The sequence below is a fragment of the Ptychodera flava genome, chromosome 2, assembly GCF_041260155.1.
Source record: "Ptychodera flava strain L36383 chromosome 2, AS_Pfla_20210202, whole genome shotgun sequence".
NCBI classification, from domain to species: Eukaryota; Metazoa; Hemichordata; class Enteropneusta; family Ptychoderidae; genus Ptychodera; species Ptychodera flava.
In genome coordinates, this window is record NC_091929.1 from 41527047 (window position 1) to 41590743 (window position 63697).

The window sequence follows — 63697 nt, forward strand, 5'->3', positions numbered from 1 at the left end:
AATCAGAGAAGTTTTAGGTGATTTAACTTTAACATTAGTCTTATCTTCACAAAGTTTTGAACCATTGGTACAAACTTGACCTTTCTCAGCCTTGTAATTGTGGAAAACAAGTCCCATTTTGTATTTTTCCTTCCTGACAATTCTGGTATCCAACCCATCAAAGGCTTTTTGAGTTTTTCTTTCTTTTGCCATCCAAACACCACGTTTCTCACATTTCTTTTTCTTTTTGGATTGGAGTGTTGACATTCTGAAACTGGGCAAACATTAAACTTGTTCTGTTCTCTCTTCTGTGATATTTCAATTTCTACAAAGTCAGTAGCATTTTTCTGGTGTTTGTCTATCTTTTCTTCTATATACATTTGCAATTCCCTGTCATACAAAGCTTTCATTTCAAAAGTAAGCTCACATATCCATGGGCCTCTTCAGGAGGGGGTGTTTTAAAATTGCAAGGCTTAAAGACAACATTCTCTTGTATATTGCATTCAGGATCTAACAACACAACTATTGTATTAGTTAAAATTTCTAACACTTGCTTGTTGCCATTTCTGCTGTATCTCGTCTTAAACAATCTCTGCTCATTATCAAATGCATATTCTACAAGTCCAGACGGGGCATGATTTTCTTCAATTTTGAGGTCAGCTAACATGGAAAATACAGTGTCGTAACTTCCCCTGGAATAACATGGCCAACCACGTCAACAACAGATTCACTCTGGCTAAGAGAGTAAACAACAGATTGAACAAGTCTGAGAAAGTCACTGATGTAATTCAAATTTCTACCACTGTAAATACATTCAGTTGCGACTATCTTTCTTATCATGCTTTTCATCTTGGCGGACTCTGTACCTTCACTTTTTTTTTCACAAAACGCATCAATTGCGGCTGTTACCACAGGATTTCTGTTCTTCATGATGTCATCAACATCTTGTAACAACAGTTTTTAGGTGTTCTTGTGGTTTTGTCACTCGCCAGGGATACAGAATCTTCATATATGTTTTCATTTTCGAGTTGTGCAATTGTCTTTATAGCGGCTATGCGCTTCTCCTGTGTGCTGTATTGGCTTTCATGTGTTTCCTGGTACTTTCTGATAGTCTCTTCATAGTCTTTTATGGTTTCCGATTGGCTTTAGACGGTGTGTCTTAATTGTTCAATTTCTTGCTCTACTAATTGCATACGGTCTTGATCTCCACCCATGTCAAAGATACATGATGATTTCTCGTTTTGAGGTGTAAACAGCTGTTTCCTAACATTGACATTTTCTTTGACATTTTCTCTGGCTTGAATTTTCCTTGGTGGGCCACTTTTGGATGGGCTTGGGCTTGCATTAACTCCTTTTTTTCTTTTCAGTATGGAACATGTAGAATCCTGTGAAATTTAATATCAATATTCCATTCAGAATTTCATAATACAAAGTTTGTAAACAAAGGCAAACACTATCCTCTACACACAAGCATAGGTAGTACAAGCGAGTGACTCCATGCAGTAAGTTTCAGGAGTCTGCTTCGTCGTGGAAAAAGTCAAATAATGAAAACAAATCACACATAAACATATGTCATTCTCTACCTCACAGATATACTATAATCCTTAAAAGGCCATGAATCATCGTAAATACTTAATATTTTAGTGCCTCATGACTGGAATCCTCTTTTTGTGAACCCGGAAGTGAAGTGTACCAACATACCTTGACTTTCGTAAGCGGCATAAGCTCTCCACGTTCCATATGTGCTGTGTAATCGCGTTTCTTCAGGGCTAGTGTAACGCAGTCTGTGCAAAATTTGTGGCCACGGGCTCCCATCGACGAAAAACCTCCCTTACTCCAACACTGACGTACTTGACGAACCTTGGGTTTCGATTTCGTAAATGTGATGTCCATGCAGTGTGTTGGGGTTGGCGCACTTAATTGCAAATCTCCCGCCAAAGCCCCGCACATTCGCATTCCGATATCCAGCATACACAAGTAACACGACCATCAGCAAAATTGCAAGAAATCCGTATTTCAGCTCTGTTGTCACTTCCAAGTCGACACCGTTGCTTGTCGGAGAGGTTTTTCCGGGATTGGGAGCCATGGCTGTGCAAATCTACACCTTTCACTGCACAGCGCCCGTTTCAATTGCCTGTAACTCCAATAGGCAAGCGTGGAAATCAAAACCACGCCGTCATTAATCTCGGCGTCATGCTTGATTCGGACGTTTTATGACGAGCCATGTAAACACTATCTGTAAATCGGCTTATTTTGCCCTGTATAGAATTGGGAAAATTCGTTCCTTGATTGATGTTCCAACCGCTGAGAAGCTAGTACATGCGTTTGTTACATCACGACTAGATTATTGTAATAGTGTTTTATATGGAATCAGTAACTACCAGCTTCAAAAATTACAATCCATACAGAATGCTGCAGCACGGCTCATTACTGGTACAAGAAAGTTTGAACACATTACACCCGTTTTGTTTAAACTCCACTGGTTGCCCGTTGAGCAGAGAATAAAATTCAAGATCATTCTCATACATTTAAAATCATTTCCGGCAGTTGTCCAGAATACCTCCGTTCATTGATTGATTGACATCCACATTCCTCGTCGCACCCTTCGTTCGTCAGGCAAATTATTGTTACAGAGGCGCGACACTAATACAACAACTTAAAGCTATGGATTCCGCGCCTTTTCTATTGCGGCGCCGATTCTATGGAATGATCTTCCTTTTAATAATCAGATTGACTGCTCAATTTATTCATTTAAACGTTATTTGAAAACATATCTTTTTAAAGATTATTATAGTGTTTAATTCAGTTTTGCTAATTTTATCTGCCTGTTTTTACTTTTTTTCATTCAGTTTTCTTTTTAATTGTGTACATTTTTAAGTCTTGTAAAGAGCACTGAGACGTAGTGGAGTGCGCTTTTTAAGAAATAAATAATATAATAATAATAATAATAATAATATTTGCATGCCCAGGGTTCAAAGATCACTTTCCGTAAACAAAAAGAGTTGGCCACCAATAAAAATTTCTGTTTCAAAGCATTGAAGTTGGACATGCGAAATTTGTGTTGTTTGAAGCCTTTTTGTTTGCTTATGACCTGAAAGCTACCATCTGATTGGTCCAAAGGTTTGTATAATGAGAAGGCGCTGTCCTAATTAAATATTCATGAGTACTTCCATATTTGGGGATCGGGTAGAGTGTATATAGTCCTTTAAATGTAAGGTTACAGTTGAGGTGTGTCGGTGTCCGGCCGAAGGCCCCCGCGGCCCCAATGTTCTTTGCATTGTTTCGCTACAATCAGATTTATGAGAAAGACCTTGGAGATAAGGCGTGTAAACAATGTAAATCTTGGCATGACCGCTTAGGCCTAAGGTAGTACGCGCCTAAAAACTGAAAGACAACCTTTTTTCCCAAACTTCCCTTAAGAAAACGTAAAACCACTCTCCTTCGAAATCAAAAACAAAAATCAGGGGTCACTCTGCAAAAATACGATACCAGAGTAACAATTCGTCTAATGTTTACTGATATTTGAAATTCAAAATGGCCACCATCCCTGTGTCAACTCTATGGGGAGAATAAAATTTCCAATTTTAACAAAAATAAGACTTCTTTTCTTCCATGTGCTGCACAATGAGACCCAACAAGTGGTATAGGCCAAAAAGGTATCGTTTCAGTCTGAGAGTCCGAATATATGTCCCATGGCATGTTCTACCTTAATAAAGATTACGCACTATCTAATATCAATATTAACCTATTCAGTGGTACAGGTAAAGTTATCTCGCTGTAAATCAGTACCCAAGGACATGTCACATCACAATCGCTAAGATGGCGAAGACCGCTCCCTGGTTGTTTTCGACTGCAGTCACAACTTTTTTGTTTTGTGGTTGGATTGTCGGCCTCGCTCAACCGGGATTGATCCGAAGTGAGGAATGTGTCTCTGGTGATAATTATTGTCACAGATCTGACGTCTGCGCTTATGTGTTTACGTTCAACGTTGACGGAGATGGCACCTGCCCTGACCTTAACAAGACGCTGGTCGAGTTTGGCGACGTTATAGCCGATGTCGAACGACTTGAATCGAAAATAGTTGATGTGTGGGCGGAAATGAGAGCTTTGCGGAAAGAAAAGACGAGCAACCATGATCTGATCTATCATCAGAATGAAATCGTCCAAAATCTGCAAAATACCGTGTACACCATGTATGATTCGTTTACTGAACAGATTTCAAGTCTTGTACAACAGCTGAAAGACAGAGACTCAGAAATCAACCATCTACAGGAACAGATAACCATTATAACAGGAACAAGTCAGACGAGTCAAAGTGATGGTAAGTTAATTAATTTTCACAGATAATAGTTCAGTGCACTCAATGTAGTACTTTCACAACACTACTTTAGTGTATCAAGCTGTTTTTCTTTTCACCAATTTATGCTGTCTCTAAATTCTTATCAAAATCCCGCCCTGCGCGTAGAGGTCAACGAGAATAGGCGTATTATAAATATCTTTTATCGCTATTATTGTTTCCAATAGGGTGGGTGGAGCCACACATCAAAGGGTTAGTGGACGAAAGGTTAGAGCCAATTGTACTAAAGAAAACACATCGATCGGCATTTACAATCGTGCAATGCTTTTTTGTCTCCATATTTGTCTCCTTACTCTTTTGAAACAGACAGAACATTTATTTTTATCTTACGCCCGCTTTTTTTTTGTATATCTACATATTTATATATATGTATATATACACAAAATGTATACAATGTACCCTCATATATATATATATATATATATATATATATTATATATATATATATATATATATGTGTGTGTGTGTGTGTGTGTGTGTGTGTGTGTGTGTGTGTGTGTGTGTGTGTGTGCCGAATGACGCATCCCTCGTGAAGAACATTGATGAACCGTGACAGAGATTTGGAACAATGTTTAGTTAATGAGTACTTCACAGTTTTATGTTGCTTCCCTGTTGCAGATTTGACAATCCTCGAATTTGAGACGACCGAAACAATTGTGACCGTATCTCAACCAATTCCTGAACTATCTGCACTAACTGCTTGCATTTGGGTGAAAATTACCGAGTCTGGACACGACGCAGCATTTGTGTCCTACGCTATACCTGGACATGATAATGAATTTCTAATCTACTATTATAGCATCGGCTTCACATTTTTCATTGGCAATAAAATGCTGGCCGTTCCTTCACCACCTCTTGATGACGGTGCTTGGCATCACGTGTGCATCACGTGGTCTTCACATGATGGCAGCTTGAAGTATTATCATAATGGTGTTCTCTATCAAGCTGGAGCAGCTTATCATACGGGATACACGATAGCAAGTGGTGGTGTAATGGTGTTGGGACAAGAACAGGACATTGTAGGTGGTCGATTCGATGCAAACCAGGCACTTGTTGGTAGTTTGACACAATTCCACATGTGGTCAAGGGTGCTTGATGGAGATGAAATCAAATCAATAATAGGAGATTGTTCAATCACCGGTAATATGTTAGCATGGAATATTTCTAATCTGCATATAGAGGGCGATGTTTCTTTGAAAACCAAAGACGTTTGCGGTAAGTCTCATACATCAAAATTGCTTTACAAATGATCAGATATCAGGCCTGGTTATTTCAGCAGCCCTCTGCATGTACACGACAGCTTTAAAAGGCATATGAAGTTAACTACCTATCAAAGTACTGGGAAATTCAACTCTCGTTTTATATAATATAAACATGGCCAGCTGTCTCTAAGGATTGCTGAAAGGTACCTTTGAATGTATGAGTGGTTTTACATATTGTGTAATTGTGTATTGTGATTCTAATATTCAAAAAGCGGTATTCGGTAACGTTATCGACCTCTATAAGTTACACGACCGCTCTTTGCTCTTTCAGAAACACCTATCGTGAACAGAGCCATTGTTGAACTTAAAACGATAACTACGAATATAGTAGTCTCTAAGCCTATTCCTGAACTTGTCGCTGTGACTGCTTGCATTTGGGTGAAAATCAATGAGACTGGACACGATGCGGCTCTGGTGTCATACGCCGTATCTGGACATGACAATGAATTCCTAATCCATTACCTTGGTGCCGGCTTCCACGTATACGTCGGAAATGTACTTCTAGTCGTTACAACAAAACAAATCAATGATGGCGCATGGCATCACGTGTGTATCACATGGTCTTCAAAGGACGGCATCTGGAAGTTTTATCATAATGGGGTTGTCAAGAGCGCTGGCCGAGATTATCAGACCCATTATCACATAGAAAGAGGCGGCGTTTTAGTTTTAGGACAAGAGCAGGACGCCCTCGGAGGACGGTATGACCCGAATCAAGCTCTTGTTGGTAGTTTGACAGAATTCAACATGTGGGAAAGAGTGTTAACTGATGGTGAGATTGCAGATGTCGTTAGAGACTGTTCTGTTTCGGGAAACCTGTTCGCTTGGAACATTGATCATCTCGTCATTGAGGGTGATGTTTCACAGAGGAGTGAAGACGTATGCTGTAAGTAGAATGAGAAAAGTTCGTAGCCATTTTGTTTGCCATTCAATTACTCCAATTAAGAGATACTAGGCAGACATAGCACATACTAGATTTGTGTATTTTCCCTCTGAGCCATAGAGCGATGTAACTGGTAATGTGCTTATTCATATATTAGCCCTGTTTGTAATAATACTTCTCATCGATCTTCATTCGAATTCTCCATAAGAATGACGAATATGGATAACATACGGCCATGAACTAGAGAAATGTAATTTGCCTTTCAGGCTTTTTTAAGCTTTTAGAAAAAAAACCTTAAAACTAGAGTTTATTTTGAAATATCTGCTGATAATAACATACGTAAGAACAAACTGTGACCATGATGATATATAGATTCTAAAAATTAATATCCAACTAATGATACACACAAACTACTCATGACGTCACTATTACAAGTTCTGAAGTTTTTGTAAACGCAATCGTGTGTCATAAAGTAGGCGCTGTATTGTCCACCTACTTTGAAAAAACTGCGCAGACAGTCAATTCAGCTGAAATAATGACAAATTCATTTATTGCTATGGCGTATTATGGCGGTGGAATCCTCCCTTGCGTTCAGAGATGACAAATAAGCTGCCGCATTGAAGTTGAATAAACGTTTGCATAAACACGATAAAGTAGGGGAGTGATTGCGTTTAGATGGTCCTTGAAATGGCGTCATTGTTGCTTATTGTTGCTGTAAACATGCTATTCATTCATTGCATGTCGTTTACATAACATTCTTTGTCTGTCAGCGTCTCGCATTTCAGATCAAACTGTTCTTAAACTGAAGACCACTAACACGAATGTAATGGTCTCTCAAGTCTTTCCCGAGTTTACTGCGATATCTGCTTGCATTTGGGTCAAAATCAACGAGGCTGGACACAACGCAGCTCTAGTTTCTTACGCTATATTTGGACATGACAATGAATTTCTGATCCACTACCTTGGCGTTAGCGTCCATGTGTATATTGGAAACAAACTGTTGTTCATCGCAGAATTGCCCATTGACGATGGGTCATGGCATCATGTCTGCATCACTTGGTCTTCACATGATGGCAGCTGGAAGTATTACCACAATGGGGTCGTCAATAAAGCTGGCACAGCTCATCATATTGGCTATACTATAGCTAATGGGGGTGTGATGGTATTGGGACAAGAACAGGACGCTGTAGGTGGTCGATACGATACAAACCAGGCACTGGTCGGTAGTTTGACAAAATTCAACATGTGGTCTCGAATGCTTAGTGGGGCTGAGATTCAAAGAGTGGTAGGAGATTGTTCAACCTTTGGTGATGTATTCGCATGGAATATTGCTAATCTTCAAATAGAGGGCGATGTTTCTCTTGAAACAGAAGACGTTTGCGGTAAGTTTCAAGCATCAAATGTTGCCTTATAATCGAAATTACCAGAGCATTGACTATACAGACATAAAAGCAAAGCTTATATCACAAAAGTATGACAAGCCTGGTTCTTAGGAAGGTGATTCCTTGTAATTATGAAAATCAGAAAATTTGAACAAATTTTACGACGATTTCTTGACAGGTAGACAGTAACGGGCATTGGTATCTTATGAGGTATCATTTTTCGGATAGGACTCTTGTTCAACCTCTGTGAGTCATTTTATTGTTTTGTTGGTTTTATTCGCAGAATCACAATTCGCAAACAGAGTCATTCTCGAGCTGAAAACGGTAAACACAAACATAGTTGTCTCCAAACCAATTCCTGAGTTGGTCGCTGTTACTGCTTGCATTTGGGTGAAAATCGAAGAGGCTGGACACGATGCCGCACTGGTATCTTACGCCGTATCTGGACATGACAATGAATTTCTAATTCACTACCTTGGCGTAGGCTTCCATGTGTACGTCGGAAACGTACTTCTAGTCATCACAGCAGCGCCAATCACATGATGGGGCTTGGCATCACGTGTGCATCACATGGTCTTCAAATGATGGCAGCTGGAAGTATTATCATAACGGGGCAGTCAGCAGCGTTGGCCGTGATTACCAGACCCATTACCGCATAGAAAGTAGCGGCGTTCTAGTTTTAGGACAAGAGCAGGACACCGTCGGGGGACGATTTGACCAAAATCAAGCACTTGTTGGTAGTTTGGCAGAATTCAATATGTGGGGAGAGAGCACTGGTTGATGGTGAAATCACAGATATTGTTGGAGACTGTTCTCATTTCGGGGACTTGTTCGCTTGGAACATTGACCATCTTGTCATTGAGGGCGATGTTTCAAAGAGAAGTGAAGACGTATGCTGTAAGTCGAACTCTTACTTGTTGGAAACATCTGAGTAACAGTTGTCAATCAGAAATTGTAATTGAGAGAATGCTAGAGAGATTTGTATGATTTGGCTTTTGTTCATGATTCTCCTTTGGCCATTCAGCACTTTACGTAATTCAATTATTCATATAATAGCGGGTATTCCATATTATAACATGCAAACGATCTTATTGGAAAAGACGTCATGATAGTTGCTATATTCGCTGTGTGGCACGAATAGAGCACTGTTATGACATAACAGTAACACACAACTTCAGCAATGGATATAGTACCACTCTTTTTTCATCAGTTGACTGATAGGCTCTGCTAGCTCTCGTACTTTTATGTCGCTAACTGTTCAAAATCTCGGGTATACCATAGCTGGGTGCGGTTTATTTGTACATTAATCTCTTTCTTTCGCCTGAATAATCAATTTAGATAATATCTCGCTATAGAGGTAAGAATCTGGCTATGCTGCTACGACATTTGGAACCAACTAACTGCCATCTAGTATCGTGCACTTGACTTTGAAATTACAGCAGAAACTGTAAATTTACATCAGAATGATGTTCACTGCGATGGAATGGATGATGGGGACAAGTATGACCATGGTGATAATCTGCGTTTTTGTTCGAAGACGATAATCTAGGCTCTTCTGTGTTGGAATACTCCAAATGTTTGAGTGGAAATGACGTAGTATTTGTTGCTGTGGTGATGATGGTGGTGTACATGCTAGTCCTTCTGATGCTACTTGTAAAGGCCTTATTAGAAGTATTATTGGTATTATTAATGCCTTGCTGTATGTATACATTTCATATGGAAGATACCTAACATTCTTTGTGTCTCAGTGTCTCACATTTCAGATCGAACTGTCCTGGAATTGAAGACAGATAGCTTGATTGAGGGCGCTCCGAAGAGTGAACAACGTGCTGTATCTTCTCTCAAGAAAATTCTCCATTTTTAATTCTACAGACAGTATTTATCACTATCATCGTACCAGCATCGGTATAAACACTTCAAGACTCCTTTCAGGTGACTTTTAATACAAGTTTTTTTTTTATATCGGACGCTGGAAGACAAGTTTATTTGTGTGTGTTGACTCTGACTCAGTCTCCGGTCTGCGTGTCAAGCTGTCTTTTGTACTACGCCATTGTTCTCCTTCTGGTTCTGAACATTGTCGATAATGGCAGCAAAATCCACGAGTTCAGTCGACGTCTCGGAGATCGAAACTGCTCTGAAACAATCTTTCATCGCAGAAATCTTAGAACTGAACATCCAAGAGCTGAAAAATTTCAGTAAATGGCCATATGTTAGAGAATGGAAGAAAAAATGCAAATCTATTGCCGAGGCTCTCGCTCGACGAAATCAAATCTAAATGCCACTACATTGGGAATGCGCTCAACAACCGCGCGAAGAGTCGACTAGATGATCTTGAACAAGAAACACTCGTTAAACAGGTCAACGATACTCAGTCAATTCAACATTGCCTGCTACAAATAATACCCGTAACAAAAAGACCACAAAGACTGCGAAGCGCAAAGATACCAATCAAACTACAAATCAAGCCAAAGATTCAGAACCTGCTGCTTTATGCACTCCCAATTGTAAACACGGCCGAAAAAACGAAAATGAAATTGTAAGATGCAGTCTGTGTTTTATTTGGTATCACTTGGAGTGTGTAAATACTACTGATGAGGAAACACAAAGATATTTCTGGCCGTGCCCTGACTGCCGACTCTTGACAAATGTGGTAAGGGATGTAAAAAGTACTGTTGATCAAATGATTAATGATCAATCCAAAATTCGCGTTGAATTATCAGCACTTCAAGCAGTTAATACAGATCTGATTTCCCAACTTACTTTAAAAACAACTGAGAATGAACGTTTGCAAGTGAAATGCCATGATTTGGAAAGTGAGTGTGCAGTACTGATACGACAACTTGAAGAGTTGCGCAAGACGCAACACACGGTCTATGAAACTAATGTTGCGACCCCCGGTCAACCTTCGCAGCATTCAGGTTGTGAATCTATGAATACCAACCAGTCACCTTCCACACGACCACCTGTACCAGGTCCACCACCAACTGAAAAATCCAATGATCAGCATAACAATGACATGAAGATTTTGTTCATTGGAGACTCTTTACTACGCAATTTTTCGAGAAAATCTAATGAACTTGTTGTAAAGACCCTGCCAGGTGCTACAATTTCGCATCTGTCGCACTTTATCGCTACTGAATATTCATGTGAGAATCCATTAAGGAGATCTTTCTTAAAATTGGCGGGAACGATTGCAGCTCCACCAGTAAATCTAAGGAAGCAGTTCTAGATGACTACAGCCAACTACTTGAGCAAGCAAAGAAGATGACCACAGGTAACATTACAGTCCTTAGTATCTGCCCTAGGATAGACCCGTCTGATCCTGACTTGTTACCGAAAATTGACCTAATTAATCGCGAATTGGCTACCAAGTGCAGAGATGCTGATTCTCGTGTTGTATTTGTTGACAACGATGCACAATTTCGATTACGCGATGGCTCAGTCGACCCGTCTCTACTCCTTCGTGACGGGGTCCATTTAACTTTTACTGGCTGTGACAAACTACTTGAAAACGCAAAGCTTACCAACTACTGTTATACGAAAAGAAAGACGCGAGTCCAACGGTCAGTAAATGTGTATAGGCGTCTCGAAACTATGAACATGAACTTGAATCCTCGGCATTTTGATAACCGTGGTCGTCGAAACCAGTTGAACCGCCAACCAGCTGTGAGATGTTACTACTGTGGTGAAACTGGGCACATCCAAAGAGTATGCAGGCATGGTTCAGCATTGCAGTGTTGGACATGTGGTGACTGGGGACACAAGGCACAGCACTGCAACCGCATGTATTCTCGAAGTCATTAGATCGCAGGCGAGGAAGATAATGCCGTACGCACTGATTCTGACACCGTGATAGCAAGTAAATCGGTCAACAAAGGACTGAGGTTTGGCTACTGGAACATTCAGCATTTATCGAATAAATTAGATCAGATTGCTTATTACATAAACGCCGATACAAGAATAACCACCGATGTATTGTTTTTAGCAGAATCATTTCTTACTTCAGCTGTTTTAACAGACACTTTCACTTTTCCGGGGCTTGTATGTGAAAGAAAAGATAGAGTTGGAAAAGGAGGTGGTGGTTTATTAGCGTATATTCGACACAATATTATTTACACGAGAAGATATGATTTAGAATCTGACAATTTAGAAATTATGTGGCTAGAAATTAAACCCCCAAAATGTAGTTCTTTTTTAATTGCTGGTGTATACAGACCTCCAAACACTTCTCATGATGTTGATGTACAGATTGAATTGAATTTGGAAAAAGGTTTTTACACGGGCAAAGAGCTTATTATCTTAGGTGATTTCAATGTTGATTTGTCTGCTCCTGATGGTCAAAATCATTATATTTATCAGTCCCTACGTAATATGAATTTGGATCAAATAATCTCCGAAACAACAAGGCCCGTTTCGAAAACTTGTATTGATCACATCTATGTCTCTAACAATGAAAATATCGCTAACGTTCAAATTCCTGGGATTGGTATGTCTGATCACTACCCTATTATTTGCGTCCGCAAAAAGAACTCAAATTTTACACGTGTTTCCTCTCATTTGTCTGTTAAATTTCGCTCACTGACGCATTTTAAACAAGACTCTTTTCTTGATGACTTAGCTCATGCGCCATGGTTTTTAATTAATCTCACGAGTAATGTAAATGTTGCTACCAGACTTTGGGTTACTATTTTCAATAAGATTTGTGATATACATGCTCCTTATATTGAAAAGCGTGTGAAACATAGAAAACAGCCAGCATGGATGAATCAGTACATTTTGAATGCTATGCATGAGAGGGATGCTTTGTTAAATCAAGCTAAAGGGGACATTACTAAACTTGGTCTTTATAGACTTGCTAGAAATAAAGTAGTTCATTTGATCGACAAAGCTAAAAAGGACTACTTTATCAAAGAGCTTAATGATAATGGTTCAAATTGTAAAGCAGTGTGGAATATTTATAATAATATCACGAAACCCAGGGAACAAAAACACACTCCGATGGAGGTTAATGGCACTCTTGTTACTGATTCCACTGTGCTTGCTAATGCTTTCAACAATTATTTTTCTAGCATTCCTAAAAAACTCAACGTTTCTGTCGATGACAATCCCGACTTTTCTTTCTTGACGGAGTATCTCGATGAGAAACTTGACGGATCTTCATTCGCAATTCCTACTCTTTCTGTTGACTTTGTAAAGAAAGCTTTATCAGATTGTAAATCTACGGGCACCGATAATGTAAGCGCAAAACTACTGCGCATAGGTGCTTCGGTAATTTCAGATTCGTTGACAAAGGTGTTAAATTTAAGTATTGACAGTGCAGTCGTCCCTGATATTTTAAAATGTGCAAGAGTTGTTCCTATTTATAAAGGTTCTGGCTGTGTCACCGAAATGTCCAACTATAGACCGATTTCAATTTTACCTGCTATTTCTAAAGTTATTGAAAGACATGTACATTGTAGCTTTTATGAGTTTTTGTCTAGTAAGGATTTACTTCATAAGACACAATCTGGATTTAGAAGACACCATTCCTGTCAAACAGCTTTATTAAGAATGTGTGACGAACTGTTAAAAAATATTGACAATGGTCAAATTTCTGGTATTCTATTTTGGATTTGTCAAAAGCATTTGATCTAGTTAATCACCAAACCCTTCTTAAAAAGTTATCTTTATATGGACTAGAAATTAATGGGTTAAACTGGTTTAAATCGTTTTTATCAAATCGTTCTCAAGTAGTTACTTACATGGGTAAAATTTCGAATATTCAAAAGGTGACTGTAGGTGTGCCTCAGGGATCATTGTTGGGACCACTACTATTTACTATTTTTATCAATGATTTACCATTTACTTTGCATAATTCACAACTTGATATGTACGCTGATGACCAGACCCTTCTTACCTCTGGTATTTCTGTTCCGCATGTTAATGAATCCCTTCAAAATGATGTAATGTCGTCAAATAACTGGATTCGTAGTAATGGAATGATCATAAATGAGGGCAAAACGAAAGCCATGTTAGTCGGATCTCGTCAAAAAATAAAAGACGCTAATATTTCTGGTGAACAATTAGACATCTCTATTAATGACAAACAAATTTCATGTGTCTCCTCTGAAAAGATACTAGGACTAACATTAGACAGTTTTATTTCATGGGACAAACATATTGATAATTTGTGTCTTACTTTGAGTCGGAGAGTGGGACTAATTATGCACCTGTGTAATTTCATTCCTTTGCACCTTAGAAAAGTTTTATATACGGTTTGATTCAATCTGCCATTGATTACTGCTCTATTGTTTGGGGAAATACGACTTCTAAAAATATAGATAAGGTTTATAAAATGCAGAAGCGTGCCTTAAGAGTGATACTTAATGCTGATTTTGATACCCCAACTGAAGTACTTTTTGAAAGGTTCAATGTGCTATCTGTTAGACAACGTATTTTTTACTTTACTTGTATCATGGTGTACAAATGTTTCAGCAATACTGCTCCAAGTTATCTTATCGAAAAAATTGTTACTCTGAATGACGTTCATGCTTATCAAACACGAGGAGCCTCAACTTGTAAATTATTACTGCCTCGACTTCGTACTGAAACGGGTCAAAGGACTTTTGCCATGCGTGCAGCTCGAGCTTGGAATTCTCTGCCTGATGTGGTTAGATGCAGTACGAACATGAATAATTTCAAATCCAGTTGAACTCTTACATCAGAGACAATGTAAACAGATAGACTATTCGCATTTTAGCAGTTTTTTTATGTATGTTTCTACCTGTAGTCACTGCTCTTACATTTTACTTGTACTGATTTTATTTTTTATTTGATTTTCTATAGTTATTTTCACGTTTAAAACTTGAATATTTTATTCTTTATGTCGGACCCCATGGTAGATTACAACCTTATAGGAGTCTTTACCCTGTTTGAGTATGTAAATGGGAAATCCTTTAATGTGAAATAAATGTGAAATAGCACAAACGTAATAGTCTCTAAAATGATTCCTGAGTTGTCTGCTGTAAGTGCCTGCATTTGGGTGAACATCAACGAGGATGGACACAACGCAGCCCTAGTTTCCTATGCTGTGCCAGAACATGACAATGAATTTCTCATCCACTATTTTGGCATTGGTTTCCATGTGTACATTGGCAATGTACTTCTGGTTATTCCAGCATCGCCGATCGATGATAGGTCATGGCATCACGTGTGTATCACATGGTCTTCAAGTGACGGCAGCTGGAAATATTACCTCGACGGTGTTGTCAACAAAGCTGGCAGTGGACATCAAACAGGGTATGCCATAAGGAGCGGCGGCTTTCTTGTGTTGGGACAAGAACAGGATACCGTAGGAGGACGTTACCAAGCAAGCCAAGCACTGGTTGGTAGTCTCACAGAATTCAATATGTGGTCAACAGCAATGAATGACAATAAAATTGCCACCGTCACTGGGTATTGCTCAATTGGCGGCGATGTTTTCAATTGGAATATCGGTGATCTTTACATAGAGGGCGATGTTTCAATGAAGATTGAAGATATCTGTTGTAAGTATATTCTGTTAATAATTACTCCAACCTTTCTATGTTCACGTTGTTGCGTTTAGCATTCCACGTAGCTGAAAAGTAATAAATACGATCTTTAAACATAGTTGGGAAATTTGGTGTGTTGATGTCTTGGCGAAAAAGTATTCACATTGTTGGGGGATTCCGGAAAAAAATTGAAATGTCGGGCACAGTTTTCATATTCTTGCCGATGTGAATAAATTCTACCTCATATTGGAACCTGAAATGTAATCCCAATTTCAAGGCCCTAAATCCGCAAGTCATAATATATTCATATATATTTTCCGAAGTCATTTTATCTTATTATATTAATGGCCAGTTTCTTCCATGTTATTTCTATTAATTCCACTTTTAAAAGTAAGTTATCATTGTTTTGAATGTATATTGTGTCTTAGCGTGCATCTAGAATATGGCCACATATTGTAGCTTTATACAAAATCTAGATGTCGTACATTTACTCAGTGAAAGAAACGCAAAAGCTATGTGATAAACAGGTCCTTCGGTATTTACTGACCAACACTGCAAAGAGGTTTATTGACTTTGGGAGCCATCTTGTTATAACGTCACAGTAGTTTCAATGGAGGTACTTGTTTAAATGTAAGGCGGAATTTCCATTGGACTTTAGGGTCTGCTCAGAGCAGAAATGTCAAAACATACACAGCTAGTGTTGTCAAATAGATGTAATTTTAGAACTTGTAATGCAAAATTAATTTCTAAAAGAAAAGAGAGGCAAATACTAGGCCTTTTGAGCCACACATTTAAAAGGTTTCTTTTGTGTTTGTTTCAGTATCTCATATTTCAGATACGACAATACTCAAACTGACTTCAGTTAGTACCAATGTGGTTGTATCTAAACCAATTCCCACACTCTCTGCTTTGACCTGCTTGCCTTTGGGTTCAAATAAATGAGACTGGACACGATGCAGCTTTTGTGTCTTACGCCACATCTGAACACGACAATGAATTTTTAATCCACTATTATGGCGTCGGTTTCCACGTGTACATTGACGGTGTCCTGCTAGTTATTCGAACAGCGCCTATCGATGATGGAGCATGGCATCACGTGTGCGTCACGTGGTCTTCTAGTGATGGCGGTTGGAAATATTATCACAATGGCGTCATCAGCAAAGAAGGAAGTGACTTTCAGACTTGGCATGCCATAAGCAGTGGTGGATTTTTAATCTTGGGACAGGAACAGGACGCTGTCGGAGGAAGATATGATACTAATCAAGCAATGGTTGGTAGTTTAACAGAATTCAACTTGTGGTCCAGATCACTTACTGCCGATGAAATTGCTGCAACTGCCGGAGATTGTTCAATTGGTGGCGATGTCTTTTCTTGGAATATCGGTGATCTCTTCATAGAGGGGGACGTTCTTCTGAAGATAGAAGACGTATGCTGTAAGTGAAAAGTTCAGTCCTCTAGCGAAATTGCACCCTAATGTCACATAAAATGAACTCTTATATCCTTCATAAGGCACAGGTTCGTACATCAGACAAACCAGCAACTAAATCTCAACTAAACCTCATATTTGATGTCTTGTAATTGTTCCAGTGCTCTATTCCCACGATAAAACGGGTAATTAATTATTCCGAATGAAGGTATTTTCATGGTCGCTTTTCACGGTCTCGTTATTAAGGTCATCAAAATCGACATTACGATAAGTTAAATTTTTCGCCTAATTTGTTATACTTTTTCTTCCAGTGTCGCATATCTCTAATCGCACGATCGTTGTACTGCGGAGTCCGAATACCAACGTAATTGTCTCCGAACTGATACCTGAGATGTCCAGTCTGACTGCTTGCATTTGGGCAAAAATCGTCGAGGTTGGACACAATGCAGCTCTGGTGTCCTATGCTGCATCTGAACACGACAATGAATTTTTAATCCACTATCTTGGCGAAGGCTTCCACGTCTACATCAGCAACGCCCTGCTAATCATCAAAGCCCCGCCTATCGATGATGGTGCATGGCATCACGTGTGCTTCACGTGGTCGTCAGGCGATGGTCACTGGCAATATTACCACAATGGCGTCCTTACCAAGAGTGGTCGTGGGTTCCAATCCGGTAATGGGGTGAAAAGCAGTGGCTATTTAGTTTTAGGCCAGGAACAGGACACTGTCGGTGGAGGATATGACACAAACCAGGCACTCGTTGGTAGCTTAACACATTTCAACATGTGGTCAAGGGTACTTCCAGCAGACGTAATTTCAGAATTAGAAAGAAATTGTTCCCTTGTTGGCGATGTATTTGCTTGGAATATTGGAGATCTTTATATGGAAGGTGACGTTTCCATGGAGATAGGAGACATTTGTTGAAAGCCATTCAGGCTAATCTTTAGTTTTTTCATATTGTAGAGGACATTACTAATGAATGATCAAGATTAAAGTATATTTGTCATGTTGTACTAATTATCTGGCAGCGGATAAAACACAATCAAATCGGTTTCTTTTTCTCTTCGAACTTGGTGAGCAAATCTAATTAAATAATAAGCAACTTTTTTCCTCTATACTCAAATGTTATTATACCAGGATTATTGATAATTTGATTCATCCTTAATTCTGGGTATACTTTTAGCCAGGTTATTTAGTTGGTACCTTATACTTTCAGTCGAGACTTTGAGATTAACTCCAAGATAGCTTTTCCGACTTCATGTTTTACAATTTACGTGCCCTTTGCTTGTGTGCACTCATCCTCGATCCTGTGAAGTAAAGTAAAATTCCACTTTTATAATGGCTTTAACATAGGACATAGTGGCCACTTCGAATTTTTAAATCGTAGAATTAAGGGTTATTTTTTCCTCTAACCCCAAATTTTGATTACAGAGACAGACAAGCAAAAGCTTAAAAATTTTCTTTACCGTTTCTGCAATGTTGTCATTACAAATAACCAAGGTGTCATCAAAAGCTGCAAGATTATTCAGCCATATTCCGTCATGAATATCCACACCCAGGTTATTTTCCAGTTGGCCTTACCCTCTATGCTGGTAACATGTAGACGATAAATCAATAAATACGTACTATAAAATGAATTGTCTTTCAAAATTGCTCTCAACACTGTTCCCATGCTGCAAAGTTTTGAGCAGGCAAGGCGTGTGCACGCTATGTGAACATGTTAGCTGTAGAGCACTGCGCTTGAGCTTTGCATTACTAAAACATGAATATTTCTACAAGTGATGGATACATTGATGTATTTGAATAATGAATGTTTATGACTCTTTTTTATTCCTGTATATTGTTCATCAGTACTTTTATGTTTCCATGTACAAACCCTTTACAATGAACCCGAAAATTAGACTCAAATTCCATTAATTGTTAAATAAATAATGTCAATATATTGAACTGACTTGAATTGTTTTCAATCCTGTGTGATTGGCTTTTTAGCCATTTCTTGAATGGAAAACTTGTGTGAATGTACACATGACACTGACGGTACCTCTTCAAACATGCTAAAGTATTCAATCGGTTTGATTTGTCCAACTGATGATCAAGTTGTCGCATGTAAAATGTTTGAAGGTATATATATATATATATATATATATTATATATATATATATATATATATTATATATATATATATATATAACAGAGAGTAAGTTTATATATATATAATATATATATATAATATATAGATGAAAGTCCGGAGCTGGATTATTAGATTAAAACATTTATTCGCTACTCAGAGTTTCGTGCATCTTGCGATGCAGTCATCAGGCAACTGCCAAATACAAACCAATACATTCTAGAGTAATGAGAAAATAGAACAAAGGCATTCTGAATGGAACATATCGTGATGCGCGTATTTACGCGCGCGTATACGTGTTTAATTTATGTGGGATAGCAGAAATCTTTTAGAGTGCCTGCAGCACGAAATTAGCTCATTTCTTTTGTTGAGCGTTGCCATGGTTGGTCTACATATGATAAAAAACTTTTCCCACAAACACAAGTAGCACTTCTTGTTGGTATTGGCGTATGGCTTAGCTTGTTTTACCTTTCTCCATTTGTTTCATACTCAATGTTCTGGTCTTTTAAATTCAAAATATATTTACTTAACTCAGTTGCATTTTTATAGAGTTGGTTTTTGAACGAGCAAATATGGTTTCTATATCTAAATTTAAATGTTGTATCACATAGTCCGATGTAAGTTTGTTTTGTGTCCGATGTAACGACTTCCGCTTGGTATACTATATATATATATATATATATATATATATATATATATATATATATATATATATATATATATATATATAAACTTACTCTCTGTTATATGTTTGGGACGTACAATTGTATTTGAAGATGGTGTTAAAATTTGATAAATTATATTTCTTTTGGTAGCGACATTATGAAACCAACTCAGAGAGTTTGTTTAACAGCGTAGATTTCTCAACATTGATAATGTGCAGCTTTTCTGATATATAAAGATTTCATCGCTTACTTATGTTAGAGTAGCTCGATGCTTTAATTTGTCAATAATTGATCACGAGACGTCAAAGACCTGGTTTTTGCCTTTTAAATTCCATACAACTTTTGGCAGTTCTGTACTGATAGAGTGTTTCTCGTTGCCGAACGATTGCATATGGTTAGTGACAAAGTTGAATAATTGAATATTTTTTAACACAAGAATAGCGGCCACTTTGATTACAGCTGTCGTTTTGTTTCTTTTCCAATGACCATTTTTGTTTGCACGGTGACGAGCACCCCAAACTCTGATAAAATATACAGGGCACCTATGCTTCAGGGAACCTAGTGTTATAGAAGTTTTCATATAAGATATTAATTAATGGCAAACAATAGCTCTCTACGTTGAAACAAAAACTGGGCATTTAATGTTGATGACAGGGTTTATTTTCAAACTAATTTTTACTTTACGTGAAACCGTTTTACTTAAATATGATCTTGAAAAAATTCGGATGTCATTTACAACATTAACTCCTGTGGAGTGCGATTAGCTGCTGTATCAACACTTACATCATTTATTTATCTGTTTATATATTTAAACAAGCCTCTGATAATTTGCTGCCGCATTATATTTTATAAACCATATCCTAGAGCATTGAATGAAAAATGTATTTCTAATGGACATCAGTCGGCAATCTTTTGAGAAGGGTTTTGACGTATAATCGTAAAGTGGAAATAATATCTAAGGAACCTAACGTCTGACTTTTATGCCACTCACTTCGGAATTGGTCTATTTGTGCAAATTTTGTACAAAAGTCTAGTATTTTGATTAAAATTATATACGAAAGGATAGAGCTTGCCTGATTCTTTAATATACGGGACTTTTGTGAATGGTTTGGGGTTATTATTATTATTATATTATTATTATTATTATATTATTATTATTATTATTATTATTATTATTATGAGTATTTAGTTCATTTTCAAAAAAATAATTTCATCTGAACTCAAAACGGTTATCCTTTTTTTTTAGTTATGAGCTGCACCTTTTAACACAATAAGTGCGAGATTAGCATTTTCTTTGTTCGGTTATTTGCTTGGTTATATAGTCCTTTAAAATGTAAGGTTACAGTTGAGGTCGGTGTCCGGCCGAAGGCCCCCGCGGCCCAAACGTTCTATGCATTGTTTCGCTACAATCAGATTTATTAGAAAGACCTTGAAAGATAACACGTGTAAACAATATAAATCTTGGCATGACCCCTTAAGGTAGTTCGCGCCTCAAAAATTGAAAGACAAACTTTTGCCCAAACTTCCCTCAAGAAAAGGTAAAACCACTCTCCTTCGAAATCAAGAACAAAAATCAGGAGTCACTGTGCAAAAATCCGATACCAGAGTAACAATTTGTCTAATGTTTACTGATACATGAAATTCAAAATGGCCACCATCCCTGTGTTAATCCTATGGGGAGAATAAAATTTCCAATTTGAACAAAAATAAGACTTCTTTTCTTCCATGTGCTGCACAATGAGCCCCAACAAGTGGTATAGGCCAAAAAGGTATCGTTTAAGTCTGAGAGTCCGAATGTATGTCCCAGAGGCACATTTTACCTTAAGGTAGAACGCACCTCGGGGACAGACATTCGGACTCTCAAACTTTTACAATTCTCTTCTGATATACCACATGTGGGGGTTCATTGTAAAGCTCTTGGTGAAAGAAAACTTTTCACCGGCTTAGTTTTTTGAAATTCGAAAATTTTTATTTTTCGCCATATAGTTAACACAGGGATGGCGGCCATTTTGAATTTCTAGTATCGGTAAATCTTGGGTTATTTGTTTCTCTAGTACAAAAATTTGCACGGTGACCCCCTATTTTTATTCTTGATTTTGAAAGAGAATGATTGAAAGATTCCTTGAGGAAAGTTAGAGCAAAAGTTTAAGTCTTTCACTTTCGAGGTGCATATTACCTTAATAAAGATTACGCACTATCTGATATCAATATTAACCTATTCACTGGTACAGGTAAAGTTATCGTGCTGTAAATCAGTAGCCAAGGACATGTCACAACACAATCGCTAAGATGGCGAAGACAGCTCGCTCGTTGTTTACGACTGCAGTCACAACGTTTTTGTTTTGTGGTTGGATTGTCAGTCATGCTCAACCGGGATTAATCCAAAGTGAGGAATGTGTCACTGGTGACAATTACTGTCACAGATCCGACGTCTGCGCTTATGTGTTTACGTTCAACGTTGACGGAGATGGCACCTGCCCTGATCTTAACAAGACGCTGGTCGAGTTTGGCGACGTTATAGCCGACGTCGAACGACTTGAATCGAAATAGTTGATGTGTGGGCGGAAATGAGAGCTTTGCGGAAAGAAAAGACGAGCAATCATGATCTGATCTATCATCAGAATGAAATCGTCCAAAATCTGCAAAATACCGTGTACACCATGTATGATTCGTTTACTGAACAGATTTCAAGTCTTGTACAACAGCTGAAAGACAGAGACTCAGAAATCAACCATCTACAGGAACAGATAGCCATTATAACAGGAACAAGTCAGACGAGTCAGAGTGATGGTAAGTTAATTAATTTTCACAGATAATAGTGCAGTGCACTCAATGTAGTACTTTCACAACACTACTTTAGTGTATCAAGCTGTTTTTCGTTTCACCAATTTATCCTGTCTCTAAATTCTTATCAAAATCCCGCCCTGCGCGTAAAGGTCAACGAGAATAGGCGTATTATAAATATCTTTTATAGCTATTATTGTTTCCAATAGGGAGGGTGGAGCCACACATCAAAGGGTTAGTGGACGAAAGGTTAGAGCCAATTGTACTAAAGAAAAAGACATCGATCGGCATTTACAATCGTGCAATGCTTTTTTGTCTCCATATTTGTCTCCTTACTCTTTGTGAAAGAGATAGAACATTTATTTTATCTTACGCCGCTTTTTCTCATTTGTATATATACATATTTATATATATGTATATATACACAAAATGTATACAATGTATCCTCATATATATATATATATATATAATATATATATATATATATATATATATATATATATATATATATATATGTGTGTGTGTGTGTGTGTGTGTGTGTGTGTGTGTGTGTGTGTGTGTGTGTGTGTGTGTGTGTGTGTGTGTGCCGAATGACGCATCCCTCGTGAAGAACATTGATGAAACGTGACAGAGATTTGGAACAATGTTTGGTTAATGAGTACTTCACAGTTTTATGTTGCTTCCCTGTTGCAGATTTGACAATCCTCGAATTTGAGACGACCGAAACAATTGTGACCGTATCTCAACCAATTCCTGAACTATCTGCACTAACTGCTTGCATTTGGGTGAAAATTACTGAGTCTGGACACAACGCAGCATTTTTGTCCTACGCTATACCTGGACATGATAATGAATTTCTAATCTACTATTATAGCATCGGCTTCACATTTTTCATTGGCAATAAAATGCTGGCCGTTCCTTCACCACCTCTTGATGACGGTGCTTGGCATCACGTGTGCATCACGTGGTCTTCACATGATGGCAGCTTGAAGTATTACCATAATGGTGTTCTCTATCAAGCTGGAGCAGCTTATCATACGGGATACACGATAGCAAGTGGTGGTGTAATGGTGTTGGGACAAGAACAGGACATTGTAGGTGGTCGATTCGATGCAAACCAGGCACTTGTTGGTAGTTTGACACAATTCCACATGTGGTCAAGGGTGCTTGATGGAGATGAAATCAAATCAATAATAGGAGATTGTTCAATCACCGGTAATATGTTAGCATGGAATATTTCTAATCTGCATATAGAGGGCGATGTTTCTTTGAAAACCAAAGACGTTTGCGGTAAGTCTCATACATCAAATTTGCTTTATAAATGATCAGATATCAGGCCTGGTTATTTCAGCAGCCCTCTGCATGTACACGACAGCTTTAAAAGGCATATGAAGTTAACTACCTATCAAAGTACTGGGAAATTCAACTCTCGTTTTATATAATATAAACATGGCAAGCTGTCTCTAAGGATTGCTGAAAGGTAACTTTGAATGTATGAGTGGTTTTACATATTGTGTAATTTGTGTATTGTGATTCTAATATTCAAAAAGCGGTATTCGGTAACGTTATCGACCTCCATAAGTTACACGACCGCTCTTTGCTCTTTCAGAAACACCTATCGTGAACAGAGCCATTGTTGAACTTAAAACAACAAATACGAATATAGTAGTCTCTAAGCCAATTCCTGAACTTGTCGCTGTGACTGCTTGCATTTGGGTGAAAATCAATGAGACTGGACACGATGCGGCACTGGTGTCATACGCCGTATCTGGACATGACAATGAATTCCTAATCCATTACCTTGGTGCTGGCTTCCACGTATACGTCGGAAATGTACTTCTAGTCGTTACAACAAAACAAATCAATGATGGCGCATGGCATCACGTGTGTATCACATGGTCTTCAAAGGACGGCATCTGGAAGTTTTATCATAACGGGGTGTCAAGAGCGCAGGCCGAGATTATCAGACCCATTATGAAATAGAAAGCAGCGGCGTTTTAGTTTTAGGACAAGAGCAGGACGCCCTCGGAGGACGGTATGACCCGAATCAAGCTCTTGTTGGTAGTTTGACAGAATTCAACATGTGGGAAAGAGTGTTAACTGATGGTGAGATTGCAGATGTCGTTAGAGACTGTTCTGTTTCGGGAAACCTGTTCGCTTGGAACATTGATCATCTCGTCATTGAGGGTGATGTTTCACAGAGGAGTGAAGACGTATGCTGTAAGTAGAATGAGAAAAGTTCGTAGCCATTTTGTTTGCCATTCAATTACTCCAATTAAGAGATACTAGGCAGACATAGCATATACTAGCTTTGCGTTTTTCCCTCTGAGCCATAGAGCGATGTAACTGGTAATGTGCTTATTCATATATTAGCCCTGTTTGTAATAATACTTCTCATCGATCTTCATTCGAATTCTCCATAAGAATGACGAATATGGATAACATACGGCCATGAACTAGAGAAATGTAATTTGCCTTTCAGGCTTTTTTAAGCTTTTTAGAAAAAAAACCTTAAAACTAGAGTTTATTTTGAAATATCTGCTGATAATAACATACGTAAGAACAACTGTGACCATGATGATATATAGATTCTAAAAATTAATATCCAACTAATGATACACACAAACTACTCATGACGTCACTATTACAAGTTCTGAGTTTTTGTAAACGCAATCGTGTGTCATAAAGTAGGCGCTGTATTGTCCACCTACTTTGAAAAAACTGCGCAGACGGTCAATTCAGCTGAAATAATGACAAATTCATTTATTGCTATGGCGTATTATGGCGGTGGAATCCTCACTTGCGTTCAGAGATGACAAATTATGCTGCCACATTAAAGTTGAATAAATGTTTGCATAAACACGATAAAGTAGGGGAGTGATTGGCGTTTTGATGGTCCTTGAAATGGCATCATTGTTGCTTATTGTTGCTGTAAACATGCTATTCATTCATTGCATGTCGTTTACATAACATTCTTTGTCTGTCAGCGTCTCGCATTTCAGATCAAACTGTTCTTAAACTGAAGACCACTAACACGAATGTAATGGTCTCTCAAGTCTTTCCCGAGTTTACTGCGATATCTGCTTGCATTTGGGTCAAAATCAACGAGGCTGGACACAACGCAGCTCTAGTTTCTTACGCTATATTTGGACATGACAATGAATTTCTGATCCACTACCTTGGCGTTAGCGTCCATGTGTATATTGGAAACAAACTGTTGTTCATCGCAGAATTGCCCATTGACGATGGGTCATGGCATCACGTCTGCATCACTTGGTCTTCACATGATGGCAGCTGGAAGTATTACCACAATGGGGTCGTCAATAAAGCTGGCACAGCTCAACATATTGGCTATACTATAGCTAATGGGGTGTGATGGTATTGGGACAAGAACAGGACGCTGTAGGTGGTCGATACGATACAAACCAGGCACTGGTCGGTAGTTTGACAAAATTCAACATGTGGTCTCGAATGCTTAGTGGGGATGAGATTCAAAGAGTGGTAGGAGATTGTTCAACCTTTGGTGATGTATTCGCATGGAATATTGCTAATCTTCAAATAGAAGGCGATGTTTCTCTGAAACAGAAGACGTTTGCGGTAAGTTTCAAGCATCAAATGTTGCCTTATAATCGAAATTACCAGAGCATTATCTATATTGACAGAAAAGCAAAGACTTGTATCACAAAAGTATGACAAGCCTGGTTCTTAGGAAGGTGATTCCTTGTAATTATGAAAATCAGAAAATTTGAACAAATTTTACGACGATTTCTTGACAGGTAGACAGTAACGGGCATTGGTATCTTATGAGGTATCATTTTTCGGATAGGACTCTTGTTCAACCTCTGTGAGTCATTTTATTGTTTTGTTGGTTTTATTCGCAGAATCACAATTCGCAAACAGAGTAATCCTCGAGCTGAAAACGGTAAACACAAACATAGTTGTCTCCAAACCAATTCCTGAGTTGGTCGCTGTTACTGCTTGCATTTGGGTGAAAATCGAAGAGGCTGGACACGATGCCGCACTGGTATCCTACGCCGTATCTGGACATGACAATGAATTTCTAATTCACTATCTTGGCGTAGGCTTCCATGTGTACGTCGGAAATGTACTTCTAGTCATCACAGCAGCGCCAATCAATGATGGGGCATGGCATCACGTGTGCATCACATGGTCTTCAAATGATGGCAGCTGGAAGTATTATCATAACGGGGCAGTCAGCAGCGTTGGCCGTGATTATCAGACCCATTACGGCATAGAAAGCAGCGGCGTTTTAGTTTTAGGACAAGAGCAGGACTCTCTCGGGGGACGATTTGACCAGAATCAAGCACTTGTTGGTAGTTTGACGGAATTCAATATGTGGGAGAGAGCACTGGTTGATGGTGAAATCACAGATATTGTTGGAGACTGTTCTCATTTCGGGGACTTGTTCGCTTGGAACATTGACCATCTTGTCATTGAGGGCGATGTTTCAAAGAGAAGTGAAGACGTATGCTGTAAGTCGAACTCTTACTTGTTGGAAACATCTGAGTAACAGTTGTCAATCAGAAATTGTAATTGAGAGAATGCTAGAGAGATTTGTTTTGATTTGGCTTTTGTTCATGATTTCACCTTTGGCCATTCAGCACTTTACGTAATTCAATTATTCATATAATAGCGGCTATTCCATTTTATAACATGCAAACGATCTTATTTGAAAAGACGACATGATAGTTGCTATATTCGCTGTGTCGCACGAATAGAGCACTGTTATGACATAACAGTAACACACAACTTCAGCAATGGATATAGTACCACTCTTTTTTCATCAGTTGACTGATAGGCTCTGCTAGCTCTCGTGCTTTTATGTCGCTAACTGTTCAAAATCTCGGGTATACCATAGCTGGGTGCGGTTTATTTGTACATTAATCTCTTTCTTTCGCCTGAATAATCAATTTAGATAATATCTCGCTATAGAGGTAAGAATCTGGCTATGCTGCTACGACATTTGGAACCAACTAACTGCCATCTAGTATCGTGCACTTGACTTTGAAATTACAGCAGAAACTGTAAATTTACATCAGAATGATGTTCACTGCGATGGAATGGATGACGAGGACAAGTATGACCATGGTGATAATCTGCGTTTTGTTCGAAGAAGATAATGTAGGCTCTTCTGTGTTGGAATACTCCAAATGTTTGAGTGGACATGACGTAGTATTTGTTGCTGTGGTGATGATGGTGGTGTACATGCTAGTCCTTCTGATGCTACTTGTAAAGGCGTTATTAGAAGTATTATTGGTATTATTAATGCCTTGCTGTATGTATACATTTCATATGGAAGATACCTAACATTCTTTGTGTCTCAGTGTCTCACATTTCAGATCGAACTGTCCTGGAATTGAAGACAGATAGCACAAACGTAATAGTCTCTAAAATGATTCCTGAGTTGTCTGCTGTAAGTGGCTGCATTTGGGTGAACATCAACGAGGATGGACACAACGCAGCCCTAGTTTCCTATGCTGTGCCAGAACATGACAATGAATTTCTCATCCACTATTTTGGCATTGGTTTCCATGTGTACATTGGCAATGTACTTCTGGTAATTCCAGCATCGCCGATCGATGATAGGTCATGGCATCACGTGTGTATCACATGGTCTTCAAGTGACGGCAGCTGGAAATATTACCTTGACGGTGTTGTCAACAAAGCTGGCAGTGGACACCAAACAGGGTATGCCATGAGGAGCGGCGGCTTTCTGGTGTTGGGACAAGAACAGGATACCGTAGGAGGACGTTACCAAACAAGCCAAGCACTGGTTGGTAGTCTGACAGAATTCAATATGTGGTCAACAGCAATGAATGACAATGAAATTGCCACCGTCACTGGGTATTGCTCAATTGGCGGCGATGTTTCAATTGGAATATCGGTGATCTTTACATAGAGGGCGATGTTTCAATGAAGATTGAAGATGTCTGTTGTAAGTATATTCTGTTAATAATTACTCCAACCTTTCTATGTTCACGTTGTTGCATTTAGCATTCCACGTAGCTGAAAAGTAATAAATACGATCTTTAAACATAGTTGGGAAATTTGGTGTGTTGATGTCTTGGCGAAAAAGTATTCACATTGTTGGGGGATTCCGGAAAAAAATTGAAATGTCGGGCACAGTTTTCATATTCTTGCCGATGTGAATAAATTCTACCTCATATTGGAACCTGAAATGTAATCCCAATTTCAAGGCCCTAAATCCGCAAGTCATAATATATTCATATATATTTTCCGAAGTCATTTTATCTTATTATATTAATGGCCAGTTTCTTCCGTGTTATTTCTATTAATTTCACTTTTAAAAGTAAGTTATCATTGTTTTGAATGTATATTGTGTCTTAGCGTGCATCCTAGAATATGGCCACATATTTGTAGCTTTATACAAAATCTAGATGTCGTACATTTACTCAGTGAAAGAAACGCAAAAGCTATGTGATAAACAGGTCCTTCGTTATTTACTGACCAACACTGCAAAGAGGTTTATTGACTTTGGGAGCCATCTTGTTTTAACGTCACAGTAGTTTCAATGGAGGTACTTGTTTAAATGTAAGGCGGAAATTCCATTGGACTTTAGGGTCTGCTCAGAGCAGAAATGTCAAAACATACACAGCTAGTGTTGTCAAATAGAGGTAATTTTAGAACTTGTAAATGCAAAATTAATTTCTAAAAGAACCGAGAGGCAAATACTAGGCCTTTTGAGCCACACATTTAAAAGGTTTCTTTTTGTGTTTGTTTCAGTATCTCATATTTCAGATACGACAATACTCAAACTGACTTCAGTAAGTACCAATGTGGTTGTATCTAAACCAATTCCCACACTCTCTGCTTTGACTGCTTGCATTTGGGTTCAAATAAATGAGACTGGACACGATGCAGCTTTTGTGTCTTACGCCACTTCTGAACACGACAATGAATTTTTAATCCACTATTATGGCGTCGGCTTCCACGTGTACATTGACGGTGTCCTGCTAGTTATTCGAACAGCGCCTATTGATGATGGCGCGTGGCATCACGTGTGCTTCGCTTGGTCTGCTAGTGATGGCGGCTGGAAATATTACCACAATGGCGTCATCAGCAAAGAAGGAACTGACTTTCAGAATGGGCATCCCATAAGCAGTGGTGGATTTTTAGTCTTGGGACAGGAACAGGACGCTGTCGGAGGAAGATATGATACTAATCAAGCAATGGTTGGTAGTTTAACAGAATTCAACTTGTGGTCCAGATCACTTACTGCCGATGAAATTGCTGCAACTGCCGGAGATTGTTCAATTGGTGGCGATGTCTTTTCTTGGAATATCGGTGATCTCTTCATAGAGGGGGACGTTCTTCTGAAGATGGAAGACGTATGCTGTAAGTGAAAAGTTCAGTCCTCAAGCGAAATTCTAACCTTATGTCACATAAATGAACTCTTATTTCCGTCAGAATGCACAGGTTCGTACATAAGACAAACTAGCAACTAAACCTCAATTAATCTCATATTTGATTGCTTGTAATTGTTCCAGTGCTCTATTTTCATCGATAAAAGGGGGTAAATTAATTATTCCGAATGAAGGTGTTTTCATGGTTGTTTTAATACTTTCATTATGAAGGTCATCAAAATCGACATTACGATAAGTTAAATTTTCGCTTAGTTTGTTATATGTTTTCTTCCAGTGTCGCATATCTCGAATCGCACGATTGTTGTACTGCGGAGTCCAAATACCAACGTAATTGTCTCCAAACTGATACCTGAGATGTCCAGTCTGACTGCTTGCATTTGGGCAAAAATCGTCGAGGTTGGACACAATGCAGCTCTGGTGTCCTATGCTGCATCTGAACACGACAATGAATTTTTAATCCACTATCTTGGCGAAGGCTTCCACGTCTACATCAGCAACGCCCTGCTAATCATCAAAGCCCCGCCTATCGATGATGGTTCATGGCATCACGTGTGCTTCACGTGGTCGTCAGGCGATGGTCACTGGCCATATTACCACAATGGCGTCCTTACCAAGAGTGGTCGTGGGTTCCAATCCGGTAATGGGGTGAAAAGCAGTGGCTATTTAGTTTTAGGCCAGGAACAGGACACTGTCGGTGGAGGATATGACACAAACCAGGCACTCGTTGGTAGCTTAACACATTTCAACATGTGGTCAGGGGTACTGCCAGCAGACGTAATTTCAGAATTAGAAAGAAATTGTTCCCTTGTTGGCGATGTATTTGCTTGGAATATTGGAGATCTTTATATGGAAGGTGACGTTTCCATGGAGATAGGGGACATTTGTTGAAACCATTCAGGCTAATATTTAGTAGCTTTCATATTGTAGAGGACATTGCTAATGAATGATCAAGATTAAAGTATATTTATCATGTTATGATAATTATCTGTCAGGGGATGAAACACGGTCAGATTGGTTTATTTTGCTTTTCGGACTTGGTATGTATAAATGTAATTCAATAATTAAAATATAAGCAAAGTTTTGTTTATCCTAAGAGGTTATCATATCAGGATTGTTGATAATTTTATTCATCCTTAATTCTGGGTAAACTTTTAACCAGGTTATTCAGTTGGTACCTTGAGCCTTCAGTCGAGACTTTGAGATTGGCATAATATGTAGAGTGCGCGTCAAAAATAGCTTTTCGGACTCAAACATTCTTACAATTTACGTGCCCTTTGCCCGTGTTGACTCATTCTGAATCCTGTGGAGTAAAGTAAAATTTCACTTTCATTATGGCTTTAACATAGGATATAGTGGCCACTTTGAATTTTTAAATTGTAGAATTGTGGTTACTTTTCCTGTAACCAAATTTTTGATTATAGAGATAAGGAAGCAAAAGCTTAAAAAAGTTTTCTTTGCTGTTTCTGGAAAATTTTCATTACAAACAACCGAGGTGACATCAAAAGCTGCAAGATCATTGAACTATATTTCTCCATGAATATTTAAAAAAACCAGGTTATTCTGTAGTGAGCAATACCCGCTATGGTGGTAACATGTAGACGAAATATCAATAAATAAGTACTATAAAATGAATTATGTTTCATATTGCTCTCAACATTGTTCCCATGCTGCAATGTTTTAAGCAGGCAAGGCGTATGCACACTATGTGAACGTGTTAGCTGTAGAGCTATGAACTTGAAATGTACAGTACTAAAATATGAATATTGCTCCAAGTCATGCATACGTTAGTGTATTTCAATAATGAATGGATCTTTATGGATCCTCTTTTTCTTTTTTCTTTCTGTATGTTGTTCATCAGTGCTTTTATGTATCATTGTACAAACACTTTACAAGGAACCCGGAAATTAGACCCAAACTCCATAAATTGTTAAATAAATAATGTCAAGATATAGCAATAACCTGAATTTTTTCATTCTTGTTTGATTGGCTTTTTAGCGATTTTTTTAATGGAAAACTTGTGTGAATGTACAAATGACACTGATAGTAGCATCTTCAAACATGTTAAAGAACTCAATCGGTTTTGATATGTTTAAATGATAATCAAGGTGTCGCGTGGAAAATGTTTGAAGGGGACACACACACACACACACACACACACACACACCACACACACACACACACACACACACACACACATATATATATATATATATATATAATATATATATATATATATATATATATATATATATATATATATATATATATATATATAATACAAAGTACTTAAAGGACATTAGGTCTACCTTTAGGCGAATCAAGTATGCTTTATTCTATGTATCGGCTGCACTTTCCTGTTCTACTTCCAAAAGCCTGCCAGAATAACATAATTCTGTTTGACAAGTACTCTTGTAATCCCACCGTAATCATTGTCCGGACTTATTGGACAATACCAATGCTGACTGTACATGTATGGCTGTGCTGGACTTTTCATCACGCTCCAGAGAGTAGAACAAGAAAGTGGTGCAGTGGATACACAAAATACAAACACCCCAAAATTAACCAACTTTATAGCTTAAAACTGATAACCAAACATACTTCATATCAATCAGAAAGAGTTTTCTTCGACTCCCCTTTACGTCCCAACATCCTTCGAATTGCCCCATATTGATATTTCAGGCTCCCCGTCAATGCTCCCGCCTCCCTCCAGTAGTGTTTGTGAAAGTACCCTTAGTAACGAATTTAGGATGGAAGGAGTTCGTGTGCGGATTAAGAAAAAAAACTTGATGAGATGCAGGGCCGGGGGAAATTCCAGAATCATACTGGAGTCAATGCAGCGCCGTACGTCACTCTTTCATCTATTGTTGCAATTCAAATAAAATAATAATGCGAATTTTTTCATTTCGAATCAATTTTTGCAACTTTTCTATGTAAGACATACAAAAACTGACAAGAAATTTGGATCAAGGATAATTCCAGATGTTGTAATCACCGCCACAGTGGAAGGCCTGTAACTACCTAAATTGCTGTTTACATTAGAATGATAACACTTATCGCATTAATTAAGAAATCTCCAAGGTTGTAAATATACTTCCTGTCATTTGGTCTTATGTAATAACAAGGGGTGGAACATTTGATATTCAGGAAGGGGTAGGGTCTAGAAGATTGATGATGTAGCATACCAGATCCCTTGTACATTTTTGCCCACTCCCCCCTTCTTTTTGTCAAGCCTTCTCTGTCTATTTTTTTGTTGTTGACATTTGCTTATGTATTTAGGATCTGCTCGTCCCATTGCTATAGATTGCTATCCCATTGATATGCATGTTCCTAAAGATGACCTCCAGTACCTAAGTTGGAGACCTTATTTGCTTTTGTCATTCTTCTTTTTCCTGGTTTAAATATTTCTCGAATGGACCGATTCAAACCGAATGTGAGCACATAGTGTCCTTGACGGTATTTTTTATTTTGCGACCGGCATTTGTTATATTGCGCTGTGTATTCCTCATATTGTGATGAACACTTCTTATATTGTGACACGCATTTTTTATATTGTGACGCGCTTCGTTATATTATGATGAGCATTCTTCATATGGTGATTGGCATTCTTTCTATTGTGATGTGGACTCTTCATCATGTGATGAGGACCATACAACGCCTATTTTTGAGATGCAAATAAATATACGGCTAGTTTTCAATCGGGTTCGAACCCACAACATACGGCATCAGTCGCCTAGTGGAGAGGCCACAGAGAGAACCGCTCGGCTAAATCTCCACTCCCAAAAAAGAGTGGTTCAATAGCCGGCTAAGTTATTACATTTTTCTGACTGAGACCGCTCCACACGTTGTAGAGTTCGTGAAGCACTCACGCACGCATGCTCACTATCACACATCGCATATACAAACTTTATCAATATTTGCAATATTCAAGAAACGTTTAGAATAATGAAACTCAATTTCTGAATTGTAGCTAGGCATATGATACGATATCATATAACTAAGAATGTTACGTAAAATAAAAGAACTGAAATTATAACCACTTGTTATATAGCATCGTTGGCGTAATATAAATTTTACGTACAACCGCGACCGGGGTGTAGAAAGCGTCCTCTGAAAAGCCGGAAGCCTGGCTCAATCCCAAGGGAGGACTGTCTGGCGAAGTTGTGTGTTTGATTTTCTCGGTCAGATCGGTTAAAGTTACATGAAGCTGCAATAGTTGTAGCCGACGGGCTGTGCGCCGACTTTTTTCTGCCTTTTTGGCTGTGTAGCGCTGCGCCAGCCCGTACAGCATTACACAACCACGGCCTGGAGCTACGCAGCAAACACGGCAGGAAAAGCTGGGGCACCGCCGATAGACGACAATAACTGCAGCAAAGTTACCGTTACCCATTGAATTTGCAATAATAGCAACAGGATCGTCGCTGATTCTGAACTCTGAACAATTCTGCTGGAAATACAGATTTATGTTGTACACATCACCATATAACAAATGCCCGTTACTATATAACAAATGCCTATCACCATATAACAAATGTACATCACTATATAACAAATGGCCATCATCAACAAATATGCATCACCATTTAGCAAATGCCCATCGCCAAAAAACATATGTGCAATATAATATAACAAATGCTAATCACCATACAACAAATGCCCATCACCATATAACAAATGTACATCATATAAGGGAGCCGTCATTATTTACGGGCTGGGGGGTCGGAGGAATTGCTTTAGAAACTCCACAATTTCGAGTAACCCCCTGCCAACCATGACGTGTTTGAGTAACCCCCTCTCTGCTACAGAAATTTTGAGTGACCCCCCCAAAAAAAATGAAATCGGGAAAGTAAAATATCTATACAGTAAAATGGATTGCTACTATGACCGTCCCTGTACTGATTAAACCCTGTGGTACAGGTCTGTGTTGGAAAGAGGTTCCATTGCTGTGACAGGGCTGATGTACAGGTTTGTATATAGTGCTCTGATGAATGCATTGCTCTCCGTAGTTTTTTTGACAATTGGGGCGAAAGTTTCCGCACCACAAGCTACCGCGCAACGGGGGGAGGTCAGGAGGGGGGTATCCCCCCTCCTGCCGTTGAAGCTTTTGAAAAATAGAGATTAAAATTGTGTTATTTGGTGGCACTTGGGGAGTATTTTTTCAGATTTTTTTCTTATAAAAAAACTCAAAGGAACAAAAGTCTGAGACAGTATTCCAAAACTTATATTCAAGTTCACTGATTTCAATGAAGATTACATTTTTTGCAAACGAAAACATAGGTACATATACGGGTATGAACATACATATCTCAACATACATATTGCTGTTCTTTACTATTACTGTTGTATTAATTCATAACTTCACTAAATGCTTCAGTACATATTAACAAAATTGAGTAGCCCCCCTTCTTGTTCTCCACTTTTGAGCAACTCCCTGGTAGCTTTTCATTTTTTGAGTGACCCCCCTCAGATTCCTCCGACCCCCAGGCCGTAAATAATGACGGCTCCCTAACGAATACACATCACCATATAACGAATGCTCATCATCATATAATAAATACGCATCACCATATAGCAAATGCCACAAACCGTATAACAAATGTGTATCACCATATAACAAATACGCATCACCATATAACAATGCCATCACCATATAACAAATACGCATTGCCATATAACAATGCCATCACCATATAACAAATGTGCATCGCCATATAAGAAATGCGTATCACTATATAACAAATACGCATCACCATATAACAATGCCATCACCATATAACGAATGTGCATTGCCATATAACAATGCCATCACCGTATAACAAATACGCATCACCATATAACAATGCCATCATCATATAACAAATACGCACCACCATATAAACAATGCCATCACCATATAACGAATGTGCATCACCATATAAGAAATGCGTATCACCATATAACAAATGTTCATCAAATCATCATTTTACGTCACTTAAGACAGCTACGGCTTTCCAAATATTAGCGCCAAACTTATCTAAGGTGCGCCAAAATATGCCGAGACAAACAAACGTTAACAAATAAAACTGTCAATATTCGGACAGTTCGAGTCTCCAGTCACGAATAAAGATGATAGTTCTAAATTTATCACGAAAATACCACAAAATGATGCTCTCGGACACGCCGTCCTCCGCGGATACGCTGCGCTTTTGAGGTATTTTAGTAAAAGCAGACTTTTATCTTCTCTGTTCACCATCTGATCAGGTGAAATATCGGGTAAAACCCCAAAGTCACCGCAGCTTCAACTCTTCTGACAAAGGCTGTCCAAAATGGTCGGTAATAATGTTTTCTTTCCTACCAATCTTTGATTTCGGCGATTGAAAACTTTTGTTAACAATTATACATTGACAGAATTTTTCAGGAGCCTCGTGAGGCCTTGATGCTGCATTATTGGCAGCTCACATACGTCCACATGATGATCGGAAAAAGATTTTCGCCGGGGACAAACCCCTGGACAAACTTGATATCCTCGCATAAATGAGTCTCCTTCCTCTCTTTGTACAGCCGAAGGCTGTTGTCTACTTTTGTGACACTTGTACCACACACAACCAAGATATTATTTTGTGTTTTCGATGAAACAAATCAATCGGCGTTATTTTCGTTGGCGTGATCGCATTGGACATTTAAGGGTACTGAAGGTGCCCTCATTGAGCAAGATCATCAATTACAGCTAATGAGTTTATGCATAGGGACACGACGGCATTGTTACTCCTCCCATTATGCAAATCGCTATGGTGTCATCTCATGAATGATTAATTTTAGAACTTGTTCCGTATCTCATTTATCATTCATACATCGCGGCTAGAAAAAAGAGAAGCGTTTTCCCTGCTACATCGCGTTCATTATTTATTAACAGACTTGGGTCCTGTCTAATGCTGAACTTATTTGTTGACACTGAACTTTCTCGCACTAATTACAATGTTACTGATGACTGCATTTTACAAACTGTCAACAAAACAGAGGTATTTCATATTCAGGTAGTGTTGATAGATCATATTCTGTACTTTTCCACCTACTCCCAGAAGTAAACAAAAGCCGAGTCGGTTGTTCCTTGGCCATGAATATTTTTATTCATCGCCGAGGAATGCAAGACTCGGCTTTTGTTCTGCGATTTTTCTTGATAAGCACTATTACACCATTATCTTCCAAAACAAATGAAAAAAGTACAAGTGTTGGATTCAACATAGACCAAATAGCATAGGAAGGAGAAACAGATAAAATGAATAAACTTTATACCTTATTTATACATGTGTAAATGTCAGCTGAATACAATTTATTGAAAAGGACACACTGCCATTTATAAGAAGTTGATACGCGAAAGTAAGACCTAAAAAATAGATGCCCACGACACTAATCAATTTCAGCCTCACATCATAAATACATTAATAGGCGTTCTGTAGTGAAATAGCGACCTTTAATGGTAACAAATTAATGAAATTTCAAAGTTAATATAGCAGGCAAGAGGACAAAGATGTTGATTAATGTACTGAAAGTTTACATAAAAAACCCAAGAACAAGAACATACCAAGACAAGTGCAGTAAATATTACAATGAGAACTACCTTTTGCAGTATATGGTAAAAAACGACAAAACTAAAACTCTAGTGGATAATTTTTCAATTCTTCTCTAAATCTATATCTCCTAGAAATTATTTTGATATTTTGTGGAATATGTTTCCACTAAAATACCAGTCAATTTAATAGAGGTTTGCTAAAAACTCATTCACCATTTCGAGGAAAGGAGTACATTTTTATCTTTGGATCGAGTACTGTATATATGATCAATTGAAAGAAAGTACGATTTGAAATGCAAGGGAGTATATCATTAAGTCCATCATATAAGAAAATGACGACCTAAGCTTGAATTGTTCATTCACATCAAGAATTTTACAGCAAGGGCGACTGGAAATGGGGCATCCAATTTGCAAATTACCAAGCTGTATTGCTGACCAGATAGTGAATTCATTTGGTAATGAGCAAGTGTCTTTGTTAGCTTGTCAGCGTTATCGTTTTACATTTCAGTCAGCTGCAGACAGTTTGTCTACTTCCAAAAGCCTGCCAGTTCTGTTTGACAAGTACTCTTGTAATCCCACCGTAATCATTGTCCGGACTTATATTGGACAATACCAATTCTGACTGTACATGTATGGCTGTGCTGGACTTTTCATCACGCTCCAGAGAGTAGAACAAGAAAGTGCAGTGGATACACAAATACAAACACCCCAAAATTAACCAAACTTTATAGCTTAAAACTGATAACCAAACATACTTCATATCAATCAGAAAGAGTTTTCTTTCGTCTCCCCCTTTACGTCCCAACATCCTTTCGAATTGCCCAATCTTCATATTTCAGGGTCCTCGTCAATGCTCCCGCCTCCCTCCAGTAGTGTTTGTGAAAGTAGCCTTAGTAACGAATTTAGGATGGAAGGAGTTCGTGTGCGGATTAAGAAAAAAACTTGATGAGATGCAGCGCCGGGGGAAATTCCAGAATCATACTGGAGTCAATGCAGCGCCGTACGTCACTGTTTCATCTATTGTTGCAATTCAAATAAAATAATAATTGCGTATAAAATATTAAAGATGTTTACATCGTCTACTCGTATATTTACGTTACTTCCTTTCCTGAATATAACTTGTTTCAAACGACCTTCAGGAAAATTTGGCTTTTTGTGGGAGTCTCCTGTATTCTCCATCCAAACCTTACCCCAAACACAATCACGGCCTAAGTCGCTTTACGAATCAGGAACGTGTATTTTCAGAGGTATAGTCGATATAATTCACTTCCTGGAGAGTGAAATACGTGAACAGGAAACGTATCATGATGATACAGCGGTTCTGTCATGATGCACTGTCGACTATGACGGTACTCTTCAGCAATGTAGACGACAACAAAACACGTAGGGTTGTGAACAATGAAAGCCGTCAGTCTCATAGATGTTTCCAATGAGTGCGTTTACTTTATGTAAAGCTGTGCAAATAAAGTAAACAACAAAATTTTGCCCATAACTATAAATGACACTTTGAAGTGTCATAATTTATTTCCGCTCAGTTATTTTACGCAAAAACATATATGAACATACCAATACCTGCTGAAAGTAGTTCCGATCTCAATGAAAATATGGGTCAAATTTAACATGCTAAAACTTAATATAGGTTAATGTTAGTACTTCATAAACATATATATATATATATATATATATATATATATATATATATAATATATATATATCTGTGTGTGTCTGTGTGTGTATGTCTGTGTGTGTGTCTGTGTGTGTGTATAATTATATATAATGTAAAATACATACATACATACATACATACATACATACATACATGCATACATACGCGCATATACGTAGATTAAAATGAGAGAGTATCGCTTGGTTTATCATATACGGTCAGAGTTACCTTACATTTGGATTTAGTCGCTTTCTAGGATACGAGTGTTATATAGAAATAACGGACAACGCGCTGACAATTGTCGTTTATCTATGGGCAAGGGCGAGAGGAAAGCCAAAAATTAACGGGCGAGGCTTGCTGAGCCCGTTAATTTGGCTTTCCTCTCGCCCGCGCCAAGAAACTAATGTTATTGGTCAGCGCGGAGTCTGTTATTTCCATTATATTATCAACGAACCCCCCAAAAGCATCAAAACTTGGTCGTTTTTTGTCTGTCATTTTAATATGAGACAGGTCAAATGTACAATTATATTTTACGCAACTTCATAACAGTCAAAAGTATGCAGTAATGCATGTCATACTTTATTATTTCATGCGTCCAGTAGTGTCTGATAAATTTTTCTCATTTTCAGTAAAAAATATTCTTCTCTGAAACCGTCAGCCTTATCGCTCTCAAATTTTGGTTGGATCTTTGCAAGGGTGTTACTCTTCCTATTTGTGGAAATTCTGACAAAATTGGAAAAAAATTACTATTTTGAGCAATTTCGTCATTTTTGGTCAAAACATCTTAAACAGTATTTCCTTTTTAAAACCCCTCGACAGACAGCTTTCATATTTGGTACACAGACGTACACGGATGACAATAGTTAGATATGTGGAAATTTTCTTGAAACATAAAAATTTGTAATTTTCTGACAATATTGTCATTTTGATCAAGAAAACTTGGATCTCAAAATTACTTGTCTGATAGCTTGTAATTTGGTATAAAAGTCCTGAGGGATGTTATTAGATAAATTTTCTGCTCAAACCCCCGAATTTGTATATTTTAGGTAATTTTCTCAGTTTGTGACCTTAAATGACCTACACCAACTCAGGATATGTTGTGTGACATATTTGGTATCAATTTGTAGAAAAGTTTGATCTAGAAACGAAGCTGAGGTGATTTTTTCATTTCGAATCAATTTTTGCAACTTTTCTATGTAAGACATACAAAAACTGACAAGAAATTTGGATCAAGGATAATTCCAGATGTTGTAATCACCGCCCGCAGTGGAAGGCCTGTAACTACCTAAATTGCTGTTTACATTAGAATGATAACACTTATCGCATTAATTAAGAAATCTCCAAGGTTGTAAATATACTTCCTGTCATTTTGGTCTTATGTAATAACAAGGGGTGGAACATTTGATATTCAGGAAGGGGTAGGGTCTAGAAGATTGATGATGTAGCATACCAGATCCCTTGTACATTTTTGCCCACTCCCACCCTTCTTTTTGTCAAGCCTTCTCTGTCTATTTTTTTGTTGTTGACATTTGCTTATGTATTTAGGATCTGCTCGTCCCATTGCTATAGATTGCTATCCATTGATATGCATGTTCCTAAAGATGACCTCCAGTACCATTCTTGTTTTTCCTGGTTTAAATATTTCTCGAATGGACCGATTCAAACCGAATGTGAGCACATAGTGTCCTTGACGGTATTTTTTATTTTGCGACCGGCATTTGTTATATTGTGCTGTGTATTCCTCATATTGTGATGACCATTTCTTATATTGTGACGCGCTTCGTTATATTATGATGAGCATTCTTCATATGGTGATTGGCATTCTTTCTATTGTGATGTGGACTCTTCATCATGTGATGAGGACCATACAACGCCTATTTTTGAGATGCAAATAAATATACGGCTAGTTTTCAATCGGGTTCGAACCCACAACATACGGCATCAGTCGCCTAGCGGAGAGGCCACAGAGAGAACCGCTCGGCTAAATCTCCACTCCCAAACAAAGAGTGGTTCAATAGCCGGCTAAGTTGTTACATTTTTCTGACTGAGACCGCTCCACACGTTGTAGAGTTCGTGAAGCACTCACACACGCATGCTCACTATCACACATCGCACATACAAACTTTATCTATATTTGCAATATTCAAGAAACGTTTAGAATAATGAATCTCAATTTCCGAATTGTAGCTAGGCATATGATACAATATCATATAACTAAGAATTGGTACGTAAAAATAAAAGAACTGAAATTATAACCACTTGTTATATAACATCGTTGGCGTAATATAACTTTTACGGTACAACCGCGACCAGGGTTTAGAAAGCGTCCTCTGAAAAGCCAGAAGCTTGGCTCAATCCCAAGGGAGGACTGTCTGCGAAGTTGTGTGTTTGATTTTCTCGGTCAGATCGGTTAAAGTTACATGAAGCTGCAATAGTTGTAGCCGACGGGCTGTGCGCCGACTTTTTTCTGCCTTGTTTGCTGTGTAGCGCTGCGCCAGCCCGTACAGCACTACACAACCACCGCCTGGAGCTACGCAGCGAACACGACAGAAAAAGCTGGGGCACCGTCGATAGACGACAATAACTGCAGCAAAGTTACCATTACCCATTGAATTTGCAATGACAGCAACAGGACCGTCGCTGATTCTGAACTCTGAACAATTCTGCTGGAAATGCTGATTTATGTTGTACACATCACCATATAACAAATGCCCATTACTATATAACAAATGCCTATCACCATATAACAAATGCACATCACTATATAACAAATGGCCATCATCAACAAATATGCATCACCATTTAGCAAATGCCCATCGCCAAAAAACATATGTGCAACTAATATAACAAATGTTAATCGCCATACAACAAATGCCCATCACCATATAACGAACGCCCATCACCTTATAACAAATGCACATCATATAAGGGAGACGTCATTATTTACGGGCAGGGGGGTCGGAGGAATTGCTTTAGAAACTCCACAATTTCGAGTAACCCCCTGCCAGCCATGACATGTTTGAGTACCCCCTCTCTGCTACAGAAATTTTGAGTGACCCCCCCCCCCAAAAAAATGAAATCGGGAAAGTAAAATATCTATACAGTAAAATGGATTGCTACTATGACCGTCCCTGTACTGATTAAACCCTGTGGTACAGGTCTGTGTTGGAAAGAGGTGCCATTGCTGTGACAGGGCTGATGTACAGGTTTGTATATAGTGCTCTGATGACATGCATTGCTCTCCATAGGGGTTTTTTTTGACAAGAGGGCGAAAATTTTCGCACCACAAGCTACCACGCAACGGGGGGAGGTCAGGTGGGGGTATCCCCCCTCCTGCCGTTGGAGCTTTTGAAAAATAGAGATTAAAATTGTGTTATTGGTGGCACTTGGGGAGTATTTTTTCAGATTTTTTTCTTATAAAAAAACTCAAAGGAACAAAAGTCTGAGACAGTATTCCAAAACTTATATTCAAGTTCACTGATTTCAATGAAGATTACATTTTTTGCAAACGAAAATATAGGTACATATACCGGGTATGAACATACATATCTCAACATACATATTGCTGTTCTTTACTATTACTGTTGTATTAATTCATAACTTCACTAAATGCTTCAGTACATATTAACAAAAATTGAGTAGCCCCCCTTCTTGTTTTCCACTTTGAGCAACCCCCTTGTAGCTTTTCATTTTTGAGTGACCCCCCTCAGATTCCTCCGACCCCCAGGCCGTAAATAATGACGGCTCCCTAACAAATACACATCACCATATAACGAATGCTCATCACCATATAACAAATACGCATCACCATATAGCAAATGCCACAAAGCGTATAACAAATGTGTATCACCATATAACAAGTCATCGTTGATGACACAGTCCCCACTTGTTAATGGGTGCTTTGATTACAGGTCCTCAGAGAGGATAGAGTCCTCTTCATTAGGTCTGTGATAAAAATACTTTTGAATAAATTCGCTTGATACATGTCTGAGTTGTAGTTCAGGAGATGAAAAAATCGTAATAAAATGGCCACATGGTGGCCATATTGGATCGAATCACAAAACAAATCAATGTGCATATGTATGACATAGGTCAATGTCCTTGTACCAACTTTGATTAAAATCGGTTGAAATATGCCTGAGTTATGGCTTTGTACATGAAAAAATCATAACAAAATGGCCGCACAGCAGCCATATTGAATCGCATCACAAAACAAATTAACATGCATATGTATGACATTGGTCAATCTCCTTGTACCAACTTTGAATAAATTTGCTTGATACATGTCTGAGTTATGGTTCTGGACATGAAAAACGTAATAAAATGGCCACACGGCGGCCATATTGGATCGTATCACAAAACAAGTCAATGTGCATATGTACGACATAGGTCGATGTCCTTGTACCATGTTTGAATAAATTGGTTTAGATATGCCTGAGTTATGGCTCTGTACATGAAAAAATCGTAACAAAATGGCCGCACGGCAGCCATATTGGATCGTATCACAAAACAAATTGATGTGCATAGCTATGACATTGGTCAATGTCCTTGTACCAACTTTGAATAAAATCTGTAGAAACAAGCCTGAGTAATGGCTCTGTACATGAAAAAATCGTAATAAAATGGTGGCCTGGCGGCCATATGGATCGTATCACAAAACAAATTGACGTGCATATGTATGACATAGGTCAACGTCCTTTTACCAATTTTGAATAAAATCGATTGAGATATGCCTGAGTTATGGCTCTGTACATGAAAAAATCGTAACAAAATGGCCGCACGGCGGCCATATTGGATCGTATCACAAAAAGAATTGACATGCATATCTATGACATTGGTCAATGTCCTTGTACCAACTTTGAATACAATCAGTGAAACATGCCTGAATTATGGCTCTGTACATGAAAAAATCGTAATAAAATGGCCGCCTGGCAGCCATATTGGATCGTACCACAAAACAAATCGACGTGCATCTGTATGACATATGAAGTAATCCTTGTACCAAGTTTGAATGAAATCGCTTCAGGCATCTCTGAAATATCTGCGTGAACGGTCGGACGGACGCACAGACAGACGCACGCACGCACGCACACACGCACGGACATGACCAAACCTATAAGTCCCCCCCGGACGGTGTCCGTGGGGACTAACAAATACGCATCACCATATAAGAATGCCATCACCGTATAACAAATACGCATTGCTATATAACAATGCCATCACCATATAACAAATGTGCATCGCCATATAAGAAATGCGTATCACCATATAACAAATACGCATCACCATATAACAATGCCATCACCATATAACGAATGTGCATTGCCGTATAACAATGCCATCACCGTATAACAAATACGCATCACCATATAACAATGCCATCACCATATAACAAATGCGCATCACCATATAAAAATGCCATCACCATATAACGAATGTGCATCACCATATAAGAAATGGCATCACCATATAACAAATGTTCATCAAATCATCATTTTACGTCACTTAAGACAGCTACGGCTTTCCAAATATTAGCGCCAAACTTGTCTAAGGTGCGCCAAAATATGCCGAGACAAACAAACGTTAACAAATAAAACTGTCAATATTCGGACAGTTCGAGTCTCCAGTCACGAATAAAGATGATAGTTCTAATTTATCACGAAAATACCACAAAATGATGCTCTCGGACACGCCGCCCTCCGCGGATACGCTGCGCTTTTGAGGTATTTTAGTAATAGCATACTTTTATCTTCTCTGTTCACCATCTGATCAGGTGAAATATCGGGTAAACCCCAAAGTCACCGCAGCTTCAACTCTTCTGACAAAGGCTGTCCAAAATGGTTGGTAATAATGTTTTCTTTCCTACCAATCTTTGATTTCGGCGATTGAAAACTTTTGTTAACAATTATACATTGACAGAATTTTTCAGGAGCCTCGTGAGGCCTTGATGCTGCATTATTGGCAGCTCACATACGTCCACATGATGATCGGAAAAAGATTTTCGCCGGGGACAAACCCCTGGACAAACTTGATATCATCGCATAAATGAGTCTCCTCCCTCTCTTTGTACAACCGACGGCTGTTGTCTACTTTTGTGACACTTGTACCACACACAACCCAGATATTATTTTGCATTTTCGGTGAAACAATCAATCGGCCTTATTTCGTTGGCGTGATCGCATTGGACATTTAAGGGTACTGAAGGTGCCCTCATTGAGCAAGATCATCAATTACAGCTAATGAATTTATGCATAGGGACACGACGGCATGTTACTCCTCCCATTATGCAAATCGCTATGGTGTCATCTCATGAATGATTAATTTTAGAACTTGTTTGTATCTCATTTATCATTCATACATCGCGGCTAGAAAAAAAGAGAAGCGTTTTCCCTGCTACATCGCGTTCATTATTTATTAACAGACTTGGGTCCTGTCTAATGCTGAACTTATTTGTTTACACTGAACTTTCTCCCCTACAATGTTACTGATGACTGCATTTTACAAACTGTCAACAAAAACAGAGGTATTTCATATTCAGGTAGTGTTGATAGATCATATTCTGTACTTTTCCACCTACTCCCAGAAGTAAACAAAAGCCGAGTCGGTTAACGTTGTTCCTTGGCCATGAATATTTTTATTCATCGCCAAGGAACGCACGACTCGGCTTTTGTTCTGCGATTTTCTTGATAAGCACTATTTCATCATTGTCTAACAAAACAAATGAAAAAAGTACAAGTGTTTTGGATTCAACATAGACCAAATAGCATAGGAAGGAGAAACAGAAAAAAATGAATAAACTTAATACCTTAATATTTATACATGTGTAAATGTCAGCTGAATACAATTTATTAAAAAGGACACACTGCCATTTATAAGAAGTTGATACGCGAAAGTAAGACCTAAAAAATAGATGCCCACGACACTAATCAATTTCAGCCTCACATCATAAATACATTAATAGGCGTTCTGTAGTGAAATAGCGACCTTTTAATGGTAACAAATTAATGAAATTTCAAAGTTAATATAGCAGGCAAGAGGACAAAGATGTTGATTAATGTACTGAAAGTTTACATAAAAAACCCAAGAACAAGAACATACCAAGACAAGTGCAGTAAATATTACAATGAGAACTACCTTTTGCAGTATATGGTAAAAAACGACAAAACTAAAACTCTAGTGGATAATTTTTCAATTCTTCTCTAAATCTATATCTCCTAGAAATTATTTTGATATTTTGTGGAATATTGTTTCCACTAAAATACCAGTCAATTTAATAGAGGTTTGCTAAAAACTCATTCACCATTTCGAGGAAAGGAGTACATTTTTATCTTTGGATCGAGTACTGTATATATGATCAATTGAAAGAAAGTACGATTTGAAATGCAGGGGAGTATATCATTAAGTCCATCATATAAGAAAATGACGACCTAAGCTTGAATTGTTCATTCACATCAAGAATTTTACAGCAAGGGCGACTGGAAATGGGGCATCCAATTTGCAAATTACCAAGCTGTATTGCTGACCAGATAGTGAATTCATTTGGTAATGAGCAAGTGTCTTTGTTAGCTTGTCAGCGTTATCGTTTTACATTTCAGTCAGCTGCAGACAGTTTGTCTACTTCCAAAAGCCTGCCAGTTCTGTTTGACAAGTACTCTTGTAATCCCACCGTAATCATTGTCCGGACTTATATTGGACAATACCAATTCTGACTGTACATGTATGGCTGTGCTGGACTTTTCATCACGCTCCAGAGAGTAGAACAAGAAAGTGCAGTGGATACACAAAATACAAACACCCCAAAATTAACCAAACTTTATAGCTTAAAACTGATAACCAAACATACTTCATATCAATCAGAAAGAGTTTTCTTTCGACTCCCCCTTTACGTCCCAACATCCTTTCGAATTGCCCCATATTGATATTTCAGGCTCCCCGTCAATGCTCCCGCCTCCCTCCAGTAGTGTTTGTGAAAGTAGCCTTAGTAACGAATTTAAGATGGAAGGAGTTCGTGTGCGGATTAAGAAAAAAACTTGATGAGATGCAGGGCGGGGGAAATTCCAGAATCATACTGGAGTCAATGCAGCGCCGTACGTCACTCTTTCATCTATTGTTGCAATTCAAATAAATAATAATTGCGAATAAAATATTAAAGATGTTTACATCGTCTGCTCGTATATTTACGTTACTGCCTTTCCTTAATATAACTTGTTTCAAACGACCTTCAGGAAAATTTGGCTTTTTGTGGGAGTCTTCAGTATTCTCCATCCAAACCTTTCCCCAAACACAATTACGACCTAAGTCGCTTTACGAATCAGGAACGTGTATTTTCAGTGGTATAGTCGATATAATTCACTTCCTGGATAGTGAAATACGTGAACAGGAAACGTATCATGATGATACAGCGGTTCTGTCATGATGCACTGTCCACTATGACGGTACTCTTCAGCAATGTAGACGACAACAAAACACGTAGGGTTGTGAACAATGAAAGCCGTCAGTCTCAATACATAGATGTTTCCAATGAGTACGTTTACTTTATGTAAAGCTGTGCAAATAAAGTAAACAACAAAATTTTGCCCATAACTATAAATGACACTTTGAAGTGTCATAATTTATTTCCGCACAGTTATTTTACGCAAAAACATATATGAACATACCAATACCTGCTGAAAGTAGTTCCGATCTCAATGAAAATATGGGTCAAATTTAACATGCTAAAACTTAATATAGGTTAATGTTAGTACTTCATAAACATATTATATATATATATATATATATATATAATATATATATATATATATATATATATATGTGTGTGTGTGTGTGTGTGTGTCTGTGTGTGTCTGTGTGTGTATGTCTGTGTGTGTGTCTGTGTGTGTGTATAATTATATATAATGTAAAATACATACATACATACATACATACATACATACATACATGCATACATACGCGCATATACGTAGATTAAAATGAGAGAGTACCGCTTGGTTTATCATATACGGTTAGAGTTACCTTACATTTGGATTTAGTCGCTTTCTAGGATACGAGTGTAATATAGAAATAATGGACAACGCATGACACTTGACGTTTATCTATGGGCAAGGGCGAGAGGAAAGCCAAAAATTAACGGGCGAGGGCTTGCTTAGCCCGTTAATTTGGCATTCCTCTCGCCCTTGCCAAGAAATGAATGTTAATGGTCAGCGCGGAGTCTGTTATTTCCATTATATTATCAACGAACCCCCCAAAAGCATCAAAACTTGGTCGTTTTTTGTCTGTCATTTTAATATGAGACAGGTCAAATGTACAATTATATTTTACGCAACTTCATAACAGTCAAAAGTATGCAGTAATGCATGTCATACTTTATTATTTCATGCGTCCAGTAGTGTCTGATAAATTTTTCTCATTTTCAGTAAAAATTATTCTTCTCTGAAACCGCCAGCCCAATCGCTCTCAAATTTTGGTTGGATCTTTGCAAGGGTGTTACTCTTCTAATTTGTTGAAATTCTGCCAAAATTGGGAAAAATTACTATTTTTGAGCAATTTCGTCATTTTGGTCAAAAAATCTTAAACAGTATTTCCTTTTTAAAACCCCTCGACAGACAGCTTTCAAATTTGGTACACAGACGTACACGGATGACAATAGTTAGATATGTGGAAATTTTCTTGAAACATAAAAATTTGTAATTTTCTGACAATATTGTCATTTTTGATCAAGAAAACTTGGATCTCAAAATTACTTGTCTGATAGCTTTGTAATTTGGTATAAAAGTCCTGAGGGATGTTATTAGATAAATTTTCTGCTCAAACCCCCGAATTTGTATATTTTAGGTAATTTCTCAGTTTGTGACCTTAAATGACCTACACCAACTCAGGATATGTTGTGTGACATATTTGGTATCAATTTGTAGAAAAGTTTGATCTAGAAACGAAGCTGAGGTGATTTTTTCATTTCGAATCAATTTTTGCAACTTTTCTATGTAAGACATACAAAAACTGACAAGAAATTTGGATCAAGGATAATTCCAGATGTTGTAATCACCGCCCGCAGTGGAAGGCCTGTAACTACCTAAATTGCTGTTTACATTAGAATGATAACACTTATCGCATTAATTAAGAAATCTCCAAGGTTGTAAATATACTTCCTGTCATTTGGTCTTATGTAATAACAAGGGGTGGAACATTTGATATTCAGGAAGGGGTAGGGTCTAGAAGATTGATGATGTAGCATACCAGATCCCTTGTACATTTTTGCCCACTCCCACCCTTCTTTTTGTCAAGCCTTCTCTGTCTATTTTTTTGTTGTTGACATTTGCTTATGTATTTAGGATCTGCTCGTCCCATTGCTATAGATTGCTATCCATTGATATGCATGTTCCTAAAGATGACCTCCAGTACCATTCTTGTTTTTCCTGGTTTAAATATTTCTCGAATGGACCGATTCAAACCGAATGTGAGCACATAGTGTCCTTGACGGTATTTTTTATTTTGCGACCGGCATTTGTTATATTGTGCTGTGTATTCCTCATATTGTGATGACCATTTCTTATATTGTGACGCGCTTCGTTATATTATGATGAGCATTCTTCATATGGTGATTGGCATTCTTTCTATTGTGATGTGGACTCTTCATCATGTGATGAGGACCATACAACGCCTATTTTTGAGATGCAAATAAATATACGGCTAGTTTTCAATCGGGTTCGAACCCACAACATACGGCATCAGTCGCCTAGCGGAGAGGCCACAGAGAGAACCGCTCGGCTAAATCTCCACTCCCAAAAAAAGAGTGGTTCAATAGCCGGCTAAGTTGTTACATTTTTCTGACTGAGACCGCTCCACACGTTGTAGAGTTCGTGAAGCACTCACACACGCATGCTCACTATCACACATCGCACATACAAACTTTATCTATATTTGCAATATTCAAGAAACGTTTAGAATAATGAATCTCAATTTCCGAATTGTAGCTAGGCATATGATACAATATCATATAACTAAGAATTGGTACGTAAAAATAAAAGAACTGAAATTATAACCACTTGTTATATAGCATCGTTGGCGTAATATAACTTTTACGGTACAACCGCGACCAGGGTTTAGAAAGCGTCCTCTGAAAAGCCAGAAGCTTGGCTCAATCCCAAGGGAGGACTGTCTGGCGAAGTTGTGTGTTTGATTTTCTCGGTCAGATCGGTTAAAGTTACATGAAGCTGCAATAGTTGTAGCCGACGGGCTGTGCGCCGACTTTTTTCTGCCTTGTTTGCTGTGTAGCGCTGCGCCAGCCCGTACAGCACTACACAACCACCGCCTGGAGCTACGCAGCGAACACGACAGAAAAAGCTGGGGCACCGTCGATAGACGACAATAACTGCAGCAAAGTTACCGTTACCCATTGAATTTGCAATGATAGCAACAGGATCGTCGCTGATTCTGAACTCTGAACAATTCTGCTGGAAATACTGATTTATGTTGTACACATCACCATATAACAAATGCCCATTACTATATAACAAATGCCTATCACCATATAACAAATGCACATCACTATATAACAAATGGCCATCATCAACAAATATGCATCACCATTTAGCAAATGCCCATCGCCAAAAAACATATGTGCAACATAATATAACAAATGTTAATCGCCATACAACAAATGCCCATCACCATATAACGAACGCCCATCACCTTATAACAAATGCACATCATATAAGGGAGACGTCATTATTTACGGGCAGGGGGGTCGGAGGAATTGCTTTAGAAACTCCAAGATTTCGAGTAACCCCCTCTGCCAACCATGACGTGTTTGAGTAACCCCCCCTCTCTGCTACAGAAATTTTGAGTGACCCCCCCCCCCAAAAAAGAAAATCGGGAAAGTAAAATATCTTTACAGTAAAATGGATTGCTACTATGACCGTCCCTGTACTGATTAAACCCTGTGGTACAGGTCTGTGTTGGAAAGAGGTTCCATTGCCGTGACAGGGCTGATGTACAGTTTGTATATAGTGCTCTGGTGACATGCATTGCTCTCCGTAGTTTTTTTGACAATTGGGGCGAAAATTCCCGCACCACAAGCTACCGCGCAACGGGGGGAGGTCAGGTGGGGGGTATCCCCCCTCCTGCCGTTGGAGCTTTTGAAAAATAGAGATTAAAATGGTGTTATTTGGTGGCACTCGGGGAGTATTTTTTCAGATTTTTTCTTATAAAAAAACTCAAAGGAACAAAAATCTGAGACAGTATTCCAAAACTTATATTCAAGTTCACTGATTTCAATGAAGATTACATTTTATGAAAACGAAAAAATAGGTACATATACCGGGTATGAACATACATATCTCAAGCATACATATTGCTGTTCTTTACTATTACTGTTGTATTAATTCATAACTCACTAAATGCTTCAGTACATATTAACAAAAATTGAGTAGCCCCCCTTCTTGTTTTCCACTTTTGAGCAACCCCCTTGTAGCTTTTCATTTTTTGAGTGACCCCCCTCAGATTCCTCCGACCCCCAGGCCGTAAATAATGACGGCTCCCTAACAAATACACATCACCATATAACGAATGCTCATCACCATATAACAAATACGCATCACCATATAGCAAATGCCACAAAGCGTATAACAAATGTGTATCACCATAAAACAAGTCATCGTTGATGACACAGTCCCCACTTGTTAATGGGTGCTTTGATTACAGGTCCTCAGAGAGGATAGAGTCCTCTTCATTAGGTCTGTGATAAAAATACTTTTGAATAAATTCGCTTGATACATGTCTGAGTTGTAGTTCAGGACATGAAAAAATCGTAATAAAATGGCCACATGGTGGCGATATTGGATCGAATCACAAAACAAATCAATGTGCATATGTATGACATAGGTCAATGTCCTTGTACCAACTTTGATTGAAATCGGTTGAGATATGCCTGGATTATGGCTTTGTACATGAAAAAATCAAAACAAAATGGCCGCACAGCAGCCATATTGGATGGTATCACAAAACAAATTAACATGCATGTGTACCGGGTATGACATTGGTCAATCTCCTTGTACCAACATTGAATAAATTCGCTTGATACATGTCTGAGTTATGGTTCTGGACATGAAAAAACGTAAAAAATGGCCACACGGCGGCCATATTGGATCGTATCACATAACAAATCAATGTGCATATGTATGACATAGGTCACTGTCCTTGTACCAAGTTTGAATAAAATTGGTTGAGATATGCCTGAGTTATGGCTCTGAACATGAAAAAAAATCGTAACAAAGTGGCCGCTGTGCTGGATCGTATCACAAAACAAATTGATGTGCATAGCTATGACATTGGTCAATGTCCCTGTACCAACTTTGAATAAAATCTGTAGAAACAAGCCTGAGTAATGGCTCTGTACATGAAAAAATCGTAATAAAATGGCCGCCTGGCGGCCATATTGGATCGTATCACAAAACAAATTGACGTGCATATGTATGACATAGGTCAATGTCCTTGTACCATGTTTGAATAAAATCGGTTAGGATATGCCTGAGTTATGGCTCTGTACATGAAAAAATCGTAACAAAATGGCCGCACGGCGGCCATATTGGATCGTATCACAAAAAGAATTGACATGCATATCTATGACATTGGTCAATGTCCTTGTACCAACTTTGAATAAAATCAGTTGAAACATGCCTGAATTATGGCTCTGTACATGAAAAATCGTAATAAAATGGCCGCCTGGCAGCCATATTGGATCGTACCACAAAACAAATCGACGTGCATCTGTATGACATATGAAGTAATCCTTGTACCAAGTTTGAATGAAATCGCTTCAGGCATCTCTGAAATATCTGCGTGAACGGTCGGACGGACGGACGCACAGACGCACGCACGCACGCACACACGCACGGACATGACCAAACCTATAAGTCCCCCCCGGACGGTGTCCGTGGGGACTAACAAATACGCATCACCATATAAGAATGCCATCACCGTATAACAAATACGCATTGCTATATAACAATGCCATCACCATATAACAAATGTGCATCGCCATATAAGAAATGCGTATCACCATATAACAAATACGCATCACCATATAACAATGCCATCACCATATAACGAATGTGCATTGCCATATAACAATGCCATCACCGTATAACAAATACGCATCACCATATAACAATGCCATCACCATATAACAAATACGCATCACCAATAAACAATGCCATCACCATATAACGAATGTGCATCACCATATAAGAAATGCGCATCACCATATAACAAATGTTCATCAAATCATCATTTTACGTCACTTAAGACAGACGGCTTTCCAAATATTAGCGCCAAACTTGTCTAAGGTGCGCCAAAATATACCGAGACAAACAAACGTTAACAAAAAAAACTGTCAATATTCGGACAGTTCGAGTCTCCAGTCACGAATAAAGATGATAGTTCTAAATTTATCACGAAAATACCACAAAATGATGCTCTCGGACACGCCGCCCTCCGCGGATACGCTGCGCTTTTGAGGTATTTTAGTAATAGCATACTTTAACTTCTCTGTTCACCATCTGATCAGGTGAAATATCGGGTAAACCCCAAAGTCACCGCAGCTTCAACTCTTCTGACAAAGGCTGTCCAAAAATGGTTGGTAATAATGTTTTCTTTTCTACCAATCTTTGATTTCGGCGATTGAAAACTTTTGTTAACAATTATACATTGACAGAATTTTCAGGAGCCTCGTGAGGCCTGATGCTGCATTATTGGCAGCTCACATACGTCCACATGATGATCGGAAAAAGATTTTCGCCGGGGACAAACCCCTGGACAAACTTGATATCCTCGCATAAATGAGTCTCCTTCCTCTCTTTGTACAGCCGAAGGCTGTTGTCTACTTTTGTGACACTTGTACCACACACAACCCAGATATTATTTGCATTTTCGGTGAAACAATCAATCGGCCTTATTTTCGTTGGCGTGATCGCATTGGACATTTAAGGGTACTGAAGGTGCCCTCATTGAGCAAGATCATCAATTACAGCTAATGAGTTTATGCATAGGGACACGACGGCATTGTTACTCCTCCCATTATGCAAATCGCTATGGTGTCATCTCATGAATGATTAATTTTAGAACTTGTTCCGTATCTCATTTATCATTCATACATCGCGGCTAGAAAAAAAGAGAAGCGTTTTCCCTGCTACATCGCGTTCATTATTTATTAACAGACTTGGGTCCTGTCTAATGCTGAACTTATTTGTTGACACTGAACTTTCTCGCACTAATTACAATGTTACTGATGACTGCATTTTACAAACTGTCAACAAAACAGAGGTATTTCATATTCAGGTAGTGTTGATAGATCATATTCTGTACTTTTCCACCTACTCCCAGAAGTAAACAAAAGCCGAGTCGGTTAACGTTGTTCCTTGGCCATGAATATTTTTATCATCGCCAAGGAACGCACGACTCGGCTTTTGTTCTGCGATTTTTCTTGATAAGCACTATTTCATCATTGTCTAACAAAACAAATGAAAAAAGTACAAGTGTTTTGGATTCAACATAGACCAAATAGCATAGGAAGGAGAAACAGAAAAAATGAATAAACTTAATACCTTAATATTTATACATGTGTAAATGTCAGCTGAATACAATTTATTAAAAAGGACACACTGCCATTTATAAGAAGTTGATACGCGAAAGTAAGACCTAAAAAATAGATGCCCACGACACTAATCAATTTCAGCCTCACATCATAAATACATTAATAGGCGTTCTGTAGTGAAAATAGCGACCTTTTAATGGTAACAAATTAATGAAATTTCAAAGTTAATATAGCAGGCAAGAGGACAAAGATGTTGATTAATGTACTGAAAGTTTACATAAAAAACCCAAGAACAAGAACATACCAAGACAAGTGCAGTAAATATTACAATGAGAACTACCTTTTGCAGTATATGGTAAAAAACGACAAAACTAAAACTCTAGTGGATAATTTTTCAATTCTTCTCTAAATCTATATCTCCTAGAAATTATTTGATATTTTGTGGAATATTGTTTCCACTAAAATACCAGTCAATTTAATAGAGGTTTGCTAAAAACTCATTCACCATTTCGAGGAAAGGAGTACATTTTTATCTTTGGATCGAGTACTGTATATATGATCAATTGAGAGAAAGTACGATTTGAAATGCAAGGGGAGTTTATCATTAAGTCCATCATATAAGAAAATGACGACCTAAGCTTGAATTGTTCATTCACATCAAGAATTTTACAGCAAGGGCGACTGGAAATGGGGCATCCAATTTGCAAATTACCAAGCTGTATTGCTGACCAGATAGTGAATTCATTTGGTAATGAGCAAGTGTCTTGTTAGCTTGTCAGCGTTATCGTTTTACATTTCAGTCAGCTGCAGACAGTTTGTCTACTTCCAAAAGCCTGCCAGTTCTGTTTGACAAGTACTCTTGTAATCCCACCGTAATCATTGTCCGGACTTATATTGGACAATACCAATTCTGACTGTACATGTATGGCTGTGCTGGACTTTTCATCACGCTCCAGAGAGTAGAACAAGAAAGTGCAGTGGATACACAAAATACAACCACCCCAAAATTAACCAACCTTTATAGCTTAAAACTGATAACCAAACATACTTCATATCAATCAGAAAGAGTTTTCTTTCGACTCCCCCTTTACGTCCCAACATCCTTTCGAATTGCCCAATCTTCATATTTCAGGGTCCTCGTCAATGCTCCCGCCTCCCTCCAGTAGTGTTTGTGAAAGTAGCCTTAGTAACGAATTTAGGATGGAAGGAGTTCGTGTGCGGATTAAGAAAAAAACTTGATGAGATGCAGGGCCGGGGGAAATTCCAGAATCATACTGGAGTCAATGCAGCGCCGTACGTCACTCTTTCATCTATTGTTGCAATTCAAATAAATAATAATTGCGAATAAAATATTAAAGATGTTTACATCGTCTGCTCGTATATTTACGTTACTGCCTTTCCTTAATATAACTTGTTTCAAACGACCTTCAGGAAAATTTGGCTTTTTGTGGGAGTCTTCAGTATTCTCCATCCAAACCTTTCCCAAACACAATTACGACCTAAGTCGCTTTACGAATCAGGAACGTGTATTTTCAGTGGTATAGTCGATATAATTCACTTCCTGGATAGTGAAATACGTGAACAGGAAACGTATCATGATGATACAGCGGTTCTGTCATGATGCACTGTCCACTATGACGGTACTCTTCAGCAATGTAGACGACAAGAAAACACGTAAGGTTGTGAACAATGAAAGCCGTCAGTCTCAATACATAGATGTTTCCAATGAGTACGTTTACTTTATGTAAAGCTGTGCAAATAAAGTAAACAACAAAATTTTGCCCATAACTATAAATGACACTTTGAAGTGTCATAATTTATTTCCGCACAGTTATTTTACGCAAAAACATATATGAACATACCAATACCTGCTGAAAGTAGTTCCGATCTCAATGAAAAATATGGGTCAAATTTAACATGCTAAAACTTAATATAGGTTAATGTTAGTACTTCATAAACATATTATATATATATATATATATATATATATATATATATATATATATATATATATATATATATATATTATATGTGTGTGTGTGTGTGTGTGTGTGTCTGTGTGTGTCTGTGTGTGTATGTCTGTGTGTGTGTCTGTGTGTGTGTATAATTATATATAATGTAAAATACATACATCATACATACATACATACATACATACATGCATACATACGCGCATATACATGGATTAAATAAGAGAGTGCCGCTTGGTTTATCATATACGGTTAGAGTTACCTTACATTTGGATTTAGTCGCTTTCGAGGATACGAGTGTTATATAGAAATAACGGACAACGCGCTGACAATTGACGTTTATCTATGGGCAAGGGCGAGAGGAAAGCCAAAAATTAACGGGCTAGGCTTGCTGAGCCCGTTAATTTGGCATTCCTCTCGCCCTTGCCAAGAAATGAATGTTAATGGTCAGCGCGGAGTCTGTTATTTCCATTATATTATCAACGAACCCCCCAAAAACTATCAAAACTTGCCCGTTTTTGTCTGTCATTTTAATATGAGACAGGTCAAATGTACAATTATTTTACACAACTTCATAACAGTCAAAATTATGCAGTAATGCATGTCATACTTTATTATTTCATGCGTCCAGTAGTGTCTGATAAATTTTTTCTCATTTTTAGTAAAAATTATTCTTCTCTTAAACCGCCAGCCTAATCGCTCTCAAATTTGGGTTGGATCTTTGCAAGGGTGTTACTCTTCTAATTTGTTGAAATTCTGCCAAAATTGGGAAAAATTACTATTTTTGAGCAATTTTGTCATTTTTGGTCAAAAAATCTTAAACAGTATTTCCTTTTTAAACCCCTCGACAGACAGCTTTCAAATTTGGTACACAGACGTACACGGATGACAATAGTTAGATATGTGGAAATTTTCTTGAAACATAAAAATTTGTAATTTTCTGACAATATTGTCATTTTGATCAAGAAAACTTGGATCTCAAAATTACTTGTCTGATAGCTTGTAATTTGGTATAAAAGTCCTGAGGGATGTTATTAGATAAATTTTCTGCTCAAACCCCCGAATTTGTATATTTTAGGTAATTTTCTCAGTTTGTGACCTTAAATGACCTACACCAACTCAGGATATGTTGTGTGACATATTTGGTATCAATTTGTAGAAAAGTTTGATCTAGTAGAAACGAAGCTGAGGTGATTTTTTTCATTTCGAATCAATTTTTGCAACTTTTCTATGTAAGACATACAAAAACTGACAAGAAATTTGGATCAAGGATAATTCCAGATGTTGTAATCACCGCCCGCAGTGGAAGGCCTGTAACTACCTAAATTGCTGTTTACATTAGAATGATAACACTTATCGCATTAATTAAGAAATCTCCAAGGTTGTAAATATACTTCCTGTCATTTGGTCTTATGTAATAACAAGGGGTGGAACATTTGATATTCAGGAAGGGGTAGGGTCTAGAAGATTGATGATGTAGCATACCAGATCCCTTGTACATTTTTGCCCACTCCCACCCTTCTTTTTGTCAAGCCTTCTCTGTCTATTTTTTTGTTGTTGACATTTGCTTATGTATTTAGGATCTGCTCGTCCCATTGCTATAGATTGCTATCCCATTGATATGCATGTTCCTAAAGATGACCTCCAGTACCATTCTTGTTTTCCTGGTTTAAATATTTCTCGAATGGACGATTCAAACCGAATGTGAGCACATAGTGTCCTTGACGGTATTTTTTATTTTGCGACCGGCATTTGTTATATTGTGCTGTGTATTCCTCATATTGTGATGACCATTTCTTATATTGTGACGCGCTTCGTTATATTATGATGAGCATTCTTCATATGGTGATTGGCATTCTTTCTATTGTGATGTGGACTCTTCATCATGTGATGAGGACCATACAACGCCTATTTTTGAGATGCAAATAAATATACGGCTAGTTTCAATCGGGTTCGAACCCACAACATACGGCATCAGTCGCCTAGCGGAGAGGCCACAGAGAGAACCGCTCGGCTAAATCTCCACTCCCAAAAAAGAGTGGTTCAATAGCCGGCTAAGTTGTTACATTTTTCTGACTGAAACCGCTCCACACGTTGTAGAGTTCGTGAAGCACTCACACACGCATGCTCACTATCACACATCGCACATACAAACTTTATCTATATTTGCAATATTCAAGAAACGTTTAGAATAATGAATCTCAATTTCCGAATTGTAGCTAGGCATATGATACAATATCATATAACTAAGAATTGGTACGTAAAAATAAAAGAACTGAAATTATAACCACTTGTTATATAGCATCGTTGGCGTAATATAACTTTTACGGTACAACCGCGACCAGGGTTTAGAAAGCGTCCTCTGAAAAGCCAGAAGCTTGGCTCAATCCCAAGGGAGGACTGTCTGGCGAAGTTGTGTGTTTGATTTTCTCGGTCAGATCGGTTAAAGTTACATGAAGCTGCAATAGTTGTAGCCGACGGGCTGTGCGCCGACTTTTTTCTGCCTTGTTTGCTGTGTAGCGCTGCGCCAGCCCGTACAGCACTACACAACCACCGCCTGGAGCTACGCAGCGAACACGACAGAAAAAGCTGGGGCACCGTCGATAGACGACAATAACTGCAGCAAAGTTACCATTACCCATTGAATTTGCAATGACAGCAACAGGACCGTCGCTGATTCTGAACTCTGAACAATTCTGCTGGAAATGCTGATTTATGTTGTACACATCACCATATAACAAATGCCCGTTACTATATAACAAATGCCTATCACCATATAACAAATGCACATCACTATATAACAAATGGCCATCATCAACAAATATGCATCACCATTTAGCAAATGCCCATCGCCAAAAAACATATGTGCAACATAATATAACAAATGTTAATCGCCATACAACAAATGCCCATCACCATATAACGAACGCCCATCACCTTATAACAAATGCACATCATATAAGGGAGACGTCATTATTTACGGGCAGGGGGGTCGGAGGAATTGCTTTAGAAACTCCAAGATTTCGAGTAACCCCCTCTGCCAACCATGACGTGTTTGAGTAACCCCCCCTCTCTGCTACAGAAATTTTGAGTGACCCCCCCCCCCCAAAAAAGAAAATCGGGAAAGTAAAATATCTATACAGTAAAATGGATTGCTACTATGACCGTCCCTGTACTGATTAAACCCTGTGGTACAGGTCTGTGTTGGAAAGAGGTTCCATTGCTGTGACAGGGCTGATGTACAGGTTTGTATATAGTGCTCTGATGACATGCATTGCTCTCCGTAGGGTTTTTTTTTGACAAGAGGGCGAAAATTTTCGCAACACAAGCTACCACGCAACGGGGGGAGGTCAGGTGGGGGGTATCCCCCCTCCTGCCGTTGGAGCTTTTGAAAAATAGAGATTAAAATTGTGTTATTGGTGGCACTTGGGGAGTATTTTTTCAGATTTTTTCTTATAAAAAAACTCAAAGGAACAAAAATCTGAGACAGTATTCCAAAACTTATATTCAAGTTCACTGATTTCAATGAAGATTACATTTTATGAAAACGAAAAAATAGGTACATATACCGGGTATGAACATACATATCTCAAGCATACATATTGCTGTTCTTTACTATTACTGTTGTATTAATTCATAACTTCACTAAATGCTTCAGTACATATTAACAAAATTGAGTAGCCCCCCTTCTTGTTCTCCACTTTTGAGCAACTCCCTTGTAGCTTTTCATTTTTTGAGTGACCCCCCTCAGATTCCTCCGACCCCCAGGCCGTAAATAATGACGGCTCCCTAACGAATACACATCACCATATAACGAATGCTCATCACCATATAATAAATACGCATCACCATATAGCAAATGCCACAAACCGTATAACAAATGTGTATCACCATATAACAAGTCATCGTTGATGACACAGTCCCCACTTGTTAATGGGTGCTTTGATTACAGGTCCTCAGAGAGGATAGAGTCTCTTCATTAGGTCTGTGATAAAAATACTTTTGAATAAATTCGCTTGATACAGTCTGAGTTGTAGTTCAGGAGATGAAAAAATCGTAATAAAATGGCCACATGGTGGCGATATTGGATCGAATCACAAAACAAATCAATGTGCATATGTATGACATAGGTCAATGTCCTTGTACCAACTTTGATTAAAATCGGTTGAAATATGCCTGAGTTATGGCTTTGTACATGAAAAAATCATAACAAAATGGCCGCACAGCAGCCATATTGAATCGTATCACAAAACAAATTAACATGCATATGTATGACATTGATCAATCTCCTTGTACCAACTTTGAATAAATTTGCTTGATACATGTCTGAGTTATGGTTCTGGACATGAAAAAACGTAATAAAATGGCCACACGGCGGCCATATTGGATCGTATCACAAAACAAGTCAATGTGCATATGTACGACATAGGTCGATGTCCTTGTACCATGTTTGAATAAAATTGGTTTAGATATGCCTGAGTTATGGCTCTGTACATGAAAAAAATCGTAACAAAATGGCCGCACGGCAGCCATATTGGATCGTATCACAAAACAAATTGATGTGCATAGCTATGACATTGGTCAATGTCCTTGTACCAACTTTGAATAAAATCTGTAGAAACAAGCCTGAGTAATGGCTCTGTACATGAAAAAATCGTAATAAAATGGTGGCCTGGCGGCCATATGGATCGTATCACAAAACAAATTGACGTGCATATGTATGACATAGGTCAACGTCCTTTTACCAATTTTGAATAAAATCGATTGAGATATGCCTGAGTTATGGCTCTGTACATGAAAAAATCGTAACAAAATGGCCGCACGGCGGCCATATTGGATCGTATCACAAAAAGAATTGACATGCATATCTATGACATTGGTCAATGTCCTTGTACCAACTTTGAATAAAATCAGTTGAAACATGCCTGAATTATGGCTCTGTACATGAAAAAATCGTAATAAAATGGCCGCCTGGCAGCCATATTGGATCGTACCACAAAACAAATCGACGTGCATCTGTATGACATATGAAGTAATCCTTGTACCAAGTTTGAATGAAATCGCTTCAGGCATCTCTGAGATATCTGCGTGAACGGACGGACGGACGCACAGACGGACGCACGCACGCACGCACACACGCACGGACATGACCAAACCTATAAGTCCCCCCGGACGGTGTCCGTGGGGACTAACAAATACGCATCACCATATAAGAATGCCATCACCGTATAACAAATACGCATCACCATATAACAATGCCATCACCATATAACAAATGTGCATCGCCATATAAGAAATGCGTATCACTATATAACAAATACGCATCACCATATAACAATGCCATCACCATATAACGAATGTGCATTGCCGTATAACAATGCCATCACCGTATAACAAATACGCATCACCATATAACAATGCCATCACCATATAACAAATACGCATCACCATATAACAATGCCATCACCATATAACGAATGTGCATCACCATATAAGAAATGCGTATCACCATATAACAAATGTTCATCAAATCATCATTTTACGTCACTTAAGACAGCTACGGCTTTCCAAATATTAGCGCCAAACTTGTCTAAGGTGCGCCAAAATATGCCGAGACAAACAAACGTTAACAAATAAAACTGTCAATATTCGGACAGTTCGAGTCTCCAGTCACGAATAAAGATGATAGTTCTAAATTTATCACGAAAATACCACAAAGGATGCTCTCGGACACGCCGCCCTCCGCGGATACGCTGCGCTTTTGAGGTATTTTAGTAATAGCATACTTTTATCTTCTCTGTTCACCATCTGATCAGGTGAAATATCGGGTAAACCCCAAAGTCACCGCAGCTTCAACTCTTCTGACAAAGGCTGTCCAAAAAATGGTCGGTAATAATGTTTTCTTTCCTACCAATCTTTGATTTCGGCGATTGAAAACTTTTGTTAACAATTATACATTGACAGAATTTTTCAGGAGCCTCGTGAGGCCTTGATGCTGCATTATTGGCAGCTCACATACGTCCACATGATGATCGGAAAAAGATTTTCGCCGGGGACAAACCCCTGGACAAACTTGATATCCTCGCATAAATGAGTCTCCTTCCTCTCTTTGTACAGCCGACGGCTGTTGTCTACTTTTGTGACACTTGTACCACACACAACCAGATATTATTTTGCATTTTCAGTGAAACAATCAATCGGCCTTACTTTCGTTGGCGTGATCGCATTGGACATTTAAGGGTACTGAAGGTGCCCTCATTGAGCAAGATCATCAATTACAGCTAATGAATTTATGCATAGGGACACGACGGCATTGTTACTCCTCCCATTATGCAAATCGCTATGGTGTCATCTCATGAATGATTAATTTTAGAACTTGTTTGTATCTCATTTATCATTCATACATCGCGGCTAGAAAAAAAAGAGAAGCGTTTTCCCTGCTACATCGCGTTCATTATTTATTAACAGACTTGGGTCCTGTCTAATGCTGAACTTATTTGTTTACACTGAACTTTCTCGCACTAATTACAATGTTACTGATGACTGCATTTTACAAACTGTCAACAAAACAGAGGTATTTCATATTCAGGTAGTGTTGATAGATCATATTCTGTACTTTTCCACCTACTCCCAGAAGTAAACAAAAGCCGAGTCGGTTGTTCCTTGGCCATGAATATTTTTATTCATCGCCGAGGAATGCAAGACTCGGCTTTTGTTCTGCGATTTTTCTTGATAAGCACTATTACACCATTATCTTCCAAAACAAATGCAAAAAATACTAATGTTTGGGATTAAACGTAGACCAAATAGCATAGGAGGGAGAAACAGATAAAATGAATAAACTTTATACCTTATTTATACATGTGTAAATGTCAGCTGAATACAATTTATTGAAAAGGACACACTGCCATTTATAAGAAATTGATACGCGAAAGTAAGACCTAAGAAATAGATGCCCATGACACTAATCAATTTCACATCATAAATACATTAATAGGCGGTCTGTAGTGAAAATAGCGACTTTTAATGGTAACAAATTAATGAAATTTCAAAATTAATATTGCAGGCAAGAGGACAAAGATGTTGATTAATGTACTGAAAGTTTACATAAAAAAACCCAAGAACAAGAACATACCAAGACGAGT

The 63697-nt window shown here is 38.3% G+C and overlaps 2 protein-coding genes across 2 annotated transcripts; both read left to right on the plus strand.

The window, feature by feature from the left end:
* Positions 1-3768: 3768 nt before the first annotated feature.
* Positions 3769-31739, plus strand: LOC139120951 (uncharacterized). The gene is made up of 8 exons (XM_070685543.1): positions 3769-4300; positions 4955-5551; positions 5870-6481; positions 7249-7860; positions 26257-26868; positions 27721-28331; positions 29141-29752; positions 30056-31739. Exons 1-6 carry the CDS (start codon positions 3799-3801, stop codon positions 28293-28295), a joined length of 3510 nt encoding a protein of 1169 aa, XP_070541644.1. The 5' UTR covers positions 3769-3798; the 3' UTR covers positions 28296-28331; positions 29141-29752; positions 30056-31739.
* On the plus strand, positions 16312-18745 carry LOC139120973 (neuronal pentraxin-1-like). Its single transcript, XM_070685563.1, has 2 exons — positions 16312-16804; positions 17109-18745. Exons 1-2 carry the CDS (start codon positions 16639-16641, stop codon positions 17720-17722), a joined length of 780 nt encoding a protein of 259 aa, XP_070541664.1. The 5' UTR covers positions 16312-16638; the 3' UTR covers positions 17723-18745.
* Positions 31740-63697: the final 31958 nt, after the last annotated feature.

Coding starts and splice junctions, on each gene's coding strand:
- LOC139120951 (XM_070685543.1), top strand. CDS start 3,799: ATGGCGAAGACCGCTCCCTGGTTGTTTTCGACTGCAGTCACAACTTTT. Junction 5,552..5,869: donor GAAAACCAAAGACGTTTGCG/GTAAGTCTCATA, acceptor TTGCTCTTTCAG/AAACACCTATCGTGAACAGA. Junction 26,869..27,720: donor GAGAAGTGAAGACGTATGCT/GTAAGTCGAACT, acceptor TTTGTGTCTCAG/TGTCTCACATTTCAGATCGA.
- LOC139120973 (XM_070685563.1), top strand. CDS start 16,639: ATGGTTGGTAGTTTAACAGAATTCAACTTGTGGTCCAGATCACTTACT. Junction 16,805..17,108: donor GAAGATAGAAGACGTATGCT/GTAAGTGAAAAG, acceptor TTTTTCTTCCAG/TGTCGCATATCTCTAATCGC.